Source organism: Phyllobates terribilis, unplaced genomic scaffold (genome assembly GCF_046119375.1).
Source record: "Phyllobates terribilis strain yellow unplaced genomic scaffold, ASM4611937v1 Scaffold_11__3_contigs__length_659146591, whole genome shotgun sequence".
Classification (NCBI taxonomy): domain Eukaryota; kingdom Metazoa; phylum Chordata; class Amphibia; order Anura; family Dendrobatidae; genus Phyllobates; species Phyllobates terribilis.
This window is the reverse complement of record NW_027362771.1, coordinates 606703629-606775717: the sequence shown is the minus strand read 5'-3', so window position 1 is coordinate 606775717 and position 72089 is coordinate 606703629. Positions and strand designations below refer to the sequence as shown.

Sequence of the window (72089 nt, the reverse complement as noted above, 5' to 3'; positions counted from 1 at the left end):
CACTTTTCTTAGCCTGGCCTGCTCTAGGGCAGCATTGGACGAGCCCACCAGAGAACCAGACTCCTCCGGTGGGCCCTGGCTTCTCCATCAGGGGAGTTGAGAGTGCCTAGGTGAGGAGCATGATGATGATGATAGAACTTAGCATCTGCTTTGTTTTCTTGGAATGCAAGCGCATGTATGTAGTAGCGGCTAGGCCTGAGGTGGTCCGCGTTTTGGCGCATATCCTGCCTCCTCCGAGGATTGCTGGATGTTTTCCTGCTACTATCCCAGTTCTATGACTCCCGTTAAAACAAAGCTTCAGGTGATAAATGATGGATGAGGTGGTGGCAAAGGAGAAAGAGCAGGAGGAACAGGGACCATTCACATCAATATCAGGCCAGTCAACCAGATATGTCTTGTAGGATATGTTTCTGTAACAAAAGGAGCGGTTCGGCTACACAGTTATAGGGCATACAGTGAGTGCAATGCCTACCAAAAATTTCGAGCCACTCCTATGCCCCTTGGAAATGACATGGAGGTCAGAGGGCGTTAACTAAACCTTTTTTTCGATTTATAGCAACTGGGTCTCCCGTGCACTGTTGGCCTAAGCAGTGAATGGAAGGCTTTCCAAATATTATGAGGAACTGCAATGCCCCCTACAAGAGCCATGTGTGGCATCCCAGGGGTCTGGTCACCACAGTAATAGAGATATTACGTCGAAGAGCAAGTGGGAGGTTTCCTGGTCAGGATCCCTTAAACATGCAACATCTTCCTGCCCCAATCCTGGGAGGGGAGAAATCTGCCCTTATAAACTGGATCTGGGGCGGGGTTGAGTGAGTCAGAGAACAGTCAGAGTCAGAGTGAGAGCAAGGGAAAGTAACAGCAAGGAGCTCTGTAGGAGCTAGGAGCTAAAGACCAGGGGCTGGAAGCTGAGCAGAGCTCGCCCTGGCAGAAGACAATAGGAACCGGACACAGGAGTCCGAAGCTGTGAGGACTTATATATCCAGCAGCAGAAACCAGCCAGCAGGGGATTTCAGGTCCTCCGGCCATAGAAGCCCGGAGGCTCAGTCACAAGCAAGGGACCAGCACCGCCGTCGTGTAGCCGAGGCTAACAGAAGGCCCCAAGTCACCAGCCATGCGGGTGAGCACTACACGGTACACTCAGGGACGTAGGCAACTTCTACCCGCTTACAGCAAGGTAGCCAGGAAGAGTGCAGACATACGGGGAGGCCTACAACTCCACCTGGCCAGGGGAACTCCTGCTTGCTCACAGACTAACCAGGCCTCTTATGCTAGCCAGTACTCCTGGGAGAGTCTACCTTATAATCATCAGTAAAGACCCTGAACTGCACTGCAAAGACTCTGAGTCGTTCCTGCTGCGCTCGTGCACCATCACCCCCATCATCCACACTCACTGCCCTGAGGCTATACTCCTCCAGAGGGGAGTTATCCCATTCTATGCTGCGCACACAACACCAGACTCAGTGGTCTGCCTCGCAGCGGTGGTACTCCCTGACCGCAATCCACGTGTGGCACAGTTGGACAATTAACCTCAAAACCTAAGAAAGACTGCCACTGGTTTGACCAGCCTGAGCCACGGGACCGGGTCTCCGCCATGGAGACTACAGACCCCAGAGACCCGGCACCGGGTATCCCACACATGTGTACACACGGCCCAGGTGTCGCGTCACATGCAGTACAGCATATTACAAACATAAGTCCCATTATTTGGGAGTAGGTGTCCCATAGTATTTGCTTATGCCTTGCAAGCAAAAGCTGCCCAAAATTAGGACGGAGCAACTTGCAATGCTCCTTACAAGAGTCGTGCAGTACAACATATTACAAACATAAGTCCCATTATTGGGGAGTGGGTGTCCCATAGTATTCGCTTATGCCTTGCAAGCAAAAGCTGCCAAATATTCGGACGGAGCAACTTGCAATGCCCCTTACAAGAGCCATGCAGTACAGCATATTATAAACATAAGTCCCATTAGTGGGGAGTGGGTGTCCCATAGTATTTGATTATGCCTTGCAAGCAAAAGCTGCCAAAAATTAGGATGGAGCAACTTGCAATGCCCCTTACAAAAGCCATGCAGTGCAGCATATTACAAACTTAAGTCCCATTATTGGGGAGTGGGTGTCCCATAGTATTTGCTTATGCCTTGCAAGCAAAAGCTGCCAAAAATTAGGACGGAGCAACTTGCAATGCCCCTTACAAGAGCCATGCAGTACAGCATATTACAAACATAAGTCCCATTATTGGGGAGTGGGTGTCCCATGGTATTTTCTTATGGTTTCCCAGCAAAAGCTGCCAAAAATTAGGACGGAGGAGCTTGCAATGCTGGCACCCTGGTGGTATAGTGGTGGTGGAGGCTGAGGATAAGGAGAAGAAGATTAAACAGCCGAAACGAGGAAGCATATACCCATGTGTGGGTGTGAAGCGGTGCATGTGAATACACCTCCCGAAATAACACAGTGGATTTGACTTTATGTTACTCTGCTGTCATTTGGTGGTGATGAGAAGTCTGGCCCAATCCAGCCCTTGTTCATTTTGATAAGGGTCAGCTTGTCAGCATTTTCAGTTGACAGGTGAGTGCGCTTATCAGTTATAAAATCCCCCAGCGGCACTAAAAACACGCTCCGATAACACGCTAGCGGCAGGGCAGCCCAGGACCTCCAAGGCGTACAGAGCGAGTTCATTCCAAGTGTCCAGCTTGGATACCCAATAATTAAAAGGCACAGATGAATCACAGAGGACGCTGGTACGATCGGCAAGGTACTCCCTCACCATCTTTTGAAACTTTCCACTCCTTGTGAGAGTACCCTGCGCCTCAGGGCCTGTAAGCTGGGCGGGTGTCAGAAAACTGTCCCAGAACGTTGACAGTGTTCCCCTGCCTCTGCTGGATTGGAGTTGCATCTCTCTCGCCTGTATGCCTTGGTTGGGCAACGAACTGTGACCTCTGCCGCTAGCGTGTTCAGATGGGAATTTTTTTAAGAGTTCTGCAGCAAGGGCCTTCTGGTATTGCCCCATTTTTGTAGACCTCTCCACCTCAGGAATAAGAGAGTGAAAGTTCTCCTTGTAGCGGGGGTCTACAAGTGTCACCAACCAGTAATGACTGTCACCCAACATTTTGACAACGCGAGGGTCACGGTTAAGGCAGCGTAACATAAAGTCAGCCGTGCGTGCCAGACTGGTAACGGGCAAGATTTCCGTGTCCTCACCAAGATGACGGCTGACCATGCACTCCTCCTGCTCCTCCTCCTCCTCTTCCTCCTCCCCCCTGTCCTCAGGTCACCCACGCTGAACCGACGGTATGACACTTGTACAGGTACTACCGTCTACAACGCATGAGAGCAGCTCCTGTTCTTCCTCCTCCTCCTCCTCCTCTCCCTCATTGTCCCCCAATACACGTTGGGATGAGATGAGGCTGGGCTGTGTGTAATCGCCCGCTATGGCTTCTTGATCCATCTCATCATACTCTGGCTGCAATGCGTCCTCTTTAATTCTCTGCAGAGAGCGTTGCAAAAGACAGACAAGTGGGACGCTGACACTAATGATGGCATCATCGCCACTCACCATCTTGGTGGCCTCCTCAAAGTTTGTCAGGATGGTACATATGTCAGACATCCAGGTCCACTCCTGAGGTCTTATGTGTGAAGTCTGACCTGAATATCGACGGCCTTGTTGCAGCTGGTACTCCACAACTGCTCTCTTCTGCTCACAAATCCTTTGCAACATGTGAAGGGTAGAGTTCCAACGTGTGGGGACATCACACACCAGTCGGTGTGCCGGAAGCTGCAAACGCTGCTGCAACACAGCAAGGGCGGCGGAAGCTGTAGCCGACTTGCGAAAATGAGCTGATAGGCGGCGTACTTTCACGAGCAGATCTGGCAACTCGGGGTACGATTTAAGAAACCGCTAAACCACGAGGTTAGGCACATGAGCCAGGCATGGTACGAGTGTGATCTCACCCCGCCTCAGAGCCGCCACCAGGTTACGGCCATTGTCACACACGACCATGCCGGGATGTAGGTTCAGCGGTCTCAGCCACAGATCTGCCTGCTCTTTCACAGCTGTCCACAACTCACAAGCAGTGTGAGGTTTATCACCTAAGCTTATGAGTTTCAGCACAGCATGTTGCCGCTTGGTGGAGGCAGTACTGAAATGCTTCCAGCTTGTAACTGATGTGGTGATATCTGAGATGGAGGCTGAACATGAGGAGGAGGAGGAGGATGCGCAGGAGCTGTACACTGTGGGGGCAACTCTGACTGACATAGGGCCCGCAATCCTCGGTGTGGGGAGGATGTGTTCCATCCCAAGGTCCGACTGGGTCCCGGCTTCCACTATGTTTACCCAGTGTGCCGTCAGAGAGATGTACCGTCCCTGGCCACAAGCACTTGTCCCCGTGTCCGTTGTCAGGTGGACTCTCCCAGTAACTGCGTTGTTGAGGGCACGGCAGATGCTTTGGGACACGTGCTTGTGTAGTGCGGGGATGGCACACCGGGCAAACTAGTGTCGGTTGGGGACCGAGTACCGAGGGACGGCCACCGCCATAAGATTGCGGAAGGATTCCGTCTCCACCAGCCTAAGAGGCAGCATTTCCAATGCAAGCAGTCGTGAAATGTGCGAATTTAGGACAGTGGCCTGTGGGGCGTTAGCTGCGAATTTCCGCTTTCGTTCAAAGGTCTGGGATATGGACAATTTAACGCTGCGGTGGGACATGGACGTGGACGTTGATGCTGTTTCTTGAGAAACTGCCATAACAAGTGAAGACTGAAAGGAGGGGGCATCTTTACATGCAGTATGGACAGGGGATTGCCTTGCACACACAACAGGGGGTTCTATTGCACGCACAACAGTGGAAGAAGCAGTGGTGACACCCGCTGACACTGGTCGTGGACCCTGGATTTCGTCCCACAAAGTCGGGTGCTTTGCTGCCATGTGCCTGATCATGCTGGTGGTGGTCAGGCTGGTAGTTTTGTCACCCCTGCTGATGCTGGCATGGCAGGTGGAACATATGGCCTTTTTGGGGTTATCAGCAGAGTCTTTAAAAAATTTCCAGACTCTGGAAGACCTACCGCTTGTACTGGCAACGTCCCTCGTGTTGGTGTTACGGGGAACGGTTGCCTGCCTTCTGTCTGCGGCCACCACACTGCTTCTTCCTGCCTGTTGGGGTACTCTGCCTCCCTCCCCTTGTGTGCTGCTGGCCTCACTCTGCATGTCCTCCTTCCACGTTGGGTCAGTTACTAGATCATCCACCACCTCCTCCTCTTCCACTTGCGCACCACGATCCTCCTCCTCACTTCCTGGCAATTGTGTCTCATCATCGTCCACCTCTTGTGACAGATTGCCAACATCGACTTCCTGTGGCCGTGACTGTTCAAATATTTGGGCATCGCAACATGGGATCTCCTCTTCCACCACTTCAAGCGTATCAGGCGAGGGGCATAAATATTGAAATGGACCAGTGAACAGCTCTTCAGAGTGTCCAAGTGTGGGATCACTTGCTGTCTGACGACACTCGGCATGGTGGGAGGAAGGAGCATCAGGGTGAGGAGGAGTATGCGGTCAAGACTCACAGCTACTAAGAGCTGACCGTGTGGAAGATAGACCGGAGGTGGTGGTGCCCAGGTAACTGGAAGTATGGTCTGCTATCCAATTAATAACCTGTTCACACTGATCAGTTCTTAATACTGGTGTTGTTCTGTGCTTCCCTAGTAATTCGGTCAAGAAGTGGGAGCGAGAAGATGTGGCTGTTGGTTGTGGCACATTTTCACCTTGGCCACGGCCCCGTCCTCAGCACGAACCATCACCAGAACGTCCACTTCCACGTCCCTTGCCACGCGCCTTGCCCATTGTAAATGAAGTAAAATAGCTTACACTTGCACTATCAATGGAAAAAGGGTAATAAAAAGTAGATTAGAATCGTGGAAGAGGAAAACCACAGTTATTGTTTACTGGGGTATACCACACTTTTTTAAATAGAGATATTTGCGGCTGAACAGTGAGCGACACACTAAAACTGCTTTTTTTTTAGATACCAAAGGCCCAAAACTGTATAGTACAGCGATTTGACCCATGGAACTGCGAAACCACACTGGGATGTCGGGCCTACACAAGACTATTTTCAACAGATATATTTTTGTGTCACAGTAGTCAGGATACACTACTGTTTTTCTTTATGGAAAAAACTACCAAAACCTGAATAATAGAGATTTTTTACCGTGGAACAGCAAAACCACAGTTATAATTTACTGGTGTATACAAGGCTTTTTAAAATATATATATATTTGCGGCTGAACAGTTAGCGACAGACTCAAACTGTTTTTTTTTAGATACAAATGGCCCAAAAGTGGATAATACAGAGGTTTGTACCATGGAACTGCAAAACCACACTTGTATTTCTCGGGCCTACGCCAGCCTATTTTCAACAGATATATTTGTGTCTGAAAAATCAGGGAGACACTATTTTTTTTTTTTTTTTCAGCAAAAAATGCAAAAAGCAGGATAAAAGAGATTTTTTACCGTGGAACAGCAAAAGCACACTTCTGTCTCTCTGACCTACACCAGACTATTTTCAACAGATATATTTGTGTCTGAAAAATCAGGGAGACACTATTATTATTTTTATACAGCAAAAAATGCCAAAAACAGGATAATAGAGATGTTTTACCGTGGAACATCAAAACCACAGTAATAATTTACTGGTGTATACCAGGCTTTTTAAAATATATATATATATATATTTGCGGCTGAACAGTGAGCGACACATTCAAACTGTTTTTTTAAGATACAAATGGCCCAAAAGTAGATAATACAGAGGTTTGTACCGTGGAACTGCAAAACCACACTTGTATTTCTGGGGCCTACACCAGACTATTTTCAACAGATATATTTGTGTGTGAAAAATCAGGGAGACACTATTTTTTTTTTTTTACAGCAAAAAATGCAAAAAGCAGGATAATAGAGATTTTTTACCGTGGAACAGCAAAAGCACACTTCTGTCTCTCTGGCCTACAACAGACTATTTTCAACAGATATATTTGTTTCTGAAAAATCAGGGAGACACTATTATTATTTTTATTCAGCAAAAAATGCCAAAAACAGGATAATAGAGATGTTTTACCGTGGAACATCAAAACCACAGTAATAATTTACTGGTGTATACCAGGCTTTTTAATATAAATATATATATATATATATATATATTTGCGGTTGAACAGTGAGCGACACACTCAAACTGTTTTTTTTTAGATACAAATGGCCCAAAAGTGGATAATACAGAGGTTTGTACCGTGGAACAGCAAAACCGCACTTGTATTTCTCGGGCCTACACCAGACTATTTTCAAAAGATATATTTGTGTCTGAAAAATCAGGGAGACACTATTTTTTTTTTTACAGCAAAAAATGCAAAAAGCAGGATAATAGAGATTTTTTACCATGGAACAGCAAAAGCACACTTCTGTCTCTCTGGCCTACACCAGACTATTTTCAACAGATATATTTGTGTCTGAAAAATCAGGGAGACACTATTATTATTTTTATACAGCAAAAAATGCCAAAAACTGGATAATAGAGATGTTTTACCGTGAAACATCAAAACCACAGTAATAATTTACTGGTGCACACCAGGCTTTTTAAATATATATATATTTGCGGCTGAACAGTGAGCGACACACTCAAACTGTTTTTTTTAGATACAAATGGCCCAAAAGTGGATAATACAGAGGTTTGTACCGTGGAACTGCAAAACCACACTTGTATTTCTCGGGCCTACACCAGACTATTTTCAACAGATATATTTGTGTCTGAAAAATCAGGGAGACACTATTTTTTTTTTTACAGCAAAAAATGCAAAAAGCAGGATAATACAGATTTTTTACCATGGAACAGCAAAAGCACACTTCTGTCTCTCTGGCCTACACCAGACTATTTTCAACAGATATATTTGTGTCTGAAAAATCAGGGAGACACTTTTATTATTTTTATACAGCAAAAAATGCCAAAAAGGTTGATAGAGATGTTTTACTGTGGAACATCAAAACCACAGTAATAATTTACTGGTGTATACCAGTCTTTTTAAAATATATATATATTTGCAGCTGAACAGTGAGCGACACACTCAAACTGTTTTTTTAGATACAAATGGCCCAAAAGTGGATAATACAGAGGTTTGTACCGTGGAACTGCAAAACCACACTTGTATTTCTCGGGCCTACACCAGACTATTTTCAACAGATATATTTGTGTCTGAAAAATCAGGGAGACACTATTATTATTTTTATACAGCAAAAAATGCCAAAAACAGGATAATAGAGATGTTTTATCGTGGAACATCAAAACCACAGTAATAATTTACTGGTGTATACCAGGCTTTTTAAAATATATATATATTTGCAGCTGAACAGTGAGCGACACACTCAAACTGTTTTTTTTAGATACAAATGGCCCAAAAGTGGATAATACAGAGGTTTGTACCGTGGAACTGCAAAACCACACTTGTATTTCTTGGGCCTTCACCAGACTATTTTCAACAGATATATTTGTGTCTGAAAAATCAGTGAGACACTATTTTTTTTTTTTTACAGCAAAAAATGCAAAAAGCAGGATAATAGAGATTTTTTACCGTGGAGCAGCAAAAGCACACTTCTGTCTCTCTGGCCTACACCACACTATTTTCAACAGATATATTTGTGTCTGAAAAATCAGGGAGAAACTATTTTTTTTTTTTTTTACAGCAAAAAATGCAAAAAGCAGGATAATAGAGATGTTTTACCGTGGAACATCAAAACCACAGTAATAATTTACTGGTGTATACCAGGCTTTTTAAAATATATATATATATTTGCCGCTGAACAGTGAGCGACACACTAAAACAGTTTTTTTTAGATACAAATGGCCCGTAGAACTGCAAAACCACACTTCTATTTCTCTGACCTACACCAGACTATTTTCAACAGATATTTTTGCGTCTGAAAAATCAGAGGCACACTTTTTTTTTTGGGGGGGGGGGGGACACCAAAAGTTTAATAAGATGGGTATTTGTACATTGTGAAGGAGGAAAAAAAAAAGAGGATTTAGATTTAAAAAAAGGTTTTTTCCTGGCCCCCGGGACATGGAGCTAGGTCCAGCAATTTCAGCAACAGGAGCAGCACACCAGACTGTAATGCAGCGTTTGCTGGTATAACCACTGCGTCTCCTATATAGCCTGCCTGTCTTTCTGCCTGATATACCTGGGATGGATATTAGTCCTGAGAAGGACTGTTTGTTTGATCCGGCAGCCTTTACAGAACCTACACTAACTATTTTGCAGGATATATCTCTCCCTAAATCAGCAGCGCTGTCCCTACACTGTTTGATCCAGAGCGATTGTGTCCAAGATGGCGGCGCCCGGTTTTAAATACTCGAGGTGATGCTGTGCGGCCAGCCAATCACTGTAATGCCCACAAACAACATGGCTGCGGCATTACAGTGACTGGCTGGCAATCCCTGCATGTTCATTGGCTCTGTAAACAGCGCCAAACATTCAGGGCGGAGACCCGAGCTCCCGTCCGAGTAACCCGGAAATGCTCGGTGCTCGCCAAACATCCCAAGTAGCGTGATGCTCGGGTGAGTACCGAGCAGTGTCAAGCATGTTCGCTCAACACTAGTTCATATCTAAAGAAGAATATAATGCTGTCTGAAGGGAAAGCTGGGCTAGCGTTGGAAGAGCTAAAGCCAGTAATGAAGTGAGCTTTGCAAGAGAGACCAAAAGCAATAAGAAAGGATTTTGGAAGTAAGTCAAAAGTTATAGAAAAGCCAAAGATGCTAAAGGATTTTTAAAGGATGAAAAGGGTAAAGTGGTCAATAATGATGTTGAGAAGACAGAACTTTTAAATTCCTAATTGGCTTCTGTGTTCTCTAAGAAAGCAAATGTAACATCAAGTGATCTTCACTGTGCTGTAGAAGAAAAGGAAAATGTGAACAAGTCATACGTATGAATACTGCATATGAGTGGTCATGTTGGCTTTAGGCATCAGAATTAATTACATAATTTACCATCTATGTTACGTCCATGTCAGTTCAATCAATGATCAATAGTGTTGAGCGATACCTTCCGATATCGGGAAATATCGGATCGGATTGGATCGGACCGATACCGAAAAAGTATCGGATATCGCCGATTCCTATACCGGAAACCAATGCAAGTCAATGGGACAGAAATATCGGAATGAAAATAAACCCTTTCTTTCCTTGTAGGTTAATTCTACATGAAGGAAAACAACTAAGAATAATGTAGAATGTATTGGGGGAGGTGGGGGAGACAATAAAGGCATAGAGGTATAGCCCAATCAAATGGAATAGCAGGAATTAATATTTTTTTTTAAGACGTTCTGAGTTACGGAAATATTGACTATGTTAAGTAATTTTATATTTTGTCAGATATTTATGTTTCACTACTTCCATGCTCTTCACCTTCTTTTTTACTTCTCCCACACTTTCTCCTTCATCATCTTCAGCATCTTTTTCATCCACTTCTTCACCTTCTTCATCTTCTTCTTCTTCACCTTCTTCGTATTATTCTTTTTTTTTACATTCTTCATATTCTACTTCTTCATCTTCTTCATCTTCTTCTTCTTCATCATATTCTTATTTGTGGCAGGCATTCCTGTAGTTGTTATCTATAAAAGGTTGGACATTACACCTTTCGTTCTGCCCGTCACAAAAGATTTACAACAGGATTTGTCCGCGTTCAGTTTGGCCTGCAGCAGCAGGTCTTTTCCAGGGGCACCACGAGGAGGAACGGACTCACCCCCATACACTGCTTAGTCATCTTCTGCTTATAATTTAGATATTATCTTTTGCTCTGATTTTTAGTCTTATGCTTAATGTTCTTCCGCTTTTTGTTCTGCAGCTTCTTGTATTTCTGCTTCTTGGCTTTCTGTCTCTTGTTCTTCTGTATCTTGGTGCTTGTCTTCTCTTCTTTGTCCTCTTGGTCAACTTCTTTTGGGTCATCTTCTTGGTCTTCTTTGGGGTGGTCTTCAGGGTCGTCGTCTTCGGGGGTCCTCGTCTTCGGGGTCCTCGTCTTCTTCGGGTTGGTCTTCTGGGTCCTCGTCTTCGGGTACCTCGTCTTCTTCGGGGTGGTATTCAGGGTCCTCGTCTTCTTCGGGGTGGTCTTCAGGGTCCTCGTCTTCTTCGGGGTGGTCTTCAGGGTCCTCGTATTCAGGGTCGTCGTCTTCGGGGTCCTCGTCTTCTTAGGGTTGGTCTTCGGGGTCCTCGTCTTCAGGGTCCTCGTCAGGGAGATCTAGAGTGATTACCAAGAACCATTTCAAAAAACTTGAACTTGGAAATGTAGCAGAAGGTACAAGAAAGCTGAGGAACTACCGAGGACCAGCTGACGGTACTGGAACACGGATGGGTAGCAGAAGGTACAAGAGCCAATGGAACTGCCAAAGACCAGCTGACGGTACTGGAACTCGGTTACTAAGCAGGAGGTACCTGTGCCAGAAAGCACTACCAAGGACCAGCAGACATTGGTGGAACTTGGATACTGAGAAGGAGGCACCTAATCCAAAGGCACTGCCGAGAACCAGCTGACGGTACTGGAACCCGGATGGGTAGCAGAAGGTACCCATGTAAAAAAAAGTTCAAGGCCGCGAGCCGGCCGCAGTTACCAAAACCCACAGTCCTACAGGGGGTGCTTGTCCTATTGGCACTATGGAACCAGCCTTCATTGCCAGATCCCGCAGCCCACATAGGAGTCACCTAAACTGCAGGCACCATAGAGTCGGCTAACCCGATCGCAACACGACAGGACAACGCATTGGAGGCAAAGTGACGTTGACACTACCCGGAAACAGCTGGCGTGCTGGAACCAGGCTGGGCAGGAGGGAGTACCCGTGCCAAAGTCACTGCCGAGAACCATCTGACGGTACTGGAACCCGGATGGGTAGTAGAAGGTACAAGAGCAAATGGAACTACCGAGGACCAGCTGACGGTACTGGAACCCGGATGGGTAGCAGAAGGTACAAGAGCCAATGGAACTGCCGAAGACCAGCTGACGGTACTGGAACTCGGTCACTAAGCAGGAGGTACCTGTGCCAGAAAGCACTACCAAGGACCAGCAGACGCTGGTGGAACTTGGATACCGAGAAGGAGGCACCTAATCAAAAGGCACTGCCGAGAACCAGCTGACGGTACTGGAACCCGGATGGGTAGCAGAAGATACCCTTGTAAAAAAAAGTTCAAGGCCGCGAGCCGGCCGCAGTTACCAAAACCCACAGTCTTACAGGGGGTGCTTGTCCTATTGGCACTATGGAACCAGCCTTCATTGCCAGATCCCGCAGCCCACATAGGAGTCACCTAAACTGCAGGCACCATAGAGTCGGCTAACCCGACCGCAACACGACAGGACAACGCATTGGAGGCAAAGTGACATTGACACTACCCGGAAACAGCTGGCGTGCTGGAACCAGTCTGGGCAGGAGGGAGTAGCCGTGCCAAAGTCACTGCCGAGGACCAGCTGACGGTACTGGAACCCGGATGGGTAGTAGAAGGTACAAGAGCAAATGGAACTACCGAGAACCAGCTGGCGGTGCTGGAACCCAGGGTAAATACTAAAAACAGAGTGGAGCCAGAGGTGTAATTGGAGCAAGTTTTAAATCCATAGTACAGTGGATGTGGACAAAGCAGGAGAATTTGCCGGACACACAGCTGGGGATCAGCTGACGTTACTGAACCCCAATAACACTGGAGCAAGCGTTGACTGTGCATACGGCACTTCTGAGGAGCAACTAGCGGTATTGGAGCCCAGGGTAAATACTAAAAACAGAGGAGCCAGAGGTGTATTTGGAGGAGGTTTAAAATCAGTAGTACAGTGGATGTGGACAAAGCAGGAGAATTTGCCGGACACACAGCTGGGGATCAGCTGACGTTACTGAACCCCAATAACACTGGAGCAAGCGTTGACTGTGCAGACGGCACTTCTGAGCAGCAACTAGCGGTATTGGAGCCCAGGGTAAATAGTAAAAACGGAGGAGCCAGAGGTGTATTTGGAGGAGGTTTAAAATCAGTAGTACAGTGGATGTGGACAAAGCAGGAGAATTTGCCGGACACACAGCTGGGGATCAGCTGACGTTACTGAACCCCAATAACACTGGAGCAAGCGATGACTTTGCAGACGGCACTTCTGAGCAGCAACTAGCGGTATTGGAGCCCAGGGTAAATACTAAAAATGGAGGAGCCAGAGGTGTATTTGGAGGAGGTTTAAAATCAGTAGTACAGTGGATGTGGACAAAGCAGGAGAATTTGCTGGACACACAGCTGGGGATCAGCTGACGTTACAGAACCCCAATAAAACTGGAGCAAGCGTTGACTGTGCAGACGGCACTTCTGAGCAGCAACTAGCGGTATTGGACCCCAGGGTAAATACTAAAAACGGAGGAGCCAGAGGTGTATTTGGAGGTGGTTTAAAATCAGTAGTACAGTGGATGTGGACAAAGCAGGAGAATTTGCCGGACACACAGCTGGGGATCAGCTGACGTTACTGAACCCCAATAACACAGCAGCAAGTGTTGACTGTGCAGACGGCACTTCCGAGCGCCAACTGGCGGTGTTGGAGCTCAGGGATAATACTGAAAACAGAGGAGCCAGAGGTGTAATTGGAGCAACTTTAAAATCTGTAGTAGTGAGAATGTGGACAGAGCAGGAGAAATTGCCGTCCGCACAGCAGGGGAACAGCTGACGTTACTGAACCCCAATAACACGGCAGCAAGTGTTGACTGTGCAGATGGCACTTCCGAGCGCCAACTGGCGGTGTTGGAGCTCAGGGATAATACTGAAAACAGAGGAGCCAGAGGTGTAATTGGAGAAACTTTAAAATCTGTAGTAGCGAGAATGTGGACAGAGCAGGAGAAATTGCCGTCCGCACAGCAGGGGAACAGCTGACGTTACTGAACCCCAATAACACGGCCGCAAGTGTTGACTGTGCAGACGGCACTTCCGAGCGCAACTGGCGGTGTTGGAGCTCAGGGATAATACTGAAAACAGAGGAGCCAGAGGTGTAATTGGAGCAACTTAAAAATCTGTAGTAGTGAGAATGTGGACAGAGCAGGAGAAATTGCCGTCCCCACAGCAGGGGAACAGCTGACGTTACTGAACCCCAATAACACGTCAGCAAGTGTTGACTGTGCAGACGGCACTTCCGAGCGCCAACTGGCGGTGTTGGAGCTCAGGGATTACAGTTCAGGTGGTAGAAACATGAACAGAACAGGAGACCTGGATACTGTTGCCAACCAATTATTTATTCTGGAAGAGGACTGGCAAATTCATGAGAGATCCAGGCCTTGTTCATTTTGAGAAAAGTAAGCCGGTCAACGTTATTGGAGGATAGTCGCATGCGACGGTCTGTTAGTACACCACCTGTGGCACTAAAGACGCGTTCCGATAATACACTAGCAGCAGGGCAAGCTAGCACCTCCAATGCATACTGACTAAGCTCTGGCCATGTATCCAGCTTACAGACCCAAAACTTGAAGGGAGAAGAGCCGTCTGGGAGTACACTAAGAGGGCAAGACATGTAGTCTGTCACCATCTGAAGGAAACGTTGCCTCCTGCTGACTGGAGCCGTCTGTGATGGTGTAGACATTTGTGTCGGCTGGGACACAAAACTTTGCCACATTTCGGCCATACTGGTCTTGCCTTGTGCTGAGGCGCTGCTTCTGCTCCCTCTTTGTGCAGAGCTTCCTCCACTGCCTCGACGCACTGAGCTGCTTTGTAAAGCACTAGCAGCACTGCTCTCGGTTGGAATGGAGAACATGATGGAATGCACCAGTGCGTCTTGGTACTCCCGCATTTTACGCTCCCGGTTCAACGGTGTTATGAGGCTTTGTAAGTTGTCCCGGTAGCGAGGATCTAGGAGGGTGGACACCCAATAATCAGCCGTGTTGAGAATGTGGGCGATGCGGCGGTCGTTTCTCAGGCACTGCAGCATGAAATCAACCATGTGCTGCAGACTGCCAACTGGCCAAGAAACGCTGTCCCCTGCTTGAGGCGTGATCTCTGCCTGCTCTGCATCACCCCACCCTCGCTCTAGATACTGACTACTAGAGCATTGTGTACCTCCCTCCTCTGGACAGATGTCTTCCTCATCCTCCTCACAAAGTGTCCACTGCCTAGGCCTTTGTGAGGAACCACGTTGCGCAGACTGTAGAGAAGCAGATGGCATTTGTGACTCCTCATCCTCCACCTCTTCCAAAACCTCGTCCCTTAGTGCTTGCAGTGTTTTTTCAAGCAGGCAGATAAGGGGGATAGTCATGCTGACTAGTGCATCATCTGCACTCGCCATCCGCGTGGAATAATCGAAGGCACGTAAAATGTGGCAAATGTCCTTCATAGAGGCCCACTCAGTGGTGGTGAAGTGTGAAAGGCGCGCACTGCGACTTGTTTGCGCCTGCTGCAGCTGGTACTCCTTTACTGCTGCCTGCTGCTCACACAACCTCTCCAACATATGTAATGTTGAATTCCACCTGGTGGGTAGGTCACATATGATGCGATGTTCCGGAAGATGTAATCGGCGCTGCAGAGCTGCAATGCGTGATCTTGCATTGCTGGAACGCCGCAAGTGAGTGCACTCTATGCGGACCTTGTGAAGCAGTGCATCAAGATCCGGATAGTCCCTCAAAAAACTCTGCACGACAAAGTTGAGCACATGTGCCAGACATGGGATGTGAGTGAGGTTGCCTAGGCCCAGAGCTGCCACCAGATTTCGGCCATTGTCACACACTACCATGCCTGGCTGGAGATTCACTGGCACAAACCACACGTCGCTCTGCTGCTTGATGGCATTCCAGAGCTCCTGCGCTGTGTGGCTTCGATTCCCCAAAGAAATTAATTTTAATATGGCCTGTTGACGTTTGGCCACGGCTGTGCTCATATCGGTCATCATAACAGGTAACCGTTCACGGGTCGATGTGGAGGTAGACCGTGACGGCTCCTGCAGCGCTGATTCAGAGGAACTGGAGTATGAGGAGGAGTCAATGTGTACAGACTGGATTCCTGCAATCCTTGGAGTTGGCAGAACATGTACAGCGCCACTCTCAAGATTTGTACCCGGCTCCACAACATTTACCCAATGGGCAGTGAGGGAAAGGTATCGTTCCTGTCCATGCTTACTGGTCCACGCATCGGTGGTCAGGTGGACCTTGCTACTGATGGCGTTTTGTAGCGAATGTTTAATTTTTCCCTCCACATGATGTTGCAGGGCAGGGACGGCTTGCCTGCTGAAATAAAAGCGGCTGGGCACGTTGTATTGTGGGACTGCCAATGCCATAAAGTTACGGAATGTGTCAGTCTCCACCAGCCTGAATGATAGCATTTCAAGGGCCAGTAGTTTAGCAATGCCAGCATTCAGAGCCTGTGCTCGGGGGTGGTTTGCCGAGTATGGGCGCCTTTTCTCCCATGCCTGTGCTAACGATGGCTGTAGACTGGCCTGGGAGTGTGAGGATGACTGGGAAAGTGGTGCTGTGGGTGGAATTACACTGTGCCTCTGTACAACAGTGCCAGAGATTCTTCCATGGCGATCCTGTGAGGAAGCCGAACCAGCTGTGTGTGAGCTGGAGGAAGAGGCTACAACACGAGCTGAAGAGGTGGTAGGTGGCGCTGTAGGTTGGCCTAGGTCTTCAGTGTGTTTTTGTGACTCCACCACGTGCCTGGTCCGCACATGTTTCCACATATTTGTGGTATTGAGGTTGCTGACACTTTTCCCTCTTTTCACCTTCTGATTACACAGCTTGCATTCGACAAAGCAAATGTCATCTGCAACTGTGTCAAAAAAGGACCAGGCACTGCAAGTCTTGGGAGCGCCCGCTTTGGATTTTGGAAGAGCCATGCTCCTAATGGGTGCTGAAGTGGAGGCTACAGGCAACCAAGTCTGCCCCCTCCCTCTCCCTCCTTTTTGGGCCGTTCGGGGAATCCCTTCCTCAGAGCTGCTCCCACCACCTTCCTGTCCCTCACGCCATGATGGGTCAAGGACCTCATCATCTACACCACCCTCTTCAAACAACTGCTTCTCCTGGGTAGTCTCGACAGCACAGTACGCACCAGAAAGTGGCACCTGAGTCTCATCATCAGATGCGTACTGAGGTGTGCTGCTGACCATAGGCACTGGCCCACCTGCCTCTTCAGATTCAGAGAGACAAAACGGTTGCACATCACTGCATACTACCTCTTCTTCAAATTCTAGAATTCTGCTTGGCTGGCCCCCTCTTTCCAAGCCAAGAGATTCAGAGAACAGAAGTAGAGATGGCTCCTATCCAGGGCTCTCTGACTGCCTGGGCAATTTGGCAGGTGGTGAAGAGACAGATGGGTGTTCTTCAGTGCTCAGGACCTGAGAGGATCTGGAACTAATTGAAGTCAATGCGTTAGCTGCCATCCATCCGACAATGGCTTCAATTTGGTCCTCGCGCAGCAGTGGGGTACGGCTAGCTCCTACAAAGCTGCGCATAAAGGACTGTTCCCTGGTAAAACTGGGGGATGCTGAGTCACTGGTGCCCGCAGCAGGCACAGAATCCCCACGTCCTCTCCCTGCAGGCACAGAATCCTCACGTCCTCTCCCTGCAGAAACTCCACGCCCACGCCCACGTCCACACCCACGACCACATGCCTTACTCCCTGCCTTCTTCATCTTGGTAGACTGATAAAGATAGTCAGAAAAGTACTAAGGGCTTAGTGTGCTTATTCCTGAACAGCTGCTAACAGGTATAAGAAACACTAATTTTATAAAGTGTGGACTAGACTTTAATATGAGCTAATGTGGCCTACACAACTGTAAAGTGGAGTGTTTGGTGAACTTTGTTTAGGTTTTTTTTGTCACAAAAAGACGCTGGATGTGCCTAAAGATGTAATAACGATAGTATCACAAACTTTTTGTAGCTATTACAATGTAGGAAGGTAACCTACAATGCAATAGATGAGGCTGCAAAAAATAGGCTAATACTAATCTGGCTGGGGCTGCAGGGCCCAATGCTGCAGAAAGGCTCCTCTAACTACTCCTATATAGTGTGTTTGGAACCAATTTAGCTGAATACGGATGGAAACACCACACTAATAGGAGATATCAGTAAAAATTATGAATTGGCAAAAAAGGACAATGTATGAGGCAGTGACACACACTGAGTGCACTACAACCAGACGTGGTTGAAGCACACACTACAGGGTGAGCTGCACTCACACACAGAGACCTTGCAGAAAGCGGTGAACAGCACAGAGAACTGTGCACTAGCACTGCAAGGCACAGCGATTTATAAAGTAGCTTGGGTAAAGCAGAATAGACCAAATAGGTAGCTAAAACTGTCCCTAAGAACAACAGCGTCCTATCCCTAACTGAATTCACAGCAGAGTGAGCTCAAAATGGCGGCGGCGGCTTTTATACTGCATCATGACATCATTTCAGCAGCCAATCACAGCCATGCCATTAGTTAAGATGCCTACATGCCTAACAGGATGTGCCCACACTTCATAGGATCCTCATTGGCTGAATAAAATGAAAATGGCTCATTGCATTATGGGAACTTCCGATTCCGGTATACGATATTGCAAAAGTATCGGAATTCAGTATCGGAATTCCGATACTGCGAATATCGGCCGATACCCGATATTTCAGTATCGGAATGCTCAACACTAATGATCAACCATTCTCAAAATTTGCCAAAATCAATCTTGGTTAAAAGAAGTCTAACTGCTAGCTCATATCCCTGCTGCCTTTTTAGGGTTATCAATACAGGATGAGAAGAGTGATTAGCAAACATAAACAGAGCCATGCTGCTTCTGCTTTCCAGTAAGTCAACCTAGTGAAGGATTCATAGCTACACTGCTCTGCACTGCTATATAATGTCTTCCTTGCTGCTGCTTCTGATTATCTGTTTCGTACAGGCAGGGGTGTAGGAATCCTTCATCTTTGAGTGTCCTTTATATGAGAGATCATAGCAAGTAATCTATACCACCTAATTCAGTGATATTTAAAAATTAGCGGATGAGCCAACAGAGGAAAGATTAGTTAAATATCTGGATACAAGTCATGTGTTTTGTAAAATTGTGCCCCAGAGTCAATGTACAAACAAATCCCTGATAATTACGTTGCTGTTGCATAATAACATTTGTCATTTTGTCTTATTGGATATAAAATATTTTCTGCAACTTATATCATTAGCAAATTTCAGATTTAAATAAGTTTGAAACTACGTATGAAGTAGCGTGGCCGAGCGGTCTAAGGCGCTGGATTAAGGCGTCAGTCTCTCAGGAGGTGTGGGATCAAATCCAAGCGCTGCCATTATTTATTTGGATCTAATTTTTAATAAAATTTTAGAAACGGTTGAGGAAGTAAAGGGGATTGAGAAGTTAGGAGGCAGCGATCATGCTATCCTATAATTTTGAACTACAAAAGGAGGAAAACCTGCGAAAACTGAGATTTTAAGATTGGACTGTAGAAAGGCAGTTTTAATGGACTCAGTAAAAAGGAAGGAAAGGTAGGATGTTCTAAAGGAAAGAAATGTCCAGAAAGGATGGGAGATTTTGCTAAATTAAATTCTCACTGCAAAATCAGTAACAATCCCGAAAAGAAGGAAGAATGGAAAGCATTTATGGAGACCAAGGTGGCTGAATACTGAACATAAAAGCTTGCTAAAAAGGAACAAAGAAATGAATATCAAATGAAAAGAAGGGTTCATATCTAATGAAGAATAGAATGCTTTCTGCAGGGAAAGCTGGGCTAGCGTTAGAAGAGCTAAAGTCAGTAATGAAGTGAGGCTTGCAAGAGAGACCAAAAGCAATAAGAAAGGATTTTGGAAGTAAGTCAAAAGTTAAAGAAAAGCCAAAGATGCTAAAGGATTTTTAAAGGATGAAAAGGGTAAAGTGGTCAATAATGATGTTGAGAAGACTGAACTTTTAAATTCCTATTTTGCTTCTGTGTTCTCTAAGAAAGCAATTGTAACATCAAGTGATCTTCACTGTGCTGTAGAAGTAAAAAGGAACATGTGAGCAAGTCATACGTATGAATAGAGCATATGAATAGTCATGTTGGCTTTAGGCATCCGAATTAATTACATCATTTACCATCTATGTTACATCCATGTCAGTTCAATCAATGATCAACCATTCTCAAAATTTGCCAAAATCAATCTTGGTCAAAGAAGTCTAACTGCTAGCTCATATCCCTGCTGCTTTTTAGGGTTATCAATACAGGATGAGCAGAGTGATTAGCAAACATAAACAGAGCCATGCTGCTTCTGCTGCTTTCCAGTAAGTCACCCTAGTGATGGATTCATAACTACACTGCTCTGCACTGCTGTTTAATGTCTTCCTTGCTGCTGCTTCTGATTATCTGTTACGTACAAGCAGGTGTGTAGGAATCCTTCATGTTTGAGTGTCCTGTATATGGGAGATCATAGCAAGTAATCTATACCACCTAATTCAGTGATATCTAAAAATTAGCGGATGAGCCAACAGAGGAAAGGTTAGTTAAATATCTGGATACAAGTCATATATTTTGTAAAATGGTGCCCCAGAGTCAATGTACAAACAAATCCCTGATAATTACGTTGCTCATGCATAATAACATTTGTATTTTTGTCTAATTAGTTATTCAATGTTTTCTGCAACTTATATCATTATCAAATTTCTGATTTAAATAAGTTTGAACATCCGTTTGAGGTAGCATGGCCGAGCGGTCTAAGGCGCTGGATTAAGGTTCCAGTCTCACTGGAGGTGTGGGTTCAAATCCCACCGCTGCCATTATTTATTTGGATCTAATTTTTACCAAAAATTAGGAAACAGTTGAGGAAGTAAAGGGGGTTGAGAATTTAGGAGGCAGCGGTAATTCTATCCTATACATTTGAACTACAAAAGGTGGAAAACCTGCAAAAACTGAGATTTTAAGATTGGACTGTAGAAAGGCAGTTTTTAATGTACTCAGTAAAAAGGAAGGAAAGGTAGGATGTTCTAAAGGAAAGAAATGTCCAGGATGGATGGGAGATTTTGCTAAATTAAATTCTCACTGCACAATCAGTAACAATCCCAAAAAGAAGGAAGAGTGGAAAGCATTTATGGAGACCAGGATGGCTGAATACTGAACTTAAAAGCTTGCTAAAGAGGAACAAAGAAATGAGTATCAAATGTAAAGAACGGTTCATATCTAAAGAAGAATATAATGCTGTCTGCAGGGAAAGCTGGACTAGCGTTAGAAGAGCTAAAGACAGTAATGAATTGAGGCTTGCAAGAGAGACCAAAAGCAATAAGAAAGGATTTTGGAAGTAAGTCAAAAGTTAAAGAAAAGCCAAAGATGCTATTGGATTTTTAAAAGATGAAAAGGGTAATGTGGTCAATAATGATGTTGAGAAGACTGAACTTTTAAATTCCTATTTGGCTTCTGTGTTCTCTAAGAAAGCAAATGTAACATCAAGTGATCTTCACTGTGCTGTAAATGTTATGATCTGCTACAAAGACTAAGGAAAGGCAGGAGATCTGTCCCTACAATAGAACTAAACTAGATCCCTACGATGTAACGGGGAACCTGATCCTGCGATCAGACCCGCTAAAGTCCTCGGCTAGTCTGAACGCAGACCTATAGATGTGGGGGAGGGATCCCTACAAGATTTAGGGACTGGAATTAGTTGGACACCTCCTAGCAGAAATAGTAGCAGTCAAAGACAAACACACAACAAAAAGCGTAGAGGTCAGAAGACCTAGCAAAACTAACAGAGAATGGCAATAGAGTAACAAGCTAGCTCAACAGTAGTAAATACAAATGAAGTCCAGCAAAGCCAGGAGGGCGGAGCCGGATTAAATAGGCAAAATGGTCATGTGACCAGCAAACTAAAAAAAAACTAACAGGAGAGTTGTAACAGTACCCCCTCTTCTAAGAGGATCCTCCGGATATCCCTAGGCCCAGGCTTACCAGGAAACCTCCTGTGAAACGCTCGGACAAGTCTGGGAGCAGAAACATCATCCGCCCCCACCCATGAGTTATCCTCAGGTCCGAAACCCTTCCAAGCCTCGAGATACTGCAAACTCCCTCTATACCGTCTAGAATTTAGGATGCGGGAAATTTCATATTCCCTGTCCTCCACCACCGGAGGAACAGTGGCAGAGGCGTCACCATCCGACACATCAGCTTTTTTCAACAGAGAAACATGAAACACCGGATTAATCCTCCAGGACGTAGGAACCTCCAGCCTAACAGCAGATTGGTTAATAATCTGAAGTACCTTAAAGGGCCCTACGAACTTGGGACCCAATTTTTTAGAAGGAATCCTCAATCGCAGATTCTTAGAGGACAACCAAACCATGTCACCAACAGCAAACTAAACCTCTTGCCGTTTCCTATCAAAGTACCTCTTAGATTTTTTGTTAGCCTCCTGAAGATTACCACGCACATCCGTCCAAACTCTCTCCAAATCACCGGAAAAACTCTCCTCCTCAGGCACAGCCGAAACCAATTTGGAAAATGACCCAAAAGACGGATGTCTCCCAGAACAACAAAAAAAAGGCGAACACCCAGCAGAAGAGGATGTATGGTTGTTAAGAGCAAATTCAGCAAGTGGCAGAAACTCAGACCACCCCTCTTGATTGTCTGCCACAAAACAACGCAAGAACTGCTCAACATCCTGGTTCTTCCTTTCTGTCTGGCCATTAGACTCAGGATGATATCCGGATGAAAACGACAAATGAACTCCCAACCTGTTACAAAAGGCACGCCAAAAACGAGCCACGAACTGAGGTCCCCTATCAGAAACAATGTCAGTAGGAACACCATGTAGTCTGACAATCTCCTTGACAAAGGCCTTAGCGAGTGTCTTAGCGCAAGGCAGTTTGATGAAGGGAACCAAGTGACACATCTTGCTAAAACGGTCCACGACCACCCAGATGACCGTGAAACCTTCAGAGGGAGGAAGGTCAGTAATAAAGTCCATAGCCAGATGTGTCCAAGGTGCACTAGGAACCTCCAGAGGGCAAAGCAACCCCGCAGCAGGAGCATGCGAAGACTTGGATCTTGCACACAGTACATTGGCGCACCCACTTAATGACTTCCTTCTGCCATCCAGGCCACCAAAAACTGCGACCCACAAGTCTCTTGGTCTCAGAAATTCCTGGATGACCTGCCAACCGAGACTCATGACACTCAGCAAACAAATCTCTCCTAAAGGTCCTAGGCACAAACAACCTCCTATGGGGAGTGTTAGATGGGGCATTCTCCTGTGCTTTAAGAATCTCATCCTCCAAAACGGACTCCAAAGCAGCAATCACAATACCTTCTTGTAAAATGGTCTCCTCCTCCTCCTCAACACCGACCATGGGAGAAAAGCTGCGAGACAAAGCATCCGCATTAACATTCTTGGTACCCGGGATGTAAGTAACGGAAAAATTAAACCGCGAGAAAAAAAGTGCCCACCTAGCCTGACGGGCATTCAAGCGCTTGGCAGCATCAAGATAGATCAGATTTTTATGATCAGTGTAAACCTGAACGGGAAATTCAGCACCTTCCAAGAGGTGACGCCAATGTTCAAATGCGAGTTTAATCGTCAGCAATTCCCGATTACCAATATCATAATTAAGTTCAGTCTCGGAAAATTTTTTTGAAAAAAAGGCACAGGGATGTACTCCATCCTTGTTTTCCTGAGACAACACCGCACCAACCCCCACCGAAGAAGCATCAACCTCAACCAAAAACGGATTAGTCACATCAGGCTGCATAAGGATGGGAGCAGAGGTGAACCTATCCTTTAAAAACACAAAAGCTTCAATGGCCTCAGAAGTCCACTGAACCGCATTAGCACCTTTCCTGGTGAGATCGGTCAGCGGTTTGACACTAATAGAAATTTTTTTTATGAATTTTCTGTAATAATTGGCGAAACCCAAAAACCTCTGTATCGATTTCAAACCAATAGGCCTAGGCCATTCCTGTACAGCCTGAACTTTTACCGGGTCCATCTCAAAACCTTCACTGGAGACAATGTAGCCCAAAAAACTAATTCTCTGTACACCGAACTCACATTTCTCCAGCTTAGCAAAAAGCGAATTATCCATTAATAACTGTAATACCTCACGTACGCTCCGCCAATGAAACTCCAGATCCGGCGAATAAATCAAAATGTCATCCAAATACACAACCACATCTTTGCCGATTAAAGGTCTAAGGATGTCATTAATAAGATTCTGAAAAAATGCTGGAGCATTGGTGAGACCAAAAGGCATAACCAGAGTCTCAAAATGACCCACAGGAGTGTTAAAAGCAGTCTTCCATTCATCACCCTCCTTCATGCGCAACAAATTGTATGCCCCCCGGAGATCAATTTTAGAGAACCACTTGGCCCCCACTAACTGGTTAAATAAATCGGGAATCAATGGCAGTGGGTAAGGATTGCGTACAGTAATTTTATTAATCTCACGAAAGTCCAGACAAGGACGTAAGCCGCCATCTTTTTTTTTCACAAAAAAAAAAAACAACAGCCACAGGAGACTTGGAAGGCCTAATGTGACCAGCGGCCAAGCTTGTCTGTATGTATTCCTCCAAAGCCTTTCTCTCAGGAATAGTAAGATTAAATAAACGACTCTTAGGAAGAGTCGCTCCAGGGACAAATTCAATGGTACAATCATAGTCTCTATGGGGAGGCAAAACCTGCGACTCCTCCTCAGAAAAAACTCTCCAAAAATCCTGAATAGGTACAGGCAATTCCCCTCTATCCACAGCAGCAATGCGCCCGTTACAACACTTGTCATAACACTTAGGGCTCCAGGACTTAATTTCATTGGTAGACCAATCCAGTACAGGATTGTGCAATTTTAACCAGGGTAACCCCAATATTACTGGAGAAGGCAAATTATCCAATACCACCAAATCCAAATTCTCTTGATGAATACCATTAATAGTGAGGGGAAATTCACAGACCTTGTGAGTAACACTCTTCAAGGGAGAGCCATCGACAGAAACCACAGCAATAGGGGATGACAAAGTTTTAGGTTCTAATCTAAGTTTTTCCAAGAATCCCCCATCAATCACATTCAGATTAGATCCACAATCCACAAATACCCGAAATTCAATTAATTCATCCTGAGCAGCAGTAGTGGCAGATAGGAATACCCCCTTAGAATTTAAACAGGCAATACGAGCATGACTGACCATTTTTTTTTTCTTTCTTCTTACGAAGCACACAGCTCTTAATAAAATGACCAGAACTTCCGCAATAGAAGCACAAGCCTTCAGAAAGTCGGCGGTCTTTTTCCTGAGAGTGGGGTGCCATCGCCCCAATTTCCATCGGCTCTCCATTGTCAGCACAGAACCTCTCAGGACTCGAAGCTGACATAGCAGAGGATTTGCTCTCATTAACCCTTGCACGCAGTCTCCTGTCCACCCGTATAGCTAATTGCATTGCCTCCTGCAAGTTTCCAGGTGTGGGATAAGCAATCAGTAAATATTTAACCCTTTCACCTAGGCCTGCAAGAAACAAGCTTTTCAAGGCTGAATCGTTCCACCCAACCTGGGCAGACCATCGACGGAAGTGAGAACAATATTTTTCCACATTACCTGATCCCTGCCTCAAACGTCTTAATTCAGACTCAGCAGATGAGACACGATCAGGATCATCGTACAACAAACCCAAAGCAGAAAAAAAACTATCCACTGAACTAAATCATGGATCACTAGGATGGAGAGAGAAAGCCCATCCCTGAGGATCTTTGCGCAAAAGTGACATTATGAACCCTATACACTGTGATTCATCACCAGAGGATCCGGGTCTCAAACGAAAATATAATAGACAAGCATTTTTAAAAGAAAAAAAATCTTGTTGTTCGCCAAAAAATAAATCAGGCAGACGCACCTTTGGTTCCACAAAATGCGCTCCAGAACAGCTACTCACGTGTTGTTGGAGCTTGGTCACCTCCAGAGAGAGTCCCTGCAAGCGTTGAGCCAAATCTTGCACCGAGATCATGATGGAAAACTGGAGGTATTTCCCCAGTGAAAATCCTTTCCCTTAATTTTTTTTTTTTTTTCTTTTTATGGCTGGACTTACTGTTATGATCTGCTACAGAGACTAAGGAAAGGCAGGAGATCTGTCCCTACAATAGAACTAAACTAGATCCCTACGATGTAACGGGGAACCTGATCCTGCGATCAGACCCGCTAAAGTCCTCGGCTAGTCTGAACGCAGACCTATAGATGTGGGGGAGGGATCCCTACAAGATCTAGGGACTGGAATTAGTTGGACACCTCCTAGCAGAAATAGTAGCAGTCAAAAACAAACACACAACAAAAAGCGTAGAGGTCAGAAGACCTAGCAAAACTAGGTCTTCAGAGAACGGCAATAGAGTAACAAGCTAGCTCAACAGTAGTAAATACAAATGAAGTCCAGCAAAGCCGGGAGGGCGGAGCCGGATTAAATAGGCAAAATGGTCATGTGAGCAGCAAACTAAAAAAAACCTAACAGGAGAGTTGTAACAGTAAAAGAAAAGGAACATGTGAAAAAGTCATACGTATGAATACTGCATATGAGTGGTCATGTTGGCTTTAGGCATCAGAATTAATTACATAATTTACCATCTATGTTACATCCATGTCAGTTCAATCAATGATCAACCATTCTCAAAATTTGTCAAAATCAATCTTGGTCAAAAGAAGTCTAACTGCTAGCTCATATCTATGCTGCCTTTTTAGGGTTATCAATACAGGATGAGCAGATTGATTACCAAATATAAACAGAGCCATGCTGCTTCTGCTGCTTTCCAGTAAGTCACCCTAGTGATGAACTCATAGTTACATTGCTCTGCACTGCTGTATAATGTCTTCCTTGCTGCTGCTTCTGATTATCTGTTACGTACAGGCAGAGGTGTAGGAATCCTTCATGTTTTAGTGTCCTGTATATGGGAGATCATAGCAAGTAATCTATACCACCTAATACAGTGATATCTAAAAATTAGTGCATGAGCCAACATAGCAAAGATTAGTTAAATATCTGGATACAAGTCATATGTTTTGTAAAATGGTGCCCCAGAGTCAATGTACAAACAATTCCCTGATAATTATGGTGCTGTTGCATAATAACATTTGTCTTTTTGTCTTATTGGATATAAAATATTTTCTGACACTTACATCAAAAGCAAACTTCTGATATAAATAACTTTAAACATCTGTAAGAGGTAGCGTGGCCGAGCGGCCTAAGGCGCTGGATTAAGGCTCCAGTCTCTTTGGAGGCATGGGTTCAAATCACACCACTGCCATTGTTTATTTGGATCTATTTTTTACCAAAAATTAGGAAACGGTTGAGGAAGTAAAGGGTTTTGAGAACTTAGGAGGCAGCGATCATGCTATCCTATAATTTTGAAATACAAAAGGAGGAAAACCTGTGAAAACTGAGATTATAAGAAGGACTGTAGAAAGGAAGTTTTTAATGGACTCCGCAAAAAGTAAGGAAAGGTATGATGTTCTAAAGGAAAGAAATGTCCAGGAAGGATGGGAGATTTTGCTAAATTTAATTCTCACTGCACAATCAGTAACAATCCCGAAAAGAAGGAAGAATGGAAAGCATTTATGGAGACCAGGATGGCTGAATACTGAACCTAAAAGCTTGCTAAAAAGGAACAAAGAAATGAGTATCAAATGGAAAGAAAGGTTCATATCTAAAGAAGAATATAATGCTGTCTGCAGGAAAAGCAGGGCTAGCGTTAGAAGAGCTAAAGCCATTAATGAATTGAGGCTTGCAAGAGAGAACAAAAGCAATAAGAAAGGATTTTGGAAGTAAGTTAAATGTAAAAGAAAAGCCAAAGATGCTATAGGATTTTTAAAGGATGAAAAGGGTAAAGTGGTCAATAATGATGTTGAGAAGACTGAACTTTTAAATTTCTATTTGGCTTCTGTGTTCTCTAAGAAAGCAAATGTAACATCAAGTGATCTTCACTGTGCTGTAGAAGAAAAGGAACATGTGAACAAGTCATACGTATGAATACTGCATATCAGTGGTCATGCTGGCATTAGGCATCAGAATTAATTGCATCATTTACCATCTATGTTACATCCATGTCAGTTCAATCAATGATCAACCATTCTCAAAATTTGCCAAAATCAATCTTGGTCAAAAGAAGTCTAACTGCTAGCTCATATCCCTGCTGCCTTTTTAAGGTTATCAATACAGGATGAGCAGAGTGATTAGCAAACATAAACAGAGCCATGCTGCTTCTGCTGCTTTCCAGTAAGTCATCCTAGTGATGAACTCATAGCTACATTGCTCTGCACTGCTGTATAATGTCTTCCTTGCTGCTGCTTCTGATTATCTGCTACGTACTGGCAGGGGTGTAGGAATCCTTCATGTTTGAGTGTCCTTTATATGGGAGATCATAGCAAGTAATCTATACCACCTAATTCAGTGATATCTAAAAATTAGCGGATGAGAAAACAGAGGAAAGATTAGTTAAATATCTGGATACAAGTCATATGTTTTGTAAAATGGTGCCCCAGAGTCAATGTACAAACAAATCCCTGATAACTGCGTTGCTCATGCATAATGACATTTGTATTTTTGTCTAATTAGTTATACAATGTTTTCTGCAACTTATATCATTAGCAAATTTCTGATTTAAATAAGTTTTAACATCCATATGAGGTAGCGTGGCCGAGCGGTCTAAGGTGCTGGATTAAGGCTCCAATCTCTATGGAGGCGTGGGTTCAAATCCCACCACTGCCATTATTTATTTTGATCTAATTTTTACCAAAAATTAGGAAACAGTTGAGGAAGTAAAGGGGGTTGAGAATTTAGGAGGCAGCGGTAATTCTATTCTATACTTTTGAACTACAAAAGGTGGAAAACCTGCGAAAACTGAGATTTTAAGATTGGACTGTAGAAAGGCAGTTTTTAATGGACTCAGTAAAAAGGAAGGAAAGGTAGGATGTTCTAAAGGAAAGAAATGTCCAGGAAGGATTTGAGATTTTGCTAAATTAAATTCTCACTGCACAATCAGTAACAATCCCAAAAAGAAGGAAGAGTGGAAAGCATTTATGGAGACCAGGATGGCTGAATACTGAACTTAAAAGCTTGCTAAAAAGGACCAAAGAAATGAGTATCAAATGTAAAGAAGGGTTCATATCTAAAGAAGAATATAATGCTGTCTGCAGGGAAAGCTGGGCTAGCACTAGAAGAGCTAAAGCCAGTAATGAATTGAGGCTTGCAAGAGAGACCAAAAGCAATAAGAAAGGATTTTGGAAGTAAGTCAAAAGTTAAAGAAAAGCCAAAGATGCTATAGGATTTTTAAAAGATGAAAAGGGTAATGTGGTCAATAATAATGTCGAGAAGACTGAACTTTTAAATTCCTATTTGGCTTCTGTGTTCTCTAAGAAAGCAAATGTAACATCAAGTGATCTTCTCTGTGCTGTAAAAGAAAAGGAACATGTGAAAAAGTCATACGTATGAATACTGCATACGAGTGGTCATGTTGGCTTTAGGCATCAGAATTAATTACATAATTTACCATCTATGTTACATCCATGTCAGTTCAATCAATGATCAACCATTCTCAAAATTTCCCAAAATCAATATTGCTCAAAAGAAGTCTAACTGTTAGCTCATATCCATGCTGCCTTTTTAGGGTTATCAGTACAGGATGAGCAGATTGATTACCAAACATAAACAGAGCCATGCTGCTTCTGCTGCTTTCCAGTAAGTCACCCTAGTGATGAACTCATAGTTACATTGCTCTGCACTGCTGTATAATGTCTTCCTTGCTGCTGCTTCTGATTATCTGTCACGTACAAGCAGAGGTGTAGGAATTAGAGATGAGCGTTGTTCTACTCGAACTGTACGCCAATCTCAAATTCGAGCTGTTTTGGGCGGTGTTCGAGCCGTTCGGCGAACACGAACAATTTGAGAAAAATTCGGCTGTTCGAGGTTATGTTCGATAACTGTTCGTGCACCAAAATCATAACTGGATTTTTTCTCAGTAATGATTAAAATTAATGTTAATACGCAGTTTGAGTGTACAGCGGGGTGGGGGGAGGGGCAGGGGATGGATCTCTGCAGGAACAATGAAGATCTCCATTTTTTTTTCTCTTTCCCGCATTTGCAGTGGGGAGGTGCAATCTGTCAGCCTATCAGCAGCGCACACACGGAGCGAAGTGCTTTTTTTCACACAAGCAAGGGCATGTGTCATTGGCAGTGTATGTCACATGTCCTTGCCCTATAAGACCAAGCCATTTTCCCCGTCGCCACCATTTTCTCACTGCTGCAGCTGCGTGTTAGATGGCACCGCTGTTGCTGTGTGCGCTATACCTTGTTAATTTCAAGCCAATTTTCGCACAAATCTACAGATAGCTTGGGAGTAGGGAATAGTTGTGATTGCAGTCCTTTTAAGTACTAGGTTACAGCATTTCCTACGACTTTTACCAGGGAGGTCTGTGCTCTTAAATAGATAGGTTGTGGGAGTAAAGACTAATTGTAATTGGAGTCCTTTTCAGGACTAGGTTACATCAGTTCCTATCAGTTTTTGCGAGGCAGGTCTGTGCCAGTGCTGTGCAAGTTTTTTTCACAGCATTTGGCTGAATCTAGCAAAGCTAATCATTTTTGGCCTATTGCAGAGTGTGTTAGTCAGTGGAGTAGCCTATCTGTGTTGCAAGATATACCACCTGTGTATAGAATACCAATTTTTTTACTGCACCTAGTGAAGTAAAATCTTTTGGGCATAGCATCATTCTATTAGTCCATCTATACTGACCTCCATCAGGTTGCAAACTGAATCTAATTTTTTTCTGCATCTAGCTCTGAAAAAATATTGGGCTTCTAGCTGTGTGTGGGTCTTGTTCTATTAATCCATCTATACTGACCTCCATCAGGTTGCAAACTGAATATAATTTTTTTCTGCATCTAGCTCTGAAAAAATATTTGGCCTTCTAGCAGTGCGTGGGACTTGTTCTATTAGTCCACCTATACTGACCTCCATCAGGTTGCAAACTGAATATATTTTTTTCTGCATCTAGCTCTGAAAAAATATTGGGCTTCTAGCTGTGTGTGGGTCTTGTTCTATTAATCCATTTATACTGACCTCCATCAGGTTGCAAACTGAATATAATTTTTTTCTGCATCTAGCTCTGAAAAAATATTAGGCCTTCTAGCAGTGTGTGGGACTTGTTCTATTAGTCCACCTATACTGACCTCCATCAGGTTGCAAACTGAATATATTTTTTTCTGCATCTAGCTCTGAAAAAATATTGGGCTTCTAGCTGTGTGTGGGACTTGTTGTATTAGTCCATCTATACTGACCTCCATCAGGTTGCAAACTGAATATATTTTTTTCTGCATCTACCTCTGAAAAAATATTGGGCTTCTAGCTGTGTGTGGGTCTTGTTCTATTAATCCATCTATACTGACCTCCATCAGGTTGCAAACTGAATATAATTTTTTTCTGCATGTAGCTCTGAAAAAATATTGTGCTTCTAGCTGTGTGTGGGTCTTGTTCTATTAATCCATCTATACTGACCTCCATCAGGTTGCAAACTGAATATAATTTTTTTCTGCATCTAGCTCTGAAAAAATATTTGGCTTCTAGCTGTGTGTGGGTCTTGTTCTATTAATCCATCTATACTGACCTCCATCAGGTTGCAAACTGAATATAATTTTTTTCTGCATCTAGCTCTGAAAAAATATTGGGCTTCTAGCTGTGTGTGGGTCTTGTTCTATTAATCCATCTATACTGACCTCCATCAGGTTGCAAACTGAATATAATTTTTTTCTGCATGTAGCTCTGAAAAAATATTGTGCTTCTAGCTGTGTGTGGGTCTTGTTCTATTAATCCATCTATACTGACCTCCATCAGGTTGCAAACTGAATATAATTTTTTTCTGCATCTAGCTCTGAAAAAATATTGGGCTTCTAGCTGTGTGTGGGTCTTGTTCTATTAATCCATCTATACTGACCTCCATGAGGTTGCAAACTGAATATAATTTTTTTCTGCATCTAGCTCTGAAAAAATATTGGGCTTCTAGCTGTGTGTGGGTCTTGTTCTATTAATCCATCTATACTGACCTCCATCAGGTTGCAAACTGAATATAATTGTTTTCTGCATCTAACTCTGAAAAAATATTTGGCCTTCTAGCAGTGTGTGGGACTTGTTCTATTAGTCCACCTATACTGACCTCCATCAGGTTGCAAACTGAATATATTTTTTTCTGCATCTACCTCTGAAAAAATATTGGGCTTCTAGCTGTGTGTGGGACTTGTTGTATTAGTCCATCTATACTGACCTCCAACAGGTTGCAAACTGAATATATTTTTTTTCTGCATCTAACCCAGCCAATAGTTTTGGCCTAATACCACAGTTTGGCCACTCAGCTCTGCTCGGTTACCATCCATTGTTTTTTTGTGCAAACAACTCCAGAGTTGTGAATTAGTTAACCACCAAAATGAGTGGAAAAAAGCCTGCTGCTGGTGGAAAGGGGAATAGGCGTGTTGGGAAGGGGAAAAAAGGTTGTGTCCGTGGGGTAGGTGTTAAAGCAACAGTAACATCTGCAGAATACAGACCATCTTCCAGCCAAACTAAAATGTCTACTTCTTTTAGCGGACAATGTGATAAGATCCCTTTCTTACGGCCACGCCAATCGCTACAAATTCCAGATGAGGCACAAAAACAGCAGGTGCTTCAACGGATATCAAGTGCTCCTTTAAGTGGGCTCTCCTCCACATCAACTTCAACATCACAAATACTCCAGTCCTCAAAGGTGTCACCCAAATCGCACTTGCTTCCTCACAGCTCCCAAATCTCCAGCTGCCCGTCTGAGTATGAGGTAGAACAGATGGTTGAGTCTGCAGAGCTGTTTACTCATACTATAGCCTGGGAATCAGAGGTCGACTCCAGCGCTTCTGTGAATCCAGATGAGGAAATGATCTGCACTGATGCCCAGAATCTTTATGAGTCGGATCCAGGACCAGACGCAGAAGGTTCTGACCATAATGTAGACCCTCATTCCCAAACTGTAACTCCTGTTGGTGGAGACAATGAGGAAGACGATGATAAGACTCAAATACCTGATTGGAGCGACAACTTTAGTTTTTTGTCAGGGCAGGAACAGGTTGGCTCTGATCACGACGGGTGTGATAACACACAGGATGATGATGATGAGATTGGAGATCCCACTTACTGTCAACCCACAGTCAGCCAAGAGATGAGGTCAGCAGAGGAGGTGGAGGAAGATGCTAGTGACGACGAGGTCAGGTTGCGCCTTCCTGGACAGAGACGTAGTACTGGAAGCACGTCAACAACTGCATCCTCAAACACAACTCTGCCTCTCACCACAAGTCGTGGTGGCTCTTCAGGTCGCATGGGTGCTAAGCCTTGCATAGCCTGGGCATTTTTTCAGATCGATAAAGATGACCCAACTCATGTTATCTGTAACATTTGTCAGCATAAGCTAAGTAGAGGCCAAAAAATACATTGTTTGAGTACTTCATGCATGAACCGGCACATGGACATGAAGCATAAGTTGCAGTGGGAAGCTCAGTGTGCTACAATGCGGCCTAGCCGGCCCGACCAACCACCGTCTGCCATATCTTGTGCATCCGCGGCCTCTTCATCCTCTGTGACTGGGGGGACAGCAGTCACACCGGTTTTGGGGCGCAGACCTGCCACCTCTTTACCCGCAACAGCCAGCGTGATTGGCAGGTCATCATTTTCTTTGGAGGTGGGAACACCTGCTGGTGTTGAGCGCTGTCCGACATCGATAGCACCACCTTTGGATCAAGGCAACCTAACATGTCCGCCTGCATCTTCCTCACAGACCGGCAGTTTGCCGGGGACACCCTTATCAACCCCGTCTAAGCACAATAGCCAGCCCTCGGTCCCTCAGATGTGGACAAGTAAAAGACCATTTCCTCCTAGCCATGAGAAAGCTAAGAGGTTGAATTTCACCATCTGCAAGCTCTTGGCTACAGAAATGCTGCCTTTCCGCCTGGTGGACACAGAGGATTTTCGAGACCTTATGTCCGTCGCAGTGCCCCAGTACCAGATGCCCAGTCGGCACTACTTCTCAAAGAAAGGTGTGCCTGCGCTCCACCAGCATGTCGCACACAACATCACCGCTTCTTTGAGAAACTCTGTGTGTGACAGGGTGCATTTCACCACAGACACTTGGACGAGTAGGCATGGACAGGGGCGTTACATGTCGCTGACTGGGCACTGGGTAACTATGGTGACAGCAGGACAAGGGGCTGCTGTCCAAGTCTTGCCGTCCCCACGAGTTGTGCGTTAATCCTCTTTATGTCAAAGTTTCTCCACTGCTTCTGCCTCCTCAACCTCCTCTCGGTCTTCCACCTGCACCCAAAGCCTGTCTGGTCATGCCACAAGCTTTCTAACTGCGCAGAAGGGATCCTGCACACCTCCTTACTATGCTTGCAGTAGGGCTCAACGTCATCAGGCGGTTTTTACATTGAAATGTTTGGGAAATGTGAGTCACACTGCTGAGGAGTTGTGGTCAGCTCTGGAGAACCAAATTCATGAATGGTTGTCTCCACTGGACCTGAAACCAGGGAAGGCCGTGTGCGACAATGCTGCAAACCTGGGTGCGGCCCTTCGCCGCGGCAATGTCACAAACGTGCCTTGTATGGCTCACGTGTTGAACCTGGTTGTCCAGCAATTTTTATCCCACTATCCCAGACTAGATGGCCTTCTGCAGAGGGCACGGTCGCTGTGTGCTCACTTCCGCCGTTCGCATCCCGCAGCTCAGTGACTTACATCTCTACAGAAGTCGTTGGGCCTGCCACTTCACCGGCTAAAATGCGATGTGCCTACCCGGTTGAATTCAACTCTGCACATGTTGCAGCGACTGTGGCAGCACCGACAAGCCCTGGTGCAATACGTTCTGACGTATAGCCTGGGCCAACGAGATTCAGAGGTGGGGCAAATCACGCTGGAGGAGTGGTCTCAGATCAGGGACCTATGCACCCTTCTGCACAGTTTTGAAATGGCGAAGAAGATGTTTAGTGCTGACGATGCCATTATCAGCATGACTATTCCGGTGATTTACATGCTGGAGCACGTGTTAAACAGAATTCGGAGTCAGGTGGAGGCACAAGAGGAGGTGGAGGAAGTAGAGGAGGAGGAGTTGTATGCGGAAGGGCTAACATCTGCAAGGTCCAGACGGTCGGCAGCACCAAGGCGGCAGGCATGTGAGGGTGGGGGAGATGGTTTTACCAGGGCCCATGGTAGCAGCCAAACTAGTGAGGAAGGTGCAGGAGCCCAGGAAGAAGTGGAGGACGAACTGATGGAAGACTCATCAGATGACGGAGACCTTGATCACATTTCTGTTGTGCGAGGTTGGGGGTAGAGGACAGAGGAAGTAAGCATGATTGTTACCTCGCCACCAACACAACAGGGACTTGGTGCTCCTGGACGCGCAAGACACATGAGTGCCTTCTTGCTGCACTACCTGCAACATGACCCTCGAATTGTGAGAATTAGAAATAATCCTGACTACTGGGTTGCCACACTGTTAGATCCCCGGTACAAAAGTAAATTTGCAGAAATTATTCCTGCCATAGAAAGGGATGCACGCATGCAGGAGTATCAGCAGAGACTGTTGCAGAATCTTACATGTGCTTTTCCACAAAATACCAGTGGTGCATGTAGTGAATCTCACAGTTCCAACTTGCCAACCGTGGGACCGTCAAGTGTTCAGCACTCAAACCGTAACAGAACCAAAGTATCTGCTGGTAACATCAATTTTGCGGAATCATTTCACCACTTTTTTAGCCCATCCTTTGCAAGGCCACAGGAGACAAGAAGTCTGACACATAGTCAACGCCTAGAGACGATGGTACAGGAGTATCTCCAAGTAAACATTGAAGCCACGACTGTATCACTGGACCCTTGCTCTTTTTGGGCTTCCAATCTGGATAAATGGCCGGAGCTAGCCACTTACGCCTTGGAGATCTTGTCATGCCCCGCAGCCAGCGTTCTGTCTGAACATGTGTTCAGCGCTGCTGGTGGTGTGCTGACAGATAAGCGCACGCGGCTCTCCACTGATAATGTAGACAGACTCACGTTCATAAAGATGAACAAATCATGGATCCGAAACGACTTTTCTAGCCCTGTGTCATCCTGGGGAGAGTAAAAGCTTGATGATTGGTTAAAATCACCCTACCAACCGTTTTAAGCTTTCAAATTACTAATCATGTTTATCTGTATCTTGGCTGGAAAATAATTTGGGCTTTGTAGCAGTGTGCAGCACTGATCCTATTAGGCCATCTATACTAAAGCTTCACCAGATTTAAAATTTAAAATAATTTTTAGCTGCATCTAGCCCGGAAAATAATTTTGGGGCTCCGAGATGCGCAAGACACATAAGTACCTTCTTGCTGCACTACCTGCAGCATGACCCTCATATTGTCAGAATTCGAAGTAATCATGACTACTGGGTTGCCAAACTCTTAGATCCCCCAAACTTTTCGATCAACCTTTTCATTTTAATAAAGACCAAAAAAATGGTCATTTTTGAAATTATAAGCATTAGCAGGTTGTTAGAAACTGAAATCAAACAGTTTTCAACTCAAAACTTTATTCTAGGTGATGTTACATTTTCACATAGGACCCCTTGTTCGAAAGGAGCTTCTGAACTCTCTCGTCCATTGAATTTGTCAGGTTTTGGATGGTTTCTGCTTCAATTGTTTTGCATGAGGACAGAATACCCTCCCAGAGCTGTTGCTTAGATGTGAACTGCCTCCCGCCATCATAGACACTCCTTTTAATGATGCTCCAAAGGTTCTGAATGGGGTAGAGGTCAGGGGAGGATGGGGGTCACACCATAAGTTTGTCCCCTTTTATGCCCATATCAGCCAGAGATGCAGATGTTTTATGTGCAGCATGAGATGGTGCATTATCATGCAGAAAAATGATCTTGCTGTGAAATACACGGTTCTTCTTCTTGAACCATGGCAGGAAGTGCTGTTTGAGAAAATCCACATACATTATGGAGTTCATCTTTAGCGCCTTCAGGGATCCTAAAGGGGCCGACAATCTCTCTTCCCATGATTCCAGCCCAAAACATTACTCCACCTCCTCCTTGTTGGCGCTGTAGCCGTGTTTGCGTGGGGTGTCCATCAACCAGCCATCCTCCACTCCATCCATCTGGACCATCGAGCGCTGCACGGCACTCATCCGTGAACAAAACTGTTTTGAAATCAGTCTTCATGTAATGTTTGGCCGACTGGAGCCGTTTCTGCTTGTGTGAAGTGGATAGAGGAGGTCGACAGGATGGCGTATGCACAGCTGCAAACCTCTGAAGGACCCTGCATCTTGTTGTTCGGGGGACATTGGAGGCACAAGCAGCTTCAAAAACTTGTCTGCTGCTATGACAAGGCTTTTTGGCCGCTGCTCTTTCAACCTGACGTAATTGCCTGTAGGAAAGAGTCCTCAATTTGCCCTTATCAGCACGCACACGTGTGTACTGTGAATCAGCTACATACTTCTTGATTGCCAAGACACTTCATCCTGATCATCGCACAATGTTGATTGTAGTCATGCCTTGACCTAAACACTCCACAATTTGTTGCTTCTCAGCAGCCGACACATCCTTTTTCTTTCCCATTTTGGCAGAAAATGTAGGCTGCTTAATAATGTGAGAGAGCCTTCGTAAGTAGTCTTGCCTTTCATTGGACACACCTGCCAAACTAATTAGCACAGGTGTCTGCAATTGCTTACAGTGATATAAAGAGCCCTGACACACATCACCATCAATGAGTTTAACTGACAAACAAACAAATTCTTCCCTTATCACTCCTAAACACTTTTTGCATAATAATTTGGAACGCAGTGTACATGTGCTTTTCCACAAAACACCAGCGGTTCACGTAGTGAATCTTACAGTTCTAACTTGCCAACCGTGGTCTGTATGGAGTTGTTCAATAAAGGGCCCAAAATTAAGATAACATAGATGGGAGAGGTCTCTATGAATAGGAATTCCTAAGTATTTGATACCCTGTGAGGGACAGGCAAAGGGAAAGTTGGACTGGACGGAATCCTATATGGATTTGGGGAGGGAGACATCGAGGGCCTCAGACTTCGCTGCATTGATTTTAAAATTTGACCATGTAACAAAGTGATCTATTTCAGCCATAACAGCAGGGATGGATATATGTGATTGAGTGATATATACTAGGACATCATCAGCAAATAGAGAGCACTTGTACTCGGTGCCTCCCACCTCAATCCACCTAATATTGGGGTTATGGCGAATTGATGAGAGCAGGTGCTCCGTCACTAGGATGTATAAGAGAGGGGACAGAGAACATCCCTGCCTTGTCCCATTGGTGATTGTGAAAGGTGATGAAAATGTTCTGACGTGCCCCCTGGGCCTTGGGACACCCGGAGCCGGACCCTTTTTGGTGGATGCTGGTGGTTGTAGTCTCCGTGGCGGCAACCCGGTTCCGTGGCTCAGGGCGGTCAAACCAGTGGCGGAACTATTTATGTGGTTTTGATGTTTAAATGTCCGACTACGCCACCCGTGGATTGCGGTCAGAGTGAACCACCGCTCCAGGGCAGACCGCTGAGGCTGGTGTTGTGGGTGCAGCAGAGCGTAGCATAACTCCCCACGGGAGGAGTATAGCCTCATGGCAGTGTATGCGGAGGATGGGGGTGATGGTGCAGGGCAGCAGCAGTAACGACACGGAGTCAGTGATGCAGTCCAGGGCCTTTACTCACAGTTCTTATTATCCAGACCACGTCTGCAGGTAACGGCTGCCCACGTCGTACTGTGCTCACCAGGTGAGGGGCTCAGACAACTCCCAGATAACTTTGGAGCACTTCACAGGACCCCCTTTGTGTGTCCTTTGTCTGGCCTTTCTTACCAACACTTCTGTCCGGCTGCCTCGGGCCGCCTTTGGTAAACTTGGCGCCTGTTTCCCTGACCCTATGTGGTGCCTTCCTAGCGGGTGTAGCGAGGGGCTGCGCCACATAAAATGTCAGAGCCTCCGGTTTCTAGCTGAGGGTCGTTTCCTGCCTCCACTAGTTCGGGGACCGGTCTCCCCCTTTGGCCTGACCCCTCCACGCAGGTGGATTCGGGCGTGCGGTGGCGACTCGCCCGTCCGCACCCCTGGGATCCCTTCATTCCTCGTTCCTGGAGCCTTCTCCGCTCCTCTTCCTTCCTTCTCCCTCTTCCAGGCCTGGGCCTCTGTTACTAGGCCCGCCTCCGGAGCAGAGCTCATGCAGAGCCCCTGCTCCCTGCCACTTCTGCTCAGACTTCTCTGCACTGAACTAAGATGGTGCCCACCTTTTATACTCCCTTCTCAATGCACCCAGGAACTTCTTCCTCCCTGCTACTGCACTACAGGGTTCCCCTTCCTCAGTGTTCCCTCCCCCCACTCCAGCCAGGGACAGGGACTGTCGTGCCCATCTCAGGGGCATATTGGTCGCCCTGCCCCACGGCAATGTGGTGTAATGCATGCAGGTGTCGGGTCCTGATCCACACTCCATCCTTACCTGAGAGTGAGATATCACACCTCTGGGTGAGGTGCAATACGTCTGTAGCAACCGAGCCCTCAGGGTGCTACAGTTCCATTTATCTTCAGCCTAGGTGACGTATTGCGATACAGGGCCGTGATTTTGGCTATAAAAGGGTCCCCTAGACCCCTACCCCAAGCTTTTTAAGAGAATCATATATGGCGTGCCAGGAGACTCTATGGAATGCTTTCTCAGCATCCAACAAGAGTATCTAATTACAAATTTTTAACTGCATCTAGCCCAGGAAATACTTTGTGCCTAGTAGCAGTGTCTGCTAGTCAGCGGATTATCCCGGCTGTTAAGCAAGCTGCACCACCTGTAGTTTAGACACTTAATTTTTTCAAAGGAAATGCTTTGGGACCATGGGATACTTAGTGAAGAGCATCAGGAGGCACCCCAAGGCATAGGGGCTGGGACTGGCAGTAGGATGCCTTGCGGTGTACAGCCGAGCTCGATCCTTATAAAAGCTTTTTAACTGCAGCGGCTTTAGTGGACGCTACTGGAGCTGGAATTACCGCGGCTGCTGGCATGAGACTTGCCCTCCAATAGATCCTTGTAAATGGATTTAAAGTGTATTCATTCAAATTAGAGAGACAATTTAAATTAAAAAGCTTAGAGCTGCCTCCACCACAGGGGGGCTCGCTCGACCCACCAGCGGACAGGCACCAGTATTGGGAGAGGGGGTCTGGCCGTCAGGGTTCACCGCGGCTCTGGCACAAACCCGGCGACACGGAGGTGGCACGGGCAGGAGCGGACTGGCCGTGTCGGCTTCTCACTTTTTGGATTTTAGAAGGGCATGACATGCCTATATCTGTGTCTCCCCCTCCTTTTACTCCTCCACCTCTTTTATTTTCGCATGACTATATGTACTTGTCACTTTTCCATGTGTTAGTTATGTCTTCTGAGCAGTTTGTCAGCTTTTGGACACCTTTGAAGGTGTTTTCTATGTGTTTCTATGTGTTTTTGTTTGCCTGCCATTGGTTTTAACGGTGTTCGAAGGTGTTCGACGAACAGTTCGACGAACAGTTCTGCGAACACACGGGTGTTCGACGAACCGAACCGAACTCGAACACTACGGGGGTGGCTCAACACTAGTAGGAATCCTTCATGTTTGAGTGTCCTGTATATGGGAGATCATAGCAAGTAATCTGTACCACCTAATACAGTGATATCTAAAAATTTGCGGATGAGCCAACAGAGGAAAGATTAGTTAAATATCTGGATACAAGTCATATGTTTTGGAAAATGATGCCCCAGAGTCAATGTACAAACAAATACCTGATAACTATGTTGCTCATGCATAATAACATTTGTACTTTTGTCTAATTAGTTATACAATGTTTTCTGCAACTTATATCATTATCAAATTTCTGATTTAAATAAGTTTGAACATCCGTATGAGGTAGCGTGTCCGAGCGGTCTAAGGCGCTGGATTAAGGCTCAAGTCTCTCTGGAGGCGTGTGTTGAAATCCCACTGCTGCCATTATTTATTTGGATCTAATTTTTACCAAAAATTAGGAAACAGTTGAGGAAGTAAAGGAGTTTGAGAATTTAGGAGTCAGCGGTAATTCTATCCTATACAAAAGGTGGAAATCCTGCGAAAACTGAGATTTTAAGATTGGACTGTAGAAAGGCAGTTTTTAATGGACTCAGTAAAAAGGAAGGAAAGGTAGGATGTTCTAAAGGAAAGAAATGTCCAGGAAGGATGGGAGATTTTGCTAAAATAAATTATCACTGCGCAATCAGTAACAATCCCGAAAAGAAGGAAGAATGGAAAGCATTTATGGAGACTAGGATGGCTGAATACTGAACTTAAAAGCTTGCTAAAAAGGAACAAAGAAATGAATATCAAATGAAAATAATTGTCCATATCTAAAGAAGAATTTCATGCTGTCTGCAGGGAAAGCTGGGCTAGCGTTAGAAGAGCTAAAGCCAGTAATGAAGTGAGGCTTGCAAGAGAGACCAAAAGCAATAAGAAAGGATTTTGGAAGTAGGTCAAAAGTTAAAGAAAAGCCAAAGATGCTATAGGATTTTTAAAAGATGAAAAGGGTAAAGTGGTCAATAATGATGTTGAGAAGACTGAACATTTAAATTTCTATTTGGCTTCTGTGTTCTCTACGAAAGCAAATGTAACATCAAATGATCTTCACTGTGCTGTAAAAGAAAAGGAACATGTGAACAAGTAATACGTATGAATACTTCATATGAGTGGTCATGTTGGCTTTAGGCATCAGAATTAATTACATAATTTACTATCTATGTTACATCCATGTCAGTTCAATCAATGATCAACCATTCTCAAAATTTGCCAAAATCAATTTTGGTCAAAAGAAGTCTAACTGCTTGCTCATATCCATGCTGCCTTTTTAGGGTTATCAACACAGGATGAGCAGAGTGATTAGCAAACATAAACAGAGCCATGCTGCTTCTGCTGCTTTCCAGTAAGTCACCCTATTGATGAACTCATAGCTACATTGCTCTCCACTGCTGTATAATGTCTTCCTTGCTGCTGCTTCTGATTATCTGTTACGTACAGGTAGGGGTGTAGGAATCCTTCATGTTTGAGTGTCCTGTATATGGGAGATCATAGCAAGTAATCTATACCACCTAATTCAGTGATATCTAAAAATTAGAGCATGAGCCAACAGAGGAAAGATTAGTTAAATATTTGGATACAAGTCATATGTTTTGTAAAATGGTGCCCCAGAGTCAATGTACAAACAAATCCCTGATAATTACGTTGCTCATGCATAATAACATTTGTATTTTTGTCTAATTAGATATGCAATGTTTTCTGCAACTTATATCATTAGCAAATTTCTGATTTAAATAAGTTTTAACATCCGTATGATGTAGCGTGGCCGAGCGGTCTAAGGCGATGGATTAAGGCTCCAGTCTCTCTGGAGGCATGTGTTCAAATCCCACCACTACCATTATTTATTTGGATATAATTTTTACCAAAAATTAGGAAACAGTTGAGGAAGTAAAGGTGGTTGAGAATTTAGGAGGCAGCGGTAATTCTATCCTATACTTTTGAACTACATAAGGTGGAAACCTGCGAAAACTGAGATTTTAAGATTGGACTGTAGAAAGGCAGTTTTTTAATGGACTCAGTAAAAAGGAAGGAAAGGTAGGATGTTCTAAAGGAAAGAAATGTCCAGGAAGGATGGGATATTTTGCTAAATTAAATTCTCACTGCACAATCAGTAACAATCCCGAAAAGAAGGAAGAATGGAAAGCATTTATGGAGACCAGGATGACTGAATACTGAACATAAAAGCTTGATAAAAAGGAACAAATAATTGAATATCAAATGAAAAGAAGGGTTCATATCTAAAGAAGAATATAATGCTGTCTGCAGGGAAAGCTGGGCTAGCGTTAGAAGAGCTAAAGCCAGTAATGAAGTGAGGCTTGCAAGAGAGACCAAAAGCAATAAGAAAGGATTTTGGAAGTAAGTCAAAAGTTAAAGAAAAGCCAAAGATGCTATAGGATTTTTAAAGGATGAAAAGGGTAAAGTGGTCAATAATGATGTTGAGAAGACTGAACTTTTAAATTCCTATTTGGCTTCTGTGCTCTCTAAGTAAGCAAATGTAACATCAAGTGATCTTCACTGAGCTGTAGAATAAAAGGAACATGTGAACAAGTCATACGTATGAATACTGCATATGAGTGGTCATGTTGGCTTTAGGCATCAGAATTAATTACATAATTTACCATCTATGTTACATCCATGTCAGTTTAATCAATGATCAACCATTCTCAAAATTTGCCAAAATCAATCTTGGTCAAAAGAAGTCTAACTGCTAGCTCATATCCCTGCTGCCTTTTTAGGGTTATCAATACAGGATGAGCAGAGTGATTAGCAAACAGAAACAGAGCCATGCTGCTTCTGCTGCTTTCCAGTAAGTCACCCTAGTGATGAACTCATGGCTACATTGCTCTGCACTGCTGTATAATGTCTTCCTTGCTGCTGCTTCTGATTATCTGTTACGTACAGGCAGGGGTGTAGGAATCCTTCATGTTTGAGTGTCCTGTATATGGGAGATCATAGCAAGTAATCTATACCACCTAATTCAGTGATATTTAAAATTAGCGGATGAGCCAAAAGAGGAAAGATTAGTTAAATATCTGGATACAAGTCATATGTTTTGAAAAATGGTGCCCCATAGTCAGTGTACAAACAAATCCCTGATAACTACTTTGCTCATGCATAATAACATTTGTATTTTTGTCTAATTAGTTATACAATGTTTTCTGCAACTTATATCATTAGCAAATTTCTGATTTAAATAAGTTTATACATTTGTGTGAGGTAGTGTGGCTGAGCGGTCTAAGGCGCTGGATTAAGACTCCAGTCTCTCTGGAGGCGTGGGTTCAAATCCCAGCACTGCCATTATTTATTTGGATCTAATTTTTACCAAAAATAGGAAACGGTTGAGGAAGTAAAGGGGATTGAGAACTTAGGAGGCAGCAATCATTCAATCCTATAATTTTGAACTACAAAAGGATGAAAACCTGCGAAAACTGAGATTTTAAGATTGGACTGTAGAACGGCAGTTTTTAATGTACTCAGTAAAAAGGAAGGAAAGGTAGGATGTTCTAAAGGAAAGAAATGTCCAGGAAGGATGGGAGATTTTGCTAAATTAAATTCTCAAAGCACAATCAGTGACAATCCCAAAAAGAAGAAAGAATGGAAAGCATTTATGGAGACCAGGATGGCTGAATACTGAACTTAAAAGCTTGCTAAAAAGGAACAAAGAAATTAATATCAAATGGAAAGAAGGGTTCATATCTAAAGAAGAATATAATGCTGCCTGCAGGGAAAGCTGGGCTAGCGTTAGAAGAGCTAAAGCCAGTAATGAATTGAGGCTTGCAAGACAGACCAAAAGCAATAAGAAAGGACTTTGGAAGTAAGTCAAAAGTTAAAGAAAAGCCAAAGATGCTATAGGATTTTTAAAGGATGAAAAGGGTAAAGTGGTCAATAATGATGTTGAGAAGACTGAACTTTTAAATTACTGTTTTGCTTCTGTGTTCTCTAAGAAGGCAAATGTAACATCTAGTGATCTTCACTGTGCTGCAGAAGAAAAAGAACATGTGAGCAAGTCATACGTATGAATACTGCATATGAGTGGTCATGTTGGCTTTAGGCATCAGAATTAATTACATAATTTACCATCTATGATACATCCATGTCAGTGCAATCAATGATCAACCATTCTCAAAATTTGCCAAAATCAATCTTGGTCAAAAAAGTCTAAATTCTAGCTAATTTCCCTGCTGCCTTTTTATGGTTATCAATACAGGATGAGCAGAGTGATTAGCAAACATAAACAGAGCCATGCTGCTTCTGCTGCTTTCCAGTAAGTCACCCTAGTGACGGATTCATAGCTACAATGCTCTGCACTGCTGTATAATGTCTTCCATGCTGCTGCTTCAGATTATCTGTTACGTAGAGGCAGGGGTCTAGGAATCCTTCATGTTTGAGTGTCCTGTATATGTGAGATCATAGCAAGTAATCTATACCACCTAATTCAGTGATATCTAAAAATTAGCGAATGAGCCAACAGAGGAAAGATTAGTTAAATATCTGGATACAAGTCATATGTTTTGTAAAATGGTGCCCCAGAGTCAATGTACAAGCAAATCCCTGATAACTACGTTGCTCATGCATAATAACATTTGTATTTTTGTATAATTAGATATACAATGTTTTCTGCAACTTATATCATTAGCAAATTTCTGATTTAAATAAGATTGAGAATACATGTGAGGTAGCGTGGCCGAGCAGTCTAAGGCGCTGTATTTAGGCTCCATTTTCTCTGTAGGCATGGTTTCAAATCCCACCGCTGCCATTATTTATTTGGATATAATTTTTACCAAAAATTAGGAAACGGTTGAGGAAGAAAAGGGGATTGAGAAATTAGGAGGCAGCGGTCATGCCATCCTATAATTTTGAACTACAAAAGGAGGAAAACCTGCGAAAACTGAGATTTTAAGATTGGACTGTAGAAAGGCAGTTTTTAATGTACTCAGTAAAAAGGAAGGAAAGGTAGGATGTTCTAAAGGAAAGAAATGTCCAGGAAGGATGGGAGATTTTGCTAAATTAAATTCTCAAAGCACAATCAGTGACAATCCCAAAAAGAAGGAAGAATGGAAAGCATTTATGGAGACCAGGATGGCTGAATACTGAACTTAAAAGCTTGCTAAAAAGGAACAAAGAAATTAATATCAAATGGAAAGAAGGGTTCATATCTAAAGAAGAATATAATGCTGTCTGCAGGGAAAGCTGGGCTAGCGTTAGAAGAGCTAAAGCCAGTAATGAATTGAGGCTTGCAAGACAGACCAAAAGCAATAAGAAAGGACTTTGGAAGTAAGTCAAAAGTTAAAGAAAAGCCAAAGATGCTATAGGATTTTTAAAGGATGAAAAGGGTAAAGTGGTCAATAATGATGTTGAGAAGACTGAACTTTTAAATTACTGTTTTGCTTCTGTGTTCTCTAAGAAGGCAAATGTAACATCTAGTGATCTTCACTGTGCTGCAGAAGAAAAAGAACATGTGAGCAAGTCATACGTATGAATACTGCATATGAGTGGTCATGTTGGCTTTAGGCATCAGAATTAATTACATAGTTTACCATCTATGTTACATCCATGTCAGTTCAATCAATGATCAACCATTCTCAAAATTTGCCAAAATCAATCTTGGTCAAAAGAAGTCTAACTGCTAGCTCATATCCCTGCTGCCTTTTTAGGGTTATCAATACAGGATGAGCAGAGTGATTAGCAAATATAAACAGAGCCATGCTGGTTCTGCTGCTTTCCAGTAAGTCACCCTAGTCATGGATTTATAGCTACACTGCTCTGCACTGCTGTATAATGTCTTCCTTGCTGCTGCTTCTGATTATCTGTTACGTACAGGAGGGGTGTAGGAATCCTTCATGTTTGAGTGTCCTGTATATGTGAGATCATAGCAAGTAATCTATACCACCTAATTCAGTGATATCTAAAAATTTGTGGATGAGCTAACAGAGGAAAGATTACTTAAATATCTGGATACAAGTCAAATGTTTTGTAAAATGGTGCCCCATAGTCAATGTACAAACAAATCCCTGATAACTACGTTGCTCATGCATAATAACATTTGTATTTTTGTATAATTAGATATACAATGTTTTCTGCAACTTATATCATTACCAAATTTCTGATTTAAATAAGATTGAGAATACGTGTGAGGTAGCGTGGCCGAGCAGTCTAAGGCGCTGGATTTAGGCTCCAGTTTCTCTGGAGATGTGGGTTCAAATCCCACCGCTGCTATTATTTATTTGGATCTATTTTTTACCAAAAATTAGGAAATGGATGAGGAAGTAAAGGGGATTGAGAACTTAGGAGGCAGCAATCATGCAATCCTATAATTTTGAACTACAAAAGGAGGAAAACCTGCGAAAACTGAGATTTTAACATTGGACTGTAGAAAGGCAGTTTTTAATGTACTCAGTAAAAAGGAAGGAAAGGTAGGATGTTCTAAAGGAATCAAATGTCCAGGAAGGATGGGAGATTTTGCTAAATTAAATTCTCAAAGCACAATCAGTAACAATACCGAAAAGAAGGAAGAATGGAAAGCATTTATGGAGAACAGGATGGCTGAATACTGAACTTATAAGCTTGCTAAAAAGGAACAAAGAAATGAATATCAAATGGAAAGAAGTGTTCATATCTAATGAAGTATATAATGCTGTCTGCAGGGAAAACTGGGCTAGCGTTAGAAGAGCTAAAGCCTGTAATGAAGTTAGGCTTGCAAGAGAGACCAAAAGCAATAAGAAACGATTTTGGAAGTAAATCAAAAGTTAAAGAAAAGCCTAAGATGCTATAGGATTTTTAAAGGATGAAAAGGGTAAAGTGGTCACTTTCTGACTCCGGAGGGTGTGGACATGCCTGTCTGCCTCTCTGCTAGATTGTGGAGACAATATGGCGCCGGACTACTGGCAGCCCATTGCAGCAGCAGAAGCTTCTACTTTATTTCAGTTACAGTTTTGTTACAGTTATTTTATTTTATTACCTTCTCTGGATTGCAACGTTCCTGTATACTCGTCTATTGGGGATGGAAGATACAACACTTCCCACACTATCAACTGCTGCTGGGCACACAGCACGAGATCTGCACCTGGATCTTCTTCCACCACTTACAAGTCTCCTGCAGGTACAGACACTCTGGGGCACGCAATACGGACCATCTCAGCTAATGCTACTGAAGGATGCATGCTGCTACCCACAGCCTGTGACAGGGATACAGCCATATGTGAGCGGTGGAGGTCACTGCATACGATTTGCCATGGAGAGGACTGGTGTGACGGGTGGAAACAATGACGGGATGGTGGACCCTAGGTCTGTTGCTAAACGAGCAGTGTATTCTAGGGATCGTCTTCTGAAACTGCGCAGGATAAAGTCTTCTCCAGCAGTGGCAATACTGAACGTTCCACGGGAAATAAGGAGACCTTTCAGAGGCTGCAGAGCAGGCAAGAAGATCAAGTCCTGGAGGAGAAGGTTTAAACCAGTGGTCCCATCCATTATCATGGGTAACGTACGATCGCTGGGAAATAAGTCGGATGAACTGCTGGCTCTGAGTAAGACCCAGAAGGAGTTTAGGGAATGCAGTCTCATATGTTTTACAGAAATCTGGCTGCATGAGGAGGTCCCAGATTCATGTGTCTCGGTACCAGGGTTTCAAATGGTTCGGGCTGATAGAGAGAGAGTTAGATGCGGCAAGAAAAAAGGTGGAGGAGTGATACTCAACATTAACAACAGATGGTGCAATCAGGGGCATGTAACTGTTAAGGAGAAACATTGCTGTCCAAATTTTGAACTGTTAGCAGTGGGCCTCAGGCCTTACTATCTGCCTAGAGAATTCACTCTTGTTATTGTAGTTGTGATGTATATACCACCATGTGCGAACCCAGAGGCTGCTGGGGATGTGTTGTCAGGGGTGATGTCCCGGCTTCAGACTAAACACCCAAACTCTCTAACTGTAATTTCTGGGGATTTCAATTGAGTAAAGATCTCATCTGCAATACCAAAGTTCTATCAATATGTCAAATGTCCTACACGGGACAACAACACACTGGATCTCCTCTTTGCTAATGTTAAGAATGCTTATTCATCGGCTGCATTACCCCCCCTGGGGAAATCTGACCACAACCTCATACTATTGTCTCCTGCTTACCAACCAGACGTCCGCAAACAACCAGTGACAATTAAAAAGATAAGGAAGTGGTGTCCAGCAGCAGAGGAGGCGTTACAAGACTGCTTTGATTGTACAGACTGGGAGGTGTTATGTACCATGAAAGAGAATTGTGATGTTAATGAGATTACTGGCAGAGTTACTGATTACATCAACTTCTGTATGGACATAGTAGTACCTGTTCAAGAGATTCGGTGTTATGCAAACAATAAGCCATGGATTACAAAAGAGTTGAAACATTTACTAAACATGAAAACACTGGCTTTTAAAAGGAAGGACAAGGAGGCATTGAAAATTATACAGCGAGACCTAAAGGGGAAAATTAAGATTGCCCGTGAGGCATTCAGAGTAGAGATGAGCGTTGTTCTACTCGAACTGTTCGCCAATCTCAAATTCGAGCTGTTTTGGGCGGTGTTCGAGCCGTTCGGCGAACACGAACAATTTGAGAAAAATTCGGCTGTTCGAGGTTATGTTCGATAACTGTTCGTGCACCAAAATCATAACTGGATTTTTTCTCAGTAATGATGAAAATTAATGTTAATACGCAGTTTGAGTGTACAGAGGGGTGGGGGGAGGGGAAGGGGATGGATCTCTGCAGGAACAATGAAGATCTCCATTTTTTTTTTCTCTTTCCCGCATTTACAGTGGGGAGGTGCAATCTGTCAGCCTATCAGCAGCGCACACACGGAGCGAAGTGCTTTTTTTCACACAAGCAAGGGCATGTGTCATTGGCAGTGTATGTCACATGTCCTTGACCTATAAGACCAAGCCATTTTCTCCGTCGCCACCATTTTCTCACTGCTGCAGCTGCGTGTTAGACGGCACCGCTGTTGCTGTGTGCGCTATACCTTGTTAATTTCAAGCCAATTTTCGCACAAATCTACAGATAGCTTGGGAGTAGGGAATAGTTGTGATTGCAGACCTTTTAAGGACTAGGTTACAGCATTTCCTACGACTTTTATCAGGCAGGTCTGTGCTCTTAAATAGATAGATTGTGGGAGTAAAGACTAATTGTAATTGGAGTCCTTTTCAGGACTAGGTTACATCAGTTCCTATCAGTTTTTGCCAGGCAGGTCTGTGCCAGTGCTGTGCAAGTTTTTTTCACAGCATTTGGCTGAATCTAGCAAAGCTAATCCTTTTTGGCCTTTTGCAGAGTGTGTTAGTCAGTGGAGTAGCCTATCTGTGTTGCAAGATATACCACCTGTGTATTGAATACCAATTTTTTTACTGCACCTAGTGAAGTAAAATCTTTTGGGCATAGCATCATTCTATTAGTCGATCTATACTGACCTCCATCAGGTTGCAAATTGAATATAATTTTTTTCTGCATCTAGCTCTGAAAAAATATTGGGCTTCTAGCTGTGTGTGGGACGTGTTGTATTAGTCCATCTATACTGACCTCCATCAGGTTGCAAACTGAATATATTTTTTTCTGCATCTACCTCTGAAAAAATATTTAGCTTCTAGCTGTGTGTGGGACTTGTTCTATTAATCCATCTATACAGACCTCCAGCAGGTTGCAAACTGAATATATTTTTTTCTGCATCTACCTCTGAAAAAATATTGGGCTTCTAGCTGTGTGTGGGACTTGTTGTATTAGTCCATCTATACTGACCTCGATCAGGTTGCAAACTGAATATATTTTTTTCTGCATCTAAATCTGAAAAAATATTGGGCTTCTAGCTGTGTGTGGGACTTGTTCTATTAATCCATCTATACAGACCTCCATCAGGTTGCAAACTGAATATATTTTTTTCTGCATCTACCTCTGAAAAAATATTGGGCTTCTAGCAGTGTGTGGGACTTTCTCTATTAGTCCATCTATACTGACCTCCATCAGGTTGCAAATTAAAAATAATTTTTATCTGCATCTACCTCTGAAAAAATATTTGGGCTTCTAGCTGTGTGTGGGACTTGTTCTATTACTCCAACTATACTGACCTCCATCAGGTTGCAAACTGAATATATTTTTTTCTGCATCTACCTCTGAAAAAATATTGGGCTTCTAGCTGTGTGTGGGACTTGTTGTATTAGTCCATCTATACTGACCTCCATCAGGTTGCTAATTAAAAATAATTTTTATCTGCATCTACAGTACCTCTGAAAAAATATTTGGGCTTCTAGCTGTGTGTGGGACTTGTTCTATTAGTCCATCTATACTGACCTCCATCAGGTTGCAAATTGAATATAATTTTTATCTGCATCTAGCTCTGAAAAAATATTTGGGCTTCTAGCAGTGTGTGGGACTTTCTCTATTAGTCCATCTATACTGACCTCCATCAGGTTGAAAATTAAAAACAATTTTTATCTGCATCTAGCTCTGAAAAAATATTTGGCCTTCTAGCAGTGTGTGGGACTTTCTCTATTAGTCCATCTATACTGACCTCCATCAGGTTGCAAATTAAAAATAATTTTTATCTGCATCTACCTCTGAAAAAATATTTGGGCTTCTAGCTGTGTGTGGGACTTGTTCTATTAATCCATCTATAAAGACCTCCATCAGGTTGCAAACTGAATATAATTTTTTTCTGCATCTAGCTCTGAAAAAATATTTGGCCTTCTAGCAGTGTGTGGGACTTGTTCTATTAGTCCATCTATACTGACCTCCATCAGGTTGCAAATTCAAAATAATTTTTTGTCCGCATCTAGCTCTGAAAAAATATTTGGCCTTCTAGCAGTGTGTGGGACTTTCTCTATTATTCCATCTATACTGACCTCCATCAGGTTGCAAACTGAATATATTTTTTTTCTGCATCTACCTCTGAAAAAATATTGGGCTTGTAGCTGTGTGTGGGACTTGTTCTATTAATCCATCTATACAGACCTCCATCAGGTTGCAAACTGAATAAAAAATTTTTCTGCATCTACCTCTGAAAAAATATTTGGGCTTCTAGCTGTGTGTGGGACTTGTTCTATTAGTCCATCTATACTGACCTCCATCAGGTTGCAAATTGAATATAATTTTTTTCTGCATCTAACCCAGCCAATGGTTTTGGCCTAATACCACAGTTTGGCCACTCAGCTCTGCTCGGTTCCTATCCATTGTTTTTTTGTGCAAACAACTCCAGAGTTGTGAATTAGTTAACCACCAAAATGAGTGGAAAAAGGCCTGCTGCTGGTGGAAAGGGGAATAGGCGTGTTGGGAAGGGGAAAAAAGGTTGTGTCCGTGGGGTAGGTGTTAAAGCAACAGTAACATCTGCAGAAGAAAGACCATCTTCCAGCCAAACTAAAATGTCTACTTCTTTTAGCGGACAATGTGATAAGATCCCTTTCTTACGGCCACGCCAATCGCTACAAATTCCAGATGAGGCACAAAAACAGCAGGTGCTTCAACGGATATCAAGTGCTCCTTTATGTGGGCTCTCCTCCACATCAACTTCAAATTCACAAATACTCCAGTCCTCAAAGGTGTCACCCTAATCGCACTTGCTTCCTCACAGCGGCCAAATCTCCAGCTGCCCATCTGAGTATGAGGTAGAACAGATGGTTGAGTCTGCAGAGCTGTTTACTCATACTATAGCCTGGGAATCAGAGGTCGACTCCAGCGCTTCTGTGAATCCAGACGAGGAAATGATCTGCACTGATGCCCAGAATCTTTATGAGTCGGATCCAGGACCAGACGCAGAAGGTTCTGACCATAATGTAGACCCTCATTCCCAAACTGTAACTCCTGTTGGTGGAGACAATGAGGAAGACGATGATAAGACTCAAATACCTGATTGGAGCGACAACTTTAGTTTTTTGTCAGGGCAGGAACAGGTTGGCTCTGAGGACGACGGGTGTGATAACGCACAGGGTGATGATGATGAGGTTGGAGATCCCACTTACTGTCAACCCACAGTCAGCCAAGAGATGAGGTCAGCAGAGGAGGTGGAGGAAGATGCTAGTGACGACGAGGTCAGGTTGCGCCTTCCTGGACAGAGACGTAGTACTGGAAGCACGTCAACAACTGCATCCTCAAACACAACTCTGCCTCTCACCACAAGTCGTGGTGGCTCTTCAGGTCGCATGGGTGCTAAGCCTTGCATAGCCTGGGCATTTTTTCAGATCGATAAAGATGACCCAACTCGTGTTATCTGTAACATTTGTCAGCAAAAGCTAAGTAGAGGCCAAAAAATACATAGTTTGAGTACTTCATGCATGAACCGGCACATGGACATGAAGCATAAGTTGCAGTGGGAAGCTCAGTGTGCTACAATGCGGCCTAGCCGGCCGGGCCAACCGCCGTCTGCCATATCTTGTGAATCCGCCGCCTCTTCATCCTCTGTGACTGGGGGGACAGCAGTCACACCTGTTTTGGGGCGCAGACCTGCCACCTCTTTACCCGCAACAGCCAGTGTGATTGGCAGGTCAACATTTTCTTTGGAGGTGGTAATACCAGCTGGTGTTGAGCGCTGTCCGACATCGATAGCACCACCTTTGGATCAAGGCAACCTAACATGTCTGCCTGCGTCTTCCTCACAGACCGTCAGTTTGCCGGGGACACCCTTATCAACCCCGTCTAAGCACAATAGCCAGCCCTCGGTCCCTCAGATGTGGACAAGTAAAAGACCATTTCCTCCTAGCCATGAGAAAGCTAAGAGGTTGAATTTCACCATCTGCAAGCTCTTGGCTACAGAAATGCTGCCTTTCCGCCTGGTGGACACAGAGCATTTTCGAGACCTTATGTCCATCGCAGTGCCCCAGTACCAGATGCCCAGTCAGCACTACTTCTCAAAGAAAGGTGTGCCTGCGCTCCACCAGCATGTCGCACACAACATCACCGCTTCTTTGAGAAACTCTGTGTGTGACAGGGTGCATTTCACCACAGACACTTGGACGAGTAGGCATGGACAGGGGCGTTACATGTCGCTGACTGGGCACTGGGTAACTATGGTGACAGCAGGACAAGGGGCTGCTGTCCAAGTCTTGCCGTCCCCACGAGTTGTGCGTCAATCCTCTTTATGTCAAAGTTCCTCCACTGCTTCTGCCTCCTCAACCTCCTCTCGGGCTTCCACCTGCACCCAAAGCCTGTCTGGTCGTGTCACAAGCTTTCTAACTGCGCAGAAGGGAACCTGCACACCTCCTTACTATGCTGGCAGTAGGGCTCAACGTCATCAGGCGGTTTTTACATTGAAATGTCTGGGAAATGTGAGTCACACAGCTGGGGAGTTGTGGTCAGCTCTGGAGAACCAATTTCATGAATGGTTGTCTCCACTGGACCTGAAACCAGGGAAGGCCGTGTGCGACAATGCTGCAAACCTGGGTGCGGCCCTTCGCCGGGGCAATGTCACACACGTGCCTTGTATGGCTCACGTGTTGAACCTGGTTGTCCAGCAATTTTTAGCCCACTATCCCAGACTAGATGGCCTTGTGCAGAGGGCACGGTCGCTGTGTGCTCACTTCCGCCGTTCGCATCCTGCAGCTCAGCGACTTACATCTCTATAGAAGTCTTTGGGCCTGCCACTTCACCGGCTAAAATGCGATGTGCCTACCCGGTGGAATTCAACTCTGCACATGTTGCAGCGACTGTGGCAGCACCGACAAGCCCTGGTGCAATACGTTCTGACGTATAGCCTGGGCCAACGAGATCCAGAGGTGGGGCAAATCACGCTGGAGGAGTGGTCTCTGATCAGGGACCTATGCACCCTTCTGCACAGTTTTGAAATGGCGACGAAGATGTTTAGTGCTGACGATGCCATTATCAGCATGACTATTCCGGTGATTTACATGCTGGAGCACATGTTAAGCAGAATTCGGAGTCAGGTGGTGGCACAAGAGGAGGTGGAGGAAGTAGAGGAGGAGGAGTTGTATGCGGAAGGGCTAACATCTGCAAGGTCCAGACGGTCGGCAGCACCAAGGCGGCAGGCATGTGAGGGTGGGGGAGATGGTTTTACCAGGGCGCATGGTAGCAGCCAAACTAGTGAGGAAGGTGCAGGAGCCCAGGAAGAAGTGGAGGACGAACTGATGGAAGACTCATCAGATGAGGGAGACCTTGATCACATTTCTGTTGTGCGAGGTTGGGGGGAGAGGACAGAGGAAGGAAGCATGATTGTTACCTCGCCACCAACACAACAGGGACTTGGTGCTCCTGGATGCGCAACACACATGAGTGCCTTCTTGCTGCACTACCTGCAACATGACCCTCGAATTGTGAGAATTAGAAATAATCCTGACTACTGGGTTGCCACACTGTTAGATCCCCGGTACAAAAGTAAATTTGCAGAAATTATTCCTGCCATAGAAAGGGATGCACCCATGCAGGAGTATCAGCAGAGACTGTTGCAGAATCTTACATGTGCTTTTCCACAAAATACCAGTGGTGCACGTAGTGAATCTCACAGTTCCAACTTGCCAACCGTGGGACCGTCAAGTGTTCAGCACTCAAACCGTAACAGAACCACAGTATCTGCTGGTAACATCAATTTTGCGGAATCATTTCACCACTTTTTTAGCCCATCCTTTGCAAGGCCACAGGAGACAAGAAGTCTGACACATAGTCAACGCCTAGAGACGATGGTACAGGAGTATCTCCAAGTAAACATTGAAGCCATGACTGTGTCACTGGACCCTTGCTCTTTTTGGGCTTCCAATCTGGATAAATGGCCGGAGCTAGCCACTTACGCCTTGGAGATCTTGTCATGCCCCGCAGCCAGCGTTCTGGTTGAACGTGTGTTCAGCGCTGCTGGTGGTGTGCTGACAGATAAGCGCACGCGGCTCTCCACTGATAATGTAGACAGACTCACGTTCATAAAGATGAACAAATCATGGATCCGAAACGACTTTTCTACCCCTGTGTCATCCTGGGGAGAGTAAAAGCTTGATGATTGGTTAAAATCACCCTACCAACCGTTTTAAGCTTTCAAATTACTAATCATGTTTATCTGTATCTTGGCTGGAAAATAATTTGGGCTTTGTAGCAGTGTGCAGCACTGATTCTATTAGGCCATCTATAATAAGCTACACCAGATTTAAAATTACTAATCATGTTTATCTGTATCTTGACTGGAAAATAATTTGGGCTTTGTAGCAGTGTGCAGCACTGATCCTATTAGGCCATCTATACTAAAGCTTCACCAGATTTACAATTAATAATAATTTTTAGCTGCATCTAGCCCGGAAAATAATTTTGGCGCTGCGAGATGCGCAAGACACATAAGTGCCTTCTTGCTGCACTACCTGCAGCATGAACCTCATATTGTCAGAATTCGAAGTAATCATGACTACTGGGTTGCCACACTCTTAGATCCCCAAAACTTTTCGATCAACCTTTTCATTTTAATAAAGACCAAAAAAATGGTCATTTTTGAAATTATAAGCATTAGCAGGTTGTTAGAAACTGAAATCAAACAGTTTTCAACTCAAAACTTTATTCTAGGTGATGTTACATTTTCACATAGGACCCCTTGTTCGAAAGGAGCTTCTGAACTCTCTCGTCCATTGAATTTGTCAGGTTTTGGATGGTTTCTGCTTCAATTGTTTTGCATGAGGACAGAATACCCTCCCAGAGCTGTTGCTTAGATGTGAACTGCCTCCCGCCATCATGGACACTCCTTTTAATGATGCTCCAAAGGTTCTGATTGGGGTAGAGGTCAGGGGAGCATGGGGGTCACACCATAAGTTTGTCCGCTTTTATGCCCATATCAGCCAGAGATGCAGATGTTTTATGTGCAGCATGAGATGGTGCCTTATCATGCAAAAAAATGATCTTGCTGTGAAATACACGGTTCTTCTTGAACCATGGCAGGAAGTGCTGTTTGAGAAAATCCACATACATTATGGAGTTCATCTTTAGCGCCTTCAGGGATACTAAAGGGGCCGACAATCTCTCTCCCCATGATTTCAGCCCAAAACATTACTCCACCTCCTCCTTGTTGGCGCTGTAGCCGTGTTTGCGTGGGGTGTCCATCAACCAGCCGTCCTCCACTCCATCCATCTGGACCATCGAGCGCTGCACGGCACTCATCCATGAACAAAACAGTTTTGAAATCAGTCTTCATGTAATGTTTGGCCCACTGGAGCCGTTTCTGCTTGTGTGAAGTGGATAGAGGAGGTCGACAGGATGGCGTATGCACAGCTGCAAACCTCTGAAGGACCCTGCATCTTGTTGTTCGGGGGACGTTGGAGGCACCAGCAGCTTCAAAAACTTGTCTGCTGCTATGACAAGGCTTTTTTGCCGCTGCTCTTTCAACCTGACGTAATTGCCTGTAGGAAAGAGTCCTCAATTTGCCCTTATCAGCACGCACACGTGTGTACTGTGAATCAGCTACATACTTCTTGATTGCCAAGACACTTCATCCTGATCATCGCACAATGTTGATTGTAGTCATGCCTTAACCTAAACACTCCACAATTTGTTGCTTCTCAGCAGCCAACACATCCTTTTTCTTTCCCATTTTGGCAGAAAATGTAGGCTGCTTAATAATGTGAGACAGCCTTCTTAAGTAGTCTTGCCTTTCATTGGACACACCTGCCAAACTAATTAGCACAGGTGTCTGCAATTGCTTACAGTGATATAAAGAGCCCTGACACACATCACCATCAATGAGTTTAACTGACAAACAAACAAATTCTTCCCTTATCACTCCTAAACACTTTTTGCATAATTATTTGGAACACAGTGTACATGTGCTTTTCCACAAAACACCAGTGGTTCACGTAGTGAATCTTACAGTTCTAACTTGCCAACCGTGGTCTGTATGGAGTTTTTCAATAAAGGGCCCAAAATTAAGATAACATAGATGGGAGAGGTCTCTATCAATAGGAATTCCTAATTATTTGATACCCTGTGAGGGCCAGGCAAAGGGAAAGTTGGACTGGATGGAATCCTATATGGATTTGTGGAGGGAGACATCGAGGGCCTCAGACTTCGCTGCATTGATTTTAAAATTTGACCATGTAACAAAGTGATCTATTTCAGCCATACAGCATGTATGGATATATGTGATTGAGTGATATATACTAGGACATCATCAGCAAATAGAGAGCACTTGTACTCGGTGCCTCCCACCTCAATCCACCTAATATTGGGGTTAAGGCGAATTGATGAGAGCAGGTGCTCCGTCACTAGGATGTATAAGAGAGGGGACAGAGAACATCCCTGCCTTGTCCCATTGGTGATTGTGAAAGATGATGAAAATGTTCTGATGCACCCCCTGGGCCTTGGGACACCTGGAGCCGGACCCTTTTTGGTGGATGCTGGTGGTTGTAGTCTCCGTGGCGGCGACCCGGTTCCATGGCTCAGGGCGGTCAAACCAGTGGCGGAACTATTTATGTGGTTTTGATGTTTAAATGTCCGACTACGCCACCCGTGGATTGCGGTCAGAGTGAACCGCCGCTCCAGGGCAGACCGCTGAGGCTGGTGTTGTGGGTGCAGCAGAGCGTAGCATAACTCCCCACGGGAGGAGTATAGCCTCAGGGCAGTGTATGCGGAGGATGGGGGTGATGGTGCAGGGCAGCAGCAGTAACGACACGGAGTCAGTGATGCAGTCCAGGGCCTTTACTCACAGTTCTTATTATCCAGACCACGTCTGCAGGTAACGGCTGCCCACGTCGTACTGTGCTCACCAGGTGAGGGGCTCAGACAACTCCCAGATAACTTTGGAGCGCTTCACAGGACCCCCTTTGTGTGTCCTTTGCCTGGCCTTTCTTACCAACCCTTCTGTCCGGATGCCTCGGGGCTCCTCTTGGTAAACTTGGCGCCAGTTTCCCTGACCCTATGTGGTGCCTTCCTAGCGGGTGTAGCGAGGGGCTGCGCCACATAAAATGTCACAGCCTCCTGTTTCTAGCTGAGGGTCGTTTCCTGCCTCCACTAGTTTCGGGGATCGGTCTCCCCCTTTGGCCTGACCCCTCCACGCAGGTTGATTCGGGCGTGCGGTGGCGACTCGCCCGTCCGCACCCCTGGGATCCCTTCGGTCCTCGTTCCTGGAGCCTTCTCCGCTCCTCTTCCTTCCTTCTCCCTCTTCCAGGCCTGGGCCTCTGTTACTAGGCCCGCCTCCGGAGCAGAGCTCATGCAGAGCCCCTGCTCCCTGCCACTTCTGCTCAGACTTCTCTGCACTGAACTAAGATGGTGCCCACCTTTTATACTCCCTTCTCAATGCACCCAGGAACTGCTTCCTCCCTGCTCCTGCACTACAGGGTTCCCCTTCCTCAGTGTTCCCACACCCCACTCCAGCCAGGGACAGGGACTGTCGTGCCCATCTCAGGGGCATATTGGTCGCCCTGCCCCACGGCAATGTGGTGTAATGCATGCAGGTGTCGGGTCCTGATCCACACTACATCCTTACCTGAGAGTGAGATATCACACCTCTGGGTGAGGTGCAATACCTCTGTAGAAACCGAGCCCTCAGGGTGCTACAGTTCCATTTATCTTCAGCCTAGGTGACGTATTGCGATACAGGGCCATGATTTTGGCTATAAAAGCGTCCCCTAGACCCCTACCCCAAGCTTTTTAAGAGAATCATATATGGCGTGCCAGGAGACTCTATGGAATGCTTTCTCAGCATCCAACGAGAGTATCTAATTACAAATTTTTAACTGCATCTAGCCCAGGAAATACTTTGTGCCTAGTAGCAGTGTCTGCTAGTCAGCGGATTATCCCGGCTGTTAAGCAAGCTACACCACCTGTAGTTCGGACACTTAATTTTTTCAAAGGAAATGCTTCGGGACCACGGGATACTCAGTGAAGAGCATCAGGAGGCACCAGAAGGCATAGGGGCTGGGACTGGCAGTAGGATGCCTTGCGGTGGACAGCCGAGCTCGATCCTTATAAAAGCTTTTAACTGCAGCAGCTTTAGTGGACGCTACTGGAGCTGGAATTACGCGGCTGCTGGCATGAGACTTGCCCTCCAATATATCCTTGTAAATGGATTTAAAGTGTATTCATTCAAATTAGAGAGACAATTTAAATTAAAAAGCTTAGAGCTGCCTCCATCACAGGGGGGCTCGCTCGACCCACCAGCGGACAGGCACCAGTATTGGGAGAGGGGGGCTGGCCGTCAGGGTTCACCGCGGCTCTGGCACAAACCCGGCGACGCGGAGGTGGCACGGGCAGGAGCGGACTGAATGTGTCGGCTTCTCACTTTTTGGATTTTAGAAGGGCATGACATGCCTATATCTGTGTCTCCCCCTCCTTTTACTCCTCCACCTCTTTTCTTTTCGCATGACTATATGTACTTGTCACTTTTCCATGTGTTAGTTGTGTCTTCTGAGCAGTTTGTCAGCTTTTGGACACTTTTGAAGGTGTTTTCTATGTGTTTCTATGTGTTTTTGTTTGCCTGCCATTGGTTTTAACGGTGTTCGAAGGTGTTCGACGAACAGTTCGACGAACAGTTCGGCGAACACACGGGTGTTCGACGAACCGAACCGAACTCGAACACTACGGGGGTGGCTCAACACTAATTCAGAGTTAAATTAGAAAATCAATTTGCACAAAAAAGCTCCAGAGAGGTGTGGGCTGGAATGAAGCTAGTGACTGGGTTTAAGGCAAGGTTGGAGCAGGGAGGTGGTGGACTTAGAATGGCTAATGAAATGGATGAGTTCTTCAATAGATTCAGCAATAAAGGTGCGGTAGCAGCAGGGAAGGGGGAGGAGGCCGGGGAACAACTAGCTAAATTAACAGGGGGTGAAAAAGATCATTTCTCGGTCTCCAAAAATGACGTGAGGGACCAGTTTAGTAAGCTGGCCATTGGCAAAGCAGCAGGGCCTAACGGTCTCAGTCCACGTGTCCTCAGAGTGTGTGCAAATGAGTTGTGTACTGTCTTCCAGCATCTCTTTAACCAGAGCTTACAATCAAAGAGAGTACCAGTGCTATGGAAGACTTCCTGCCTGGTGCCGGTTCCCAAGACTACTTTCCCGGCTTCCCCGGGGGACTATAGACCGGTGGCCTTAACATCGCATGCGATGAAGTCCTTGGAGAGAATAGTACTTGCTCACTTGTGTCCGAGGGTGATGGCACATACTGATGCTCTTCAGTTTGCGTACTGGCAGGGACTGGGGGTGGACGATGCTGTAGCGTCTCTGCTACAAACAGTACATTCCTTTTTGGACAATGATGGAACCACAGTGCGTGCTTTGTTCTTTGATTTCTCTAGTGCGTTCAACACATTACAGCCACTCTTACTGCGTGGAAAGTTGATTAAAATGGCGGTGGATGAGGGACTTGTGAATTGGATAATTGACTACCTGTCGGATAGGCCACAGTTTGTTCGGTGGGGGACGGCTACATCAGATAGTGTACTGAGCAGTGTCGGAGCCCCGCAGGGAACAGTGCTGTCGCCATTCCTCTTTACATTGTACACAGCTGACTTTCAGTATAAATCAGACCGTTGTCACCTCCAGAAGTACTCGGATGACTCTGTGATAGTTGGCGGTATTGGGAAGGACCAGGATGAAGAGGAATATAAAAGGGTGGTTGCGGACTTTGTAGTATGGTGCCAGGCTAACCATCTAGAACTAAATGTTAAGAAAACCAGGGAGTTGGTGATGAGCTATGGAAGGTGCAAGAAGGTATGCCTACCTGTTACCATTGACGGTTAGGATGTGGAGATGGTGGACAGTTTCAAATATTTGGGGGTTTACCTGGATAGCAAGCTAGGCTGGAAGTGCCACATGGAGAAGGTCTACAAGAAGGGGATGAGTAGATTGTACTTCCTAAGGAAGTTAAGGTCTTTTAATGTGTGTGGCAAAATGCTTGAGGCGTTCTACCAATCCATTGTGGCTAGTGCCACCTTTGCGGCAATAATTTGCTGGGGTAACAGTGTGCGTGTTGCTGACGCCAACAAGCTCAACAAACTTATAAAGAAGGCTAGCGCGACGGTGGGCCTACAGCTTGGGACTTTTGAAGAGGTGGTAGAGGATAGAATTAAGAAGAAGTGCAGAGCTATAATGGGCAACAACACACACCCGCTTTATGAACTGTTTGCGAAACAGAAGAGCACATTCAGCAATCGCCTAATACAACTAAGGTGTAAAAAGGAAAAATACAGGAGATCGTTTGTTCCAACAGCTATGGGGGTGTTTAACAAATGTCTGAAAAGCAATGTCTAAAGCATTCCAAATGTTATGTTATCATATATGTCATGTTCGAGATCTGTGTTCTGCTGCTGTGATACCGCAATTTCCTCCGGGATAAATAAAGTAAATCTTATCTTATCTTATCTATCTTAATGATGTTGAGAAGACAGAACTTTTAAATTCCTATTTGGCTTATGCGGTCTCTAAGAAAGCAAATGTAACATCAAGTGATCTTCACTGTGCTGTAGAAGAAAAGGAACATGTGAACAAGTCATACGTATGAACACTGCATATGAGTGGTCATGTCGGCTTTAGGCATCAGAATTAATTACATAGTTTACCATCTATGTTACATCCTTGTCAGTTCAATCAATGATCAACCATTCTCAAAATTTTCCAAAATAGATCTTGGTCAAAAGAAGTCTAACTGCTAGCTCATATCCCTGCTGCCTTTTTAGGGTTATCAATACAGGATGAGCAGAGTGTTTAGCTAATATAAACAGAGCCATACTGCTTCTGCTGCTATCCAGTAAGTCACCCTAGTGATGGATTCATAGCTACACTGCTCTGCACTGCTGTATAATGTCTTCCTTGCTGCTGCTTCTGATTATCTGTCACGTACTGGCAGGGGTGTAGGAATCCTTCATGTTTGAGTGTCCTGTATATGGGAGATCATAGCAAGTAATCTATACCACCTAATTTAGTGATATCTAAAAATTAGCGGATGAGCCAACAGAGGAAAGATTAGTTAAATATCTGGATACAAGTCATATGTTTTGTAAAATGGTGCCCCAGAGTCAATGTACAAACAAATCCCTGATAATTACGTTGCTGTTGCATAATAACATTTGTCATTTTGTCTTATTGGATATAAAATATTTTCTGACACTTACATCAAAAGCAAACTTCTCATATAAATAATTTTGAACATCTGTAAGAGGTAGCGTGGCCGAGCAGTCTAAGGTGCTGAATTTAGGCTCAAGTCTCTCTGGAGGCATGGGTTCAAATCCCACTGCTGCCATTATTTGTTTGGATCTAATTTTTACCAAAAATTAGGAAACGGTTGAGGAAGTAAAGGGGTTTGAGAACTTAGGAGGCAGCGATCATGCTATCCTATAATTTTGAACTACAAAAGGAGGAAAACCTGCGAAAACTGAGATTTTAAGATTGGACTGTAGAAAGGCAGTTTTTAATGTACTCAGTAAAAAGGAAGGAAAGGTAGGATGTTCTAAAGGAAAGAAATGTCCTGGAAGGATGGAAGATTTTGCTAAATTAAATTCTCAAAGCACAATCAGTAACAACCCCGAAAAGAAGGAAGAATGGAAAGCATTTATGGAGACCAGGATGGCTGAATACTGAACTTAAAAGCTTGCTAAAAAGGAACAAAGAAATTATTATCAAATGGAAAGAAGGGTTCATATCTAAAGAAGAATATAATGCTGTCTGCAGGGAAAGCTGGGCTAGCGTTAGAAGAGCTAAAGCCAGTAATGAAGTGAGACTTCCAAGAGAGACCAAAAGCAATAAGAAAGGATTTAGGAAGTAAGTCAAAAGTTAAAGAAAAGCCAAAGATGCTATAGGATTTTTAAAGGATGAAAAGGGTAAAGTGGTCAATAATGATGTTGAGAAGACTGAACTTTTAAATTCCTGTTTTGCTTCTGTGTTCTCTAAGAAAGCAAATGTAACATCAAGTGATCTTCACTGTGCTGTAGAAGAAAAGGAAAATGTGAGCAAGTCATACGTATGAATACTGCATATGAGTGGTCATGTTGGCTTTAGGCTTCAGAATTAATTTCATCATTTACCATCTATGTTACATCCATGTCAGTTCAATCAATGATCAACCATTCTCAAAATTTGCCAAAATCAATCTTGGTCAAAAGAAGTCTAATTGCTAGCAATTATTCCTGCTGCCTTTTTAGGGTTATCAATACAGGATGAGCAGAGTGATTAGCAAATATAAACAGAGCCATGCTGCTTCTGCTGCTTTCCAGTAAGTCACCCTAGTGATGAACTCATAGCTACATTGCTGTGCACTGCTGTATAATGTCTTCCTTGCTGCTGCTTCTGATTATCTGTTACGTACAGGCAGCGGTGTAGGAATCCTTCATATTTGAGTGTCCTGTATATGGAAGATCATAGCAAGTAATCTATACCACCTAATTCAGTGAGATCTAAAAATTAGCAGATGAGCCAACAGAGGAAAGATTAGTTAAGTATCTGGATACAAGTCATATGTTTTGTAAAATGGTGCCCCAGAGTCAATGTACAAACAAATCCCTGATAACTACGTTGCTCATGCATAATATGATTTGTATTTTTGTCTAATTAGATATACAATGTTTTCTTCCACTTATATCATAAGCAAATTTCTGATTTAAATAAGTTTGATCATCTAAATTAGGTAGCGTGGCTGAGCGGTCTAAGGCACTGTATTTAGGCTCTAGTCTCTCTGGAGGCGTGGGTTCAAATCCCACCGCTGCCATTATTTATTTAGATCTAATTTTTACCAAAAATTAGGAAACAGTTAAGGAAGTAAAGGGGATTGAGAATTTAGGAGGCAGCGGTATTTCTATCCTATAATTTTGAACTACAAAAGGTGGAAAACCTGCGAAAACTGAGATTTTAAGATTGGACTGTAGAAAGGCAGTTTTTAATGGACTCAGTAAAAAGGAAGGAAAGGTAGGATGTTCTAATGGAAATAAATGTCCAGGAAGGATGGGAGATTTTGCTAAATTAAATTCTCACTGCACAATCAGTAACAATCCGAAAAGAAGGAAGAATGGAAAGCATTTATGGAGACCAGGATGGCTGAATACTGAACTTAAAAGCTTGCTAAAAAGGAACAAAGAAATGAATATCAAATGGAAATAAGGGTTCATATCTAAAGAAGAATATAATGCTGTCTGCAGGGAAATCTGGGCTAGCGTTAGAAGAGCTAAAGCCAGTAATGAATTGAGGCTTGTAAGAGAGACCAAAAGCAATAAGAAAGGATTTTGAAAATAATTCAAAATTTAAAGAAAAGCCAAAGATGCTATAGGATTTTTAAAGGATGAAAAGGGTAAAGTGGTCAATAATGATGTTGAGAAGACTGAACTTTTAAATTCCTATTTTTCTTCTGTGTTCTCTAAGAAAGCAAATGTAACATCAAGTGATCTTCACTGTGCTGTTGAAGAAAAGTAATATGTGAGCAAGTCATACATATGAATACTGCATATGAGTGGTCATGTTGGCTTTAGGCATCAGAATTAATTACATAATTTACCATCTAAGTTACATCCATGTCAGTTCAATCAATGATCAACCATTCTCAAAATTTTCCAAAATCAATCTTGGTCAGAAGAAGTCTAATTGCTAGCTCATATCCCTGCTGTCTTTTTAGGGATATCAATACAGGATGAGCAGAGTGATTAGCAAACATAAACAGAGCCATGCTGCTTCTGCTGCTTTCCAGTAAGTCACCCTAGTGATGGATTCATAGCTACACTGCTCTGCACTGCTGAATAATTTCTTCCTTACTGCTGCTTCTGATGATCTGTTACGTACAGGCAGGGGTGTAGGAATCCTTCATGTTTGAGTGTCCTGTATGTGGGAGATCATAGCAAGTAAGCTATACCACCTAATTCAGTGATATCTAAAAATTAGCGGATGAGCCAACAGAGGATTGATTCGTTAAATATCTGGATACAAGTCATATGTTTTGTAAAATGGTGCCCCAGAGTCAATGTACAAACAAATCCCTGATAACTACGTTGCTGTTGCATAATAACATTTGTATTTTTGTCTAATTAGATATACAATGTTTTCTGCCACTTATATCATTAGCAAATTTCTAATTTAAAAAAGTTTGAAAATACATAAGAGGTAGCGTGGATAAGCGGTCTCAGGTGCTGAATTAAGGCTACAAACTCTCTAGAGGCGTGGGTTCAAATCCCACCGTTGACTTTATTTATTTGGATCTAATTTTTACCAAAAATTAGGTAACAGTTGAGGAAGTAAAGGGGATTGAGAATTTAGGAGGCAGCGGTAATTCTATACTATACTTTTGAACTACAAATGTGGAAAACCTGCGAAAACTGAGATTTTAAGATTGGACTGTAGAAAGGCAGTTTTTAATGGACTCAGTAAAAAGGAAGGAAAGGTAGGATGTTCTAAAGGAAAGAAATGTACGGGAAGGATGGGAGATTTTGCTAAATTAAATTCTCACTGCACAATCAGTAAAATTCCCGAAAAAGAAGGAAGAATGGAAAGCATTTATGGAGACCAGGATGGCTGAATACTGAACTTAAAAGCTTGCTAAAAAGGAACAAAGAAATGAATATCAAATGGAAAGAAGGGTTCATATCTAAAGAAGAATATAATGCTGTCAGCAGGGAAAGCTGGGCTAGCGTTAGAAGAGCTAAAGCCAGTAATGAAGTGAGGCTTGCAAGAGAGACCAAAAGCAATTAGAAAGGATTTTGGAAGTAAGTCAAAAGTTAAAGAAAAGCCAAAGATGCTATAGGATTTTTAAAGGATGAAAATGGTAAAGTGGTCAATAATGATGTTGAGAAGTCTGAACTTTTAAAATAGAGATGAGCGTTGTTCGACTCGAACTGTTCGCCAATCTCAAATTTGAGCTGTTTTGGGCGGTCTTCGAGCCGTTCGGCAAACACGAACGATTTGAGAAAAATTCGGCTGTTCGAGGTTATGTTCGATAACTGTTCGTGCACCAAAATCATAACTGGATTTTTTTCTCAGTAATGATGAAAATTAATGTTAATACGCAGTTTGAGTGTACAGAGGGGTGGGGGGAGGGGCAGGGGATGGATCTCTGCACAAATAATGAAGATCTCCATTTTTTTTTCACTTTCCCGTCTTTACAGTGGGGAGGTGCAATCTGTCAGCCTATCAGCAGCGAAGTGCTTTTTTTCACACAAGCAAGGGCATGTGTCATTGGCAGTGTATGTCACATGTCCTTGCCCTATAAGACCAAGCCATTTTCCCCGTCGCCACCATTTTCTCACTGCTGCAGCTACGTGTTAGACGGCACCGCTGTTGCTGTGTGCGCTATACCTTGTTAATTTCAAGCCAATTTTCGCACAAATCTACAGATAGCTTGGGAGTAGGGAATAGTTGTGATTGCAGTCCTTTTAAGGACTAGGTTACAGCATTTCCTACGACTTTTATCAGGCAGGTCTGTGCTCTTAAATAGATAGATTGTGGGAGTAAAGACTAATTGTAATTGAAGTCCTTTTCAGGACTAGGTTACATCAGTTCCTATCAGTTTTTGCCTGGCAGGTCTGTGCCAGTGCTGTGCAAGTTTTTTTCACAGCATTTGGCTGAATCTAGAAAAGCTAATCCTTTTTGGCCTATTGCAGAGTGTGTTAGTCAGTGGAGTAGCCTATCTGTGTTGCAAGATATACCACCTGTGTATAGAATACCAATTTTTTTACTGCACCTAGTGAAGTAAAATCTTTTGGGCATAGCATCATTCTATTAGTCCATCTATACTGACCTCCATCAGGTTGCAAATTGAATATAATTTTTTTCTGCATCTAGCTCTGAAAAAATATTTGGCCTTCTAGCAGTGTGTGGGACTTTCTCTATTAGTCCATCTATACTGACCTCCATCAGGTTGCAAATTAAAAATAATTTTTATCTGCATCTACCTCTGAAAAAATATTTGGGCTTCTAGCTGTGTGTGGGACTTGTTCTATTAGTCCATATATACTGACCTCCATCAGGTTGCAAACTGAATATAATTTTTTTCTGCATCTAGCTCTGAAAAAATATTTGGCCTTCTAGCAGTGTGTGGGACTTTCTCTATTAGTCCATCTATACTAACCTCCATCAGGTTGCAAATTACAAATAATTTTTATCTGCATCTAGCTGTGAAAAAATATTTGTCCTTCTAGCAGTGTGTGGGACTTTCTCTATTAGTCCATCTATACTGACCTCCATCAGGTTGCAAATTAAAAAAAATATTTTGTCTGCATCTAGCTCTGAAAAAATATTTGGCCTTCTAGCAGTGTGTGGGACTATCTCTATTAGTCCATCTATACTGACATCCATCAGGTTGCAAACTGAATATATTTTTTTTCTGCATCTACCTCTGAAAAAATATTGGGCTTCTAGCTGTGTTTGGGACTTGTTCTATTAATCCATCTATACAGACCTCCATCAGGTTGCAAACTGAATATAATTTTTTTCTGCATCTACCTCTGAAAAAATATTTGGGCTTCTAGCTGTGTGTGGGACTTGTTCTATTAGTCCATCTATACTGACCTCCATCAGGTTGCAAACTGAATATAATTTTTTTCTGCATCTAGCTCTGAAAAAATATTTGGCCTTCTAGCAGTGTGTGGGACTTGTTCTATTAGTCCACCTATACTGACCTCCATCAGGTTGCAAATTCAAAATAATTTTTTGTCTGCATCTAGCTCTGAAAAAATATTTGGCCTTCTAGCAGTGTGTGGGACTTTCTCTATTAGTCCATCTATACTGACCTCCATCAGGTTGCAAACTGAATATATTTTTTTCTGCATCTACCTCTGAAAAAATATTGGGCTTGTAGCTGTGTGTGGGACTTGTTCTATTAATCCATCTATACAGACCTCCATCAGGTTGCAAACTGAATATAATTTTTTTCTGCATCTACCTCTGAAAAAATATTTGGGCTTCTAGCTGTGTGTGAGACTTGTTCTATTAGTCCATCTATACTGACCTCCATCAGGTTGCAAACTGAATATAATTTTTTTCTGCATCTAGCTCTGAAAAAATATTTGGCCTTCTAGCAGTGTGTGGGACTTGTTCTATTAGTCCACCTATACTGACCTCCATCAGGTTGCAAATTAAAAATAATTTTTTGTCTGCATCTAGCTCTGAAAAAATATTTGGCCTTCTAGAAGTGTGTGGGACTTTCTCTATTAATCCATCTATACTGACCTCCATCAGGTTGCAAACTGAATATATTTTTTTTCTGCATATACCTCTGAAAAAATATTGGGTTTGTAACTGTGTGTGGGACTTGTTCTATTAATCCATCTATAAAGACCTCCATCAGGTTGCAAACTGAATATAATTTTTTTCTGCATCTACCTCTGAAAAAATATTTGGGCTTCTAGCTGTGTGTGGGACTTGTTCTATTAGTCCATCTATACTGACCTCCATCAGGTTGCAAACTGAATATAATTTTTTTCTGCATCTAGCTCTGAAAAAATATTTGGCCTTCTAGCAGTGTGTGGGACTTGTTCTATTAGTCCACCTATACTGACCTCCATCAGGTTGCAAATTCAAAATAATTTTTTGTCTGCATCTAGCTCTGAAAAAATATTTGGCCTTCTAGCAGTGTGTGGGACTTTCTCTATTAGTCCATCTATACTGACCTCCATCAGGTTGCAAACTGAATATATTTTTTTTCTGCATCTACCTCTGAAAAAATATTGGGCTTGTAGCTGTGTGTGGGACTTGTTCTATTAATCCATCTATACAGACCTCCATCAGGTTGCAAACTCAATATAATTTTTTTCTGCATCTACCTCTGAAAAAATATTTGGGCTTCTAGCTGTGTGTGGGACTTGTTCTATTAGTCCATCTATACTGACCTTCATCAGGTTGCAAACTGAATATAATTTTTTTCTGCATCTAGCTCTGAAAAAATATTTGGCCTTCTAGCAGTGTGTGGGACTTGTTCAATTAGTCCACCTATACTGACCTCCATCAGGTGGCAAATTCAAAATAATTTTTTGTCTGCATCTAGCTCTGAAAAAATATTTGGCCTACTAGCAGTGTGTGGGACTTTCTCTATTAGTCCATCTATACTGACCTCCATCAGGTTGCAAACTGAATATATTTTTTTTCTGCATCTACCTCTGAAAAAATATTGGGCTTGTAGCTGTGTGTGGGACTTGTTCTATTAATCCATCCATACAGACCTCCATCAGGTTGCAAACTGAATATAATTTTTTTCTGCATCTACCTCTGAAAAAATATTTGGGCTTCTAGCTGTGTGTGGGACTTGTTCTATTAGTCCATCTATACTGTCCTCCATCAGGTTGCAAACTGAATATAATTTTTTTCTGCATCTAGCTCTGAAAAAATATTTGGCCTTCTAGCAGTGTGTGGGACTTGTTCTATTAGTCCACCTATACTGACCTCCATCAGGTTGCAAATTCAAAATAATTTTTTGTCTGCATCTAGCTCTGAAAAAATATTTGGCCTTCTAGCAGTGTGTGGGACTTTCTCTATTAGTCCATCTATACTGACCTCCATCAGGTTGCAAACTGAATATAATTTTTTTCTGCATCTACCTCTGAAAAAATATTTGGGCTTCTAGCTGTGTGTGAGACATGTTCTATTAGTCCATCTATACTGACCTCCATCAGGTTGCAAACTGAATATAATTTTTTTCTGCATCTAGCTCTGAAAAAATATTTGGGCTTCTAGCTGTGTGTAGGACTTGTTCTATTAGTCCATCTATACTGACCTCCATCAGGTTGCAAACTGAATACAATTTTTTTCTGCATCTACCTCTGAAAAAATATTTGGGCTTCTAGCTGTGTGTGGGACTTGTTCTATTAGTCCATCTATACTGACCTCCATCAGGTTGCAAATTGAATATAATTTTTTGTCTGCATCTAGCTCTGAAAAAATATTTGGCCTTCTAGCAGTGTGAGGGACTTTCTCTATTAGTCCATCTATACTGACCTCCATCAGGTTGCAAACTGAATATATTTTTTTTCTGCATCTACCTCTGAAAAAATATTTGGGCTTCTAGCTGTGTGTTGGACTTGTTCTATTAGTCCATCTATACTGACCTCCATCAGGTTGCAAACTGAATATAATTGTTTTCTGCATCTACCTCTGAAAAAATATTTGGGCTTCTAGCTGTGTGTAGGACTTGTTCTATTAGTCCATCTATACTGACCTCCATCAGGTTGCAAATTCAAAATAATTTTTTGTCTGCATCTAGCTCCGAAAAAATATTTGGCCTTCTAGCAGTGTGTGGGACTTTCTCTATTAGTCCATCTATACTGACCTCCATCAGGTTGCAAACTGAATATATTTTTTTTCTGCATCTACCTCTGAAAAAGTATTTGGGCTTCTAGCTGTGTGTGGGACTTGTTCTATTAGTCCATCTATACTGACCTCCATCAGGTTGCAAATTGAATATAATTTTTTTCTGCATCTAACCCAGCCAATAGTTTTGGCCTAATACCACAGTTTGGCCACTCAGCTCTGCTCGGTTCCCATCCATTGTTTTTTTGTGCAAACAACTCCAGAGTTGTGAATTAGTTAACCACCAAAATGAGTGGAAAAAGGCCTGCTGCTGGTGGAAAGGGGAATAGGCGTGTTGGGAAGGGGAAAAAAGGTTGTGTCCGTGGGGTAGGTGTTAAAGCAACAGTAACATTTGCAGAAGAAAGACCATCTTCCAGCCAAACTAAAATGTCTACTTCTTTTAGCGGACAATGTGATAAGATCCCTTTCTTTCGGCCACGCCAATCGCTACAAATTCCAGATGAGGCACAAAAACAGCAGGTGCTTCAACGGATATCAAGTGCTCCTTTAAGTGGGCTCTCCTCCACATCAACTTCAACATCACAAATACTCCAGTCCTCAAAGGTGTCACCCAAATCGCACTTGCTTCCTCACAGCTCCCAAATCTCCAGCTGCCCGTCTGAGTATGAGGTAGAACAGATGATTGAGTCTGCAGAGCTGTTTACTCATACTATAGCCTGGGAATCAGAGGTCGACTCCAGCGCTTCTGTGAATCCAGATGAGGAAATGATCTGCACTGATGCCCAGAATCTTTATGAGTCGGATCCAGGACCAGACGCAGAAGGTTCTGACCATAATGTAGACCCTCATTCCCAAACTGTAACTCCTGTTGGTGGAGACAATGAGAAAGATGATGATGAGACTCAAATACCTGATTAGAGCGACAACTTTAGTTTTTTGTCAGGGCAGGAAAAGGTTGGATCTGAGGACGACGGGTGTGATAACGCACAGGGTGATGATGATGAGGTTGGAGATCCCACTTACTGTCAACCCACAGTCAGCCAAGAGATGAGGTCAGCAGAGGAGGTGGAGGAAGATGCTAGTGACGACAAGGTCAGGTTGCGCCTTCCTGGACAGAGACGTAGCACTGGAAGCACGTCAACAACTGCATCCTCAAACACAACTCTGCCTCTCACCACAAGTCGTGGTGGCTCTTCAGGTTGCATGGGTGCTAAGCCTTGCATAGCCTGGGCATTTTTTCAGATCGATAAAGATGACCCAACTCGTGTTATCTGTAACATTTGTCAGCAAAAGCTAAGTAGAGGCCAAAAAATACATAGTTTGAGTACTTCATGCATGAACCGGCACATGGACATGAAGCATAAGTTGTAGTGGGAAGCTCAGTGTGCTACAA

At 43.8% G+C, this 72089-nt stretch overlaps 4 non-coding genes across 4 annotated transcripts; all 4 read left to right on the top strand.

Moving 5' to 3' along the window:
- The first annotated feature begins 20665 nt into the window (after positions 1 to 20665).
- TRNAL-AAG (transfer RNA leucine (anticodon AAG)) lies at positions 20666 to 20747 on the top strand. The gene has a single exon. It is a non-coding gene; the product is annotated as a tRNA-Leu (tRNA).
- A 7858-nt stretch (positions 20748 to 28605) lies between these two features.
- Positions 28606 to 28687, top strand: TRNAL-AAG (transfer RNA leucine (anticodon AAG)). Its single transcript has one exon. It is a non-coding gene; the product is annotated as a tRNA-Leu (tRNA).
- Positions 28688 to 43787: 15100 nt separating this feature from the next.
- TRNAL-AAG (transfer RNA leucine (anticodon AAG)) lies at positions 43788 to 43869 on the top strand. The gene has a single exon. It is a non-coding gene; the product is annotated as a tRNA-Leu (tRNA).
- A 2837-nt stretch (positions 43870 to 46706) lies between these two features.
- TRNAL-UAG (transfer RNA leucine (anticodon UAG)) lies at positions 46707 to 46788 on the top strand. Its single transcript has one exon. It is a non-coding gene; the product is annotated as a tRNA-Leu (tRNA).
- The last annotated feature ends 25301 nt before the right edge of the window (positions 46789 to 72089 follow it).